The 65,077-nt window shown below is 43.3% G+C and overlaps 2 non-coding genes across 2 annotated transcripts; both read left to right on the top strand.

Annotated features, from left to right (window-relative positions):
• The first annotated feature begins 23,206 nt into the window (after window positions 1–23,206).
• Window positions 23,207–23,300, top strand: trnai-uau (transfer RNA isoleucine (anticodon UAU)). The gene is made up of 2 exons: window positions 23,207–23,244; window positions 23,265–23,300. It is a non-coding gene; the product is annotated as a tRNA-Ile (tRNA).
• Window positions 23,301–24,565: 1,265 nt separating this feature from the next.
• On the top strand, window positions 24,566–24,638 carry trnav-cac (transfer RNA valine (anticodon CAC)). Its single transcript has one exon. It is a non-coding gene; the product is annotated as a tRNA-Val (tRNA).
• The last annotated feature ends 40,439 nt before the right edge of the window (window positions 24,639–65,077 follow it).

Below are 65,077 nucleotides of genomic sequence, written 5' to 3'. Positions count from 1 at the left end.
TTTGTACCCTACTCCCAATATGATGTGCTCTAATTTTGCCCACTAATCTCCTATGTGGGACGTTATCAAAGGCGTTCTGAAAGTCCAAGTACACTACATCCACTGGCTCTCCCTTGTTCATTTTCATAGTTACATCCTCAAAAAGTTCCAGAAGAATAGTTAAGCATGACTACCCTTTCGTAACTCCATGCTGACTCTGACCGATCCTGTTACTGCTATACAAATGTGCCGCTATTTCATCTTTTATAATTGACTCCAGCGGCTTCCCTACCACTGATGTCAGGCTAACTGGTCTATAATTCCCCGTTTTCTCTCTCCCTCCTTACTTAAAAAAGTGGGATTACATTAGCTACCCTCCAATCCTCAGGAACTAATCCTGAATCAATAGAACATTGGAAAATGATTATCAATGCGTCCACGATTTCTAGAGTCACCTCTTTAAGTACGCTGGGATGCAGACCATCAGGCCCTGGTGATTTATCAGCCTTCAGTCCCATCAGTCTATTTAACACCATTTTCTGCCTAATGTGAATTTCCTTTGGCCACTATTACATCTGGGTGATTGTCTGTATTCTTCCTTAGTAAAGACAGAGCCAAACCCTACTTGTTTAACTCGTCTACCAATTCCCTGCTCCCCATAGTAAATTCACCCGTTTCTGCCTTCAAGGGCCCAACTTTGGCCTTAACTATTCCTTTTTTTTCCTTTTCGCATACCTAAAGAAACTCTTACTATCCTCCTTTATATTCTTGGCGAATTTACCTTCGTAGCTCATCTTTTCTCCCCGCATTGCTTTTTTAGTTATCTTCTGTTGCTCTTTAAAAGTTTCCAAATTCTCTGGCTCCCCGTTTATCTTTGCCATGTTATAATCTTTCTATTTTATTTTCAAATTGTTATTGACTTCCCTTGTTAGTCATGGTCCCCCCTACTCCCCTTAGAATCTTTCTTCTCCCTTTGGAATGAACTGATCCTGCACTTCCTGTACTATTCCCAGAAACATCTGCCATTGTTGTTCCATGTCATCCCTGCTAGGGTATCCTTCCAGTCAACTTTGGCTAGTTCCTCTCTCATGGCTCCATAGTCCCCTTTGTTCAACTGTAATAATGACACTTCCGATTTTCCCTCCTCGCTCTCAAATTGCAGATTAAAACTTATCATATTATGGTCACTACCTCCTAATGGCTCATTTACCTCGAGTTTCCTTATCAAATCCGGATCATTATACCACCACCAGATCCGGAATTGCCTTCTCCCTGGTAGGCTGCACTACAAGCTGCTCTAAGAATCCATCTCGAAGACACTCCACAAACTCCCTTTCTTGGGGTCCAGTACCAACCTGATTTTCCCAGCCTACCTGCATGTTGGAATCCCCCAATACAACCGTAGCATTATCTTTGCGATATGCTAATTTTAGCTCTTGATTCAACTTGCACCCTCTATCCAGGCAAATATTTGGGGGCCTGTAGATAACTCCCATTAGGGTTTTTTTTTTGCCCTTACAATTTCTCAGTTCTATCCATACTGACTCTACATCTCCTGCTTCTATGTCACCCCTCACGACTGAATTTCATTACTCATGAGCAGAGCCACCTCACACTCTCTGCCCACCTGTCTGTCCTTTCAATAGGACGTATACCCTTGAATATTAATTTCCCAGCCCTGGACATCTTGCAGCCATGACTCTGTTATTCCTACAACATCATACTTGCCAATTTCCAACTGAGCCTCAAGCTCATCCAGTTTATCTCTTATACTTCGTGCATTCGTATATGATCATTTTAATCCATTACTCTCCTTGTTTCTCATATCGATCACTATTGCCCTTGGCCACACTCTCCGATCCCTTCCTGAGCTTTCTGACCCTCTAGTTCTGTTGTCCTTAGCTTTTCTTTTGCTCTCATTCCCTTTAACTCTATCCTTATATTTCCAATTCGTCTCCTCCCCCCCCCCACCCCACTTATTAGTTCAAACACACCCGTGTAGCAGTGGCAAACCTGCCTGCCAGAATTCTGGTCCCCCGCCTGTTAAGGTGCAACCCATCTCCTTTGTATAATTCATCCTTACCCCAAAACGGATACTAGTGGTTTATGAATCTATAACCGTGCTTCTGAGGTATATTAATTGTTATGGTGTTTGACTGGGTTCCCTATGGTGCACACATTCAGAACGTCAGATGGCCTGGGATCGAGTGAAACCTGGCTGCATAGATTTGGAATTGGCTAAACAAGGGAAGGCCGATGAGGCAGCGGATGATCCACAAGGAAGATATAATCTTTAGTACACTCTACAACTATATCTAGACTCTGTTATTGCAGTGTTCTGAGAGACAGACATTAATTCGACCATCCTGCAGCACTTGGAAATTTACTGAGATAGGACTGATGATGAAGACAAAATACTGAATCCGGACTGAGATTGCACGCTCTCTAAACTGAAATCCCGGGTACTTATTACAGGGCCTATGCTACCATTACATCAAAACAATGTTTTCCAGTGGAATCAATAGACCATAAGACCATAAGACAAAGGAACAGAAGTAGGCAATTCGGCCCATCGAGTCTGCTCCGCCATTTCATCATAAGCTGATCCAATCTCCCCTTTTGTCCCATTCCCCCACATTCTCGCCATAAACTTTGATGCCCTGACTACTCAGATGCGTATCAATCTCTGCCTTAATTACAACCAATGACTTGGCCTCCACGGCCGCCCGTGGCAACAAATACCATGGATTCACCACCGTGTGGCTAAATAAAAAAATCGCATCTCTGTTATGAATGGTCGCCCTGCAATCCTCAACTCATGTCCTCTCGTACTAGACTCCCCCACCATGGGAAACAACTTTGCCACCTCCGCTCTGTCCCTGTCTTTCAACATTCGAAATGTTTCTATGAGGTCCCCGCTCAGTCTTCTAAACTCTTAGGGGTACAGTCCAAGAGCCGTCAAACGTTCCTCACATGTTAACCCTCTCATTCCTGGATTGTAGTGAATATTCATTGAACCCTCTCCAATGTCCGCATATCCTTTCTTAAATAAGGAGCACAAAACTGCACACAGTACTCCAAGTGAGGTCTTACCAGTGCCTTATAGACCCTCAACATCACATCCCTGCTCCTATGCTCTATTCCTCTAGAAATGAATGCCAACATTGCATTCGCCTTCTTCACCACCGACTCAACCTGGAGGTTAACCTTAAGGGTATCCTGCACGAGGACTCCCAAGTCCCATTGCAGCTCAGAACTTTGAATTCTCTCCCCATTTAAATAATAGTCTGCCCGTTTATTTCTTCTACCAAGGTACACGACCGTACACTTTCCGACATTGCAATTCATTTGCAACTTCTTTGCCCACTCCCCCACTATATCCAAGTCTCTCTGCAGACTTTCTGTTTCCTCAGCACTACCAGCCCCTCCACTTATCTTTGTATCATCAGCAAACTTACCCACAAAGCCATATATTCCATAATCCAAATCGTTGATATACAACGTAAAAATAAGTGGCCCCAACACAGACCCCTGTGGAACACCACTTGTAACCGGTAGCCACCCAGAATGGGATCCCTTTATTCCCACTCTCTGTTTCCTACCAATCAACCAGTGCTCTATCCACGTATGTAACTTTCCCGTAATTCCAAGTGCTCTTATCTTGTTTAGCTGCCTCATGTGCGGCACCTTGTCAAAGGCCTTCATGAAAATCCAAATACACAACATCCACTGAATCTCCTTTGTCTAGCTTACTTGTAATTTCCTCAAAAAATTGCACTATGTTTGTCAGGCAGGATGTTCCTTTAATAAACCATGCTGAGTTCGGCTTATCTTGTCATATGCCTCCAGGTACGCCGTAACCTCATCCTTGACAATCGACTCCAACAACTTCTCAAGCAACGAAATGTCAGGCTAACAGGTCTATAACTTCCTTTTTGCTTCCTCGCCCCCTTCATAAATAGCGGAGTGAGATTTGCAATCTTCCAGCCCTCCGGAACCAGGCCAGAGTCTATCAACTTTTGAAAGATCATTGCTGGTGCCTCCGCAGTCTCAACCCTGCAACTCAAAACCAGCGTTTTAAAGTCTTGTATACTGTCTTTGTTGCTTCCCAAATGAACCGGCCTCGCAGAATGCGAATTTCAAATTCCAAATTCAAGAATACACGAATTTGTCTGAATGTCAATTTACCTTTGAACAGCGGGTTTATCGTACCCGGAATAGATACACTCAGATCTCGGTTATTTTAACCTTGATTTCACATGGGCAGTGTGGAATCCGTATCTCCCTCTGAAATCAATACCAAAGCAAACAAACAAAAGAAAACGATCTAACTATGCAGGTAAGGCAAAACAAAAATCTAAGCTCGGCATTTCTTCCTTCAAAAGTGTCACGGGTAACTGGCGTATGTAGAAAAAAACAATTAATTCGAAATGTGAAAATCTTTTTCAAGTGTTCTAAATAACAAAGGGAATCCAGATGTAGGTGATTGCACCCCCATACACTAAACCGTTATACAATTTTGGAAAAGGAAGGACTCTGTGATATTCACATATCCCTGAAAACCTATTTGAACCCATTAGAACAGACATTTTCAGACGGTGAGATCCTATTGTGAAAGCAAGGATTAATTCAAATATTTTTTCAATACAATTCTTACAAACACATGACTGTCTTCCGTTCATTCACGCACGCATTATCTCTGTTTCTGTTTCAACTGAACTCACAAATATCCAGTCCTTAGGCAATATCTAACATTCTCAATCCGTTCACAATTCAAACTATCGCAGAGCGTGACATACTTTTAAGTGTTGAACAGCTAATTCTATGATTAGAATCGCACAACATTTAAGAAATCCTTTCGAGTATGAAGCAAAGGAACGTTGGTAGCTATGTATCGTACGGAAGTCAACATTCAACATACTACAATCATCACCACATAACCAAATCTTCAAAGAGTTAAACGTGCTCTCAATTCCAATCACTGACTAAGTGATTGAGACTAAGTGAATGATTTGTTGCGTAGTAGTAACAGGCTTAATAGTCGTCATTACCATCGTTGACGTTACAGATTTGGACTGTACTGGGACCTTTGTCACGCACTCCTCCAATCGGTTAATATGGTCTTTAACTCCTTGGTGATAGAGTGAAGGTATATTTATTTTGTGTGATATCTCCCTTATAATCGGAGGTAGGAGTTTCAGATGATGGCGCCTAACGGAAGCTGTTTTGCTTACTTCTTTGGAAAGAGCTCTATTTCTATCTTTAATATCTCCTTTTCTTACTTTTCAGGGTTCCTCTGAAGAGTCTGGCCTGGAGTTACACGCCATAGAAACATATGCAACTATTCACGGCTAGATAGGGTAGAGACAGTGAAGCTGTTTCCACTGGTAGATCAGACTAGAACCTGGGGATATAGACTTACCATTTAGATTTTGGACGGAGATGAGGAGGAATTGCTTTTCCAAGAGAGTGGTGAATCTGCAACATTTTCTGCCCAACGTAGCAGTGCAGATTACCCCAGTGGATATATTGAAGACAAAATTGAATAGAGTTTTGCATAGTAGTAGAATTAAGGGCAGAAAAGACATGTAGGTCGAGATGACTCAATGGTCAGGTGGGGTAATAACTTTTCTCATTATTGACTGTTCATGGAGAGTCAGGGATTCTAGTAGGGTTCGCACAGGTAGATAGTTTATAACCCTACGTTGTGACAATCAAAGTTATTTGTCGGTAAATACAGATTATCTGTACCTCACTGATCATTATTACAATGTGTGATTCAGAATTTCCATCCCGGTGTCGGCCCAAGGATAAATATCTTTGTTCAGTGTGGGACTCGAGTTGGACCAGGTGGGTGAGGTACAGAGCGACCTAGGGCTGGTATGTTTGCGGTTTCTAACTCAGCATGATGAATTCGGGAAACTCTGAAAAAACAATGTACTGGGATTTGTGTAATTGGAGTGGATACCTCCAGAAATACGTGTTGGGAAGTGTCCGCAATTTGAGGAATTCGTCGGTCACACTGGCTATGAAGGGAAAATTGCTAGGGCTGTTGCTATCGATCTACTCCTGAGAGAGGGGCAGCAGGAGAAGCAAATAAAAACAGAACATACATACAGCACTCCTTTCTGGGTACAGCCGCTTAAGGACTTTGCTAAATATGTGCTCGGAAACGATCCTTGAGTGCTTTCTGAATCAACTAGTCATCAGAGAGCAATACATGGCCTAGATGACTCCAGGGAAAGGAAATTACCTTTAGTGTGTTTGCATCCAAATATGCATTCAGCTTTACGACATATACAACGACATGATTGGTGGGGGGGGAGGGGGGGAGTCACGTGACTGTTTGAAGGACGGAATAATGATTGTTACGGGTCTTGACAAAGGAGGTCCTGTAGACACGCCAGTCAAATGTTACCAGAGGAGAGGTGACCATCGCATTATATTTGCATCAATTTGATCGACTGTGCTCCAAGGTGAGCATTAGAGCTAGACCATTTAAGAACAGAAGCCTGAAATAGATTGTTAAGGAGAGTTGCGTCTCGGATTACCAATGAATCTAAAACGGTACAGTAACCCACACATACTAAGGCCGACGGTTTGAGATGTGTCTATTTGAACGCAAGGAATATTGTGAACAATGCGGATGAGCATAAAGGGTGGAAGAGTAATTGTAGCTATGATGAGGTGGCCATTACCGAAACTTGGTTGGCTCAGGGACAGCAATGGTTACTTCAAATACCGGGTTTTAGATGTTTCAGAAAGAAACTGTAAGGGAGGCAAAAGAGGTGGGGGCGTGGCTCTGTTGATCAGAAATAATGTCACGGCTGCAGAAAAGGTGGACGTCATTGACGAATTGTCTCCCGAGTCTCTGTGTGTGGAGGTTAGGAACAGGAAGGGGTTAATAACTTTAATGGGTGTTTTTATAGGCTGCCTAATAGTAACAGGGATACCGAGGCGCAGATAGGGAAACAGAACCTGGAATGGTGTAATAATAACAGAGTTGTTGTGATGGGAGATTTTAATTTCCCAAAAATCGATTGGCATCTCCGAGAGCAAGAGATTTAGATGGGGTAGAGTTTGTTGGGTGTGTTCATAAAGGTTTCTTGACACAATATGTAGATAAGCCTACAAGAGGAGAGACTGTACTTGATTCGGTACTGGGAAATTAATATGGTCAGGTATCATATCTCTCAGTGAGAGCATTTAGGTGATAATAATCATAATTCTATCTCCTTTACGATAACATTGGAGAGGGATAGGAACAGGTAAATTAGAAAAGCGTTTAATTGGAGTAAGAGGGATTATGAAGCTATCAGGTAGGAACCTGGAAACTTAAATTGGGTACAGGGGTTGTCAGGGAAAGGTACTGAAGAAATGTGGTAAATGCTCAGGGGATATTTCTGTGGAGTTCTGCATAGGCATGTTCCAATGAGAAAGGGAGGTTATGATAGGGTCCAGGAACCGTGGTGTACAAATGCTGTAGTAAATGTAGTCATGAAGAAAATAAAAGCATAACAAAAGGTTCAGAGATCTCGGTAATATGAGAGATCCTGAAGATTATATGGCTGATAGGAAGGAGCTTAAGAAGGAAATAAGGAGAGCCAACAGGGGCCATGAGAGCCTTGGCAGGCCGGATTAAGGAAAGTTCCAAGGCATTCTACAAATATGTGAAGAGCAAGAGGATAAGACGTAAAGAACAGGACCTAACAAGCGTGACAGAGGTAAAGTATGTATGGAACCTGAAGAAATAGCGGAGATACTTACTGAATACTTTACTTCAGTAATCATTATGGGAAAGGATCTTGGTGATTGTAGTGATGACTTGCAGCGGACTGAAAAGCATGAGCATTTTGATTTTAAGGAAGAGGTTGTGTAGAGCTTCTGGAAAGCATCAAGTTGGATAAGTCGCCGGGACCGGATGAGATGTACCCCAGGCTGCTGTGGGAGGCGACAAGTAAGATTTCTGAGCCTCTGGCGATGATCTTTGCATTATCAATGGGGACAGGTGAGGTTCCGGAGGATATTGTTCCCTTATTCAATAGAGAGAGTAGAGATAGCCCAGGAAATTATAGACCAGCGAGTCTTACTTCAGTGGTTGGTGAGTTGATGGAGAAGATCCAGAGAGGCATAATTTATCAACGTTTGGAGAGATATAATATTATTAGGAATAGTCAGCATGGATTTGTCAAGGGCTGATCGTGCCTTACGAGCCTGATTGAATTTTTTGAGGACGTGACTAAATTCATTGATTAAGGAAGACCAGTAGATGTAATCTATATGGATTTCAGCGAGGCACTTGATAAAGTGCCCCATGCAAGGTTTATTGAGAAAGTAAGGAGGCATGGGATCCAAGGTGACATTGTTTTTGTGGACCCAGAACTGGCTTGTCCACAGAAGGCAAAGAGTGGTTGTAGACGAGTTATATTCTGCATGGAGTCCGGTGACCAGTGGTGTGCCTCAGGGATGTGCTCTGGGACCCTTATTCTTGGTGACTTTTATAAATGACCTGGATGAGGAAATGGAGTGAAGTGTTAGTAAGTTTGCTGATGACACAAAGGTTGGGGTTGTTGTGGATAGTGTAGAGAGCTGTCAGTGATTGCAGGGGACATTTATGGGATACAAAACTGGGCTGAGAACTGGCAGATGGAGTTCAGCTCCGATAAGTGTGAAGTGGTTGATTTTGGAAGGTCAAATATAATGGTAGAATATAGTATTAACGATAAGACTCCTGGCAGTGTGGAGGTTCGAGGGATCTTAGTGTCCTATAGGACATACAAATCAGATGCGCAGGTTGACTCTGTGGATAAGAAGGCATATTAGCCTTCATCAATCGTGGAGTTGAATTTAGGAGCCGAGAGGTAATGTTGCAGCTATATAGGAATCTGATCAGACCCCGCATGGGGTATTGTACTCAGTTCTGGTCGTCTCACTACGGGAAGGATGTGGAGACCGTAGAAAGGGTGCAGAGGAAATTTACAAGGATGTTGCCTGGGTTGGGGAGCATGCCTTATGAAAACAGGTTGAGCGAACTCGGCATTTTCTCCTTGAGCGACGGAGGATGAGAGGTAACCTGGTAGAGGTGTATAAGATGATGAGAGGCATTGATCGTATATATAGTCAGAGGGTTTTTCCCGGGGCTGAAATGGCTGTCACATGAGGGCAGATGTTTTAGGAGCAGAGGTGATGTATTAGGTTTTTACGCAGAGAGTGGTGAGTGGAGGAATGGGCTGCCGGCAACGGTAGTGGAGGCTTAGACGATAGGTTCTTTTAAGGGACTTTTGGATAGGTACATAGAACTTATAAAAATAGAGGGCTATGAGTACCCCTATTAATTTCTAAGGTAGGGACATGTTCGGCATAATTTTGTGGGCCTAAGGGCCTGTATTGTGCTGTAGGTTTTCTATGTTTCTGTTATTCCTCTCTCACAGCATTGGTTATTTGCCAGTCCTCCGGTAGCACATGTGCGTGAGAGAAGCTGTTCCATACTTTGCCTTAACGATTAATTCTTTTCTTCGGTTGAATCTTAACTTCTTAACTTCTTACGGAGTGCAATCTGCTGAAAGTGAGATCGATCTGACTGGAGGACCCTTTCATTATCTCAGCCATTAATATACATTATATATGTATGTATGTGTGTACCCATTTATTAATTCATTCATTTACTTGTTATTTATCTATTGAGAGCACGGTTTACGCCTTTTCGGGTCTTTGAGCCGCGCCGACCTCCAATTCCTCGATCTAACCATATTGCAATGTCAGAACAATTTAGAGTAACGAATTAACCAAACAATTGCTACGTTTTTGGACTGTGGAGAAAACGGGGGCACCCTGATAAAATCCATGTGGTCACATGGAGAACGCACAAATATTCCTTAGACCATCTATCTTTTTTATTGTATTATTATTATTTTTTCTATTTGAAGCTGCTGTTTGCAGTAAATGTATCCTTGGTCTGCCCCCGCTTTAGTGGGTTATTGAAGAATATATAGCTGGTCTTTTGTTGACATGAATTATGATACTGAATGATTCGTGTTTACCGTAGAGAGAGCAGTCTGCCATATAGTTCCTGCAGTCTCTGCAGTCTCGATGCATTGAGACTGCAAAGTCTCAAAATAGTATTTCAAACAGGTGAGTTTAGATATACTGTAATCTAAATCTAAACGACTAGCCTGTCTTCCCCAGAAGTACTGACTGTGCGGGAGAGTCATGCTCAAACTCTGTAATTCAACATAATTCTCCTTGCGTAGTATGTACTGACAGCACATTACGCCGTAGACTTTCTCGTTGCCTTCTGATGTGCGATTTACTGGTCACTAAAAAGAGCTAAGTGATATTTTCAAAAAACGCTCAATACACTGTATTTCTATCCCTACTTAAAAATCAGCTGAAAGCATTAACACCCCATGACCATACAAAAATTCACAATTATACCATATTCGAGGACATGAAATGCGTCAGCAGAAGCGATCTGCAATGGCCATGCTGTTCACATGCCTGGAATGGAACCTGGTATGTGGTGGGCGAGGGCTGTGCTAGGTGGGGGGGGGGGGGGGAGGTGATTTTAACAACATCGAAAGCCGCTTCTAAAGTGCCGGTAATCGACTGGCCCTTTTCAAGAATGCAGTACTTTTTTCATCGGTTGCCTTGTGTGTCACGGTATCGGTGTCCGGTTTCAGGTATTTCAAGGGTATGTGAACTGCACATGCAGAAGGCTGGGCCTCTTTTTCTATTGCCTCCAGGGACTTCTCTCCAAGCTGAGTTCGCGAGCAGTGCTGTTGAACCATTGGGACCGTGTGCCTACACGCACTCTCAGCAAAGTATATTTTGTCGAATGTTTAGATTTGCAGCCTGTGTAACTCGGGGACTTCGGTATTTGGTGAAATATTTAATTGTTTATAAACAATGAAAAATATGCTTATTCGTAATCAAAGTCTTCTGTCTCACGCACCAAACCCCTGAGCTTGCTTCCACGTTGGACACCGTTAATTCTATAACTATTATATACAGAAAATCTGAAAACATAAACACAAAATATTTGCCAACACACCTGAAACAGACAATTTGTGATTGAACGGCTGCTATAGTTTCTTAATCGTATTGGGTTTTCGCTTCCGTAACATCTGTCTACTGTTTGTTTACTGTTTGTGAAACTGATACGATCTTGCTGAGAATCTAACAACTGCGTGATCTCTTTCTTCAGCCGCCGTGATCACTGAAATTATGATCATGAATTAATATGCTGCAGTGAGAATCGCAGTGAAAAGTCTGCCACCTACTCTACTGAATCGTGGAATCCATCACTCTCACTAAAACAGATTACTCTGGGAACAGCCTTCTTCCTTACAAATAAGAAGGAATGGTCTCAATCATAAACGATTGGGGTTTACATTTTATTTACTGAATTTTTAGTGTAAACACACACTTAACCCCATTCTTCAGCTCCTCCCTGAATTTCCTCTGTGTTAGGCCATGGATACACGTGTTGGTGCAGGAACTGAGGAACTCCAACATATACCCAAGCTGCTGTAGGATGTAGACCGGTGAGCTGTAATATTTGTCTGTGTAGGAATAATTTACAGCCTGCCATCTCATTGTGTGTATGGCATTGGGTGTCCACAGTAAAAGGAAATTGGCTGACAGAGCGAACAACAAAATCATTGATATCCTCCTGTTCTCCACCTCTGGATCCTTCTTATTCACATTACTTTTGAGGAGTTCCCGGCGAACTCGATTAGCAGATAATATGCTTCGAACAGTTAATGTATTAAGCAGCAGAATTAAGCAGATGGGTAGGACCGGAGTCACGATGCCGTCAAGTACCTGACAGGCTCTCCAGAAAGGTGACGTAAAATATTCAGCAGCGGCGACGCATCGCCATAGGTCCACGGCAAAGTAGAATGGAATAGCCCTCGAACAGCTTCCTGCACTCACTGCCGGCACCAGCACAGTCGCTGTTCTTTCGGTGCAATACCGCTGTCGCAGGCTTTGCCAGTAGATGGCGTCATAGCGATGGATTGTGAAAACAGTCCATAATTGCGAGCCGTAGAACAAGAATCAGAGAACAGATCGGAGTTGTGAACAGGAAATTAACGAACCAACAGATAAAATAAATTTGAAGCATTATGACAGCGATGATAACGGCGATGAAATCTGCTGTCGTCATGGCCACAAGGTAGCGAGTGACACATTTAGAGAGACCACAGTTTCTGCGGAACAGGATCACCATCGCCCGTAAATTAACTGAAATAAGTGATAAAAATCTGGGATAACTTTCCAACGAACGCAGATTGGTCAACGTGAATTGACACGAATATTATAAATAATCGTCCGGTTGGCGGCATGCCTGGAGTTGACCGCAGTTTTTCCGAATCGCCCTGCATTCAGCGCAGATTCTAACGTTTAATGCGTTTGATGAATTACAAGTAACGTAAATTGCAATGGGACTGTTTTTGTTATATATTTCAGGTTATCTGAGATTGTTATGTTGCTTTCAATGGACTGACCTCAGTTGAGTCTCATTTTCAATAAATTGTTTCTAGAAAACATCATGGAGGTGTAACATCAGATGAGAGATATCAGAGGGAAGTTGAGGAAACCGACATGTCAGCCGACCATCATGGATATTCGGGGAAAGCGAGTCACATAACCATTGTTAAAGCGAGATGTTGCTCTTTAATTACTATGTCTTGAAGAATGACGATAGTGAAAGGGGGCATCGCGTGGGACGCGAGAAGCAGAAAGCACAGGAAAAAGTAAATCAGAAGATTAGCGAAACATTTATGTGATGGATATGTCCATGATATGTCCATCAGTTAGAAATTATAAGTAATACCCAATCAGAAAGGTCGTTAAACTCAATAATCATTCAGGTGACAAAAATGGAAAATGGAAACAAAGCACAAAGAACGGGTGACGAAGGTATTGAGACAATTTTTATGCGATTGGCACGGAAGTATTAATCTCAACTTGGGATGCACAGTCCGAGGTGGGGAAACCAGTGGTGGCAGACACTGATTAGAGCACAAAGTTCCCAGCTCTTTACTCCATCCCACCCACTCCCGGTTTCGCCTATCACCTTGAGTTCCTCTCTTAAACCCTTTCTTTTTCCTTTCTTTTTTGATTCTGAAGCAGACAACGTTTGTTAAGATAACTAAGAGACACATGGATGCAGCATTTCAGCTAAAGGACAATGTCTGATGGTTAACCCACATTTGGAAATATACTCAATCTCTGTCGTTACATCAGAATAAAATTCAATAATCCACATTTCCTCTATGAAGTTCATAATGTTAATTTTTGTTGAAAATTTGCATAAACACTTGATGTAAAATAAAGAAGTCAGACGAAAATGGCGCATTAATGATTAGATCTGAGAGAGTTGGACGGTCCCTTCAAACGAAAATCTGACCCAAATGCCTGATCTCCAACTGTATGAAATTCCCAGAAGAAACAGAGATGATTAAATCCATTGCCCCTTCCTCCAAGTGCAAATATGAGTGGCAACGCCTGTTTCCTCGGCCAACATTACATCCCAAATACATGATGGCGTTTCTAATACTTGGATGACCCTCACAATTTCTTCAACAAATACTTAAAACAAACCATGTCTAGTAACGGGTTTGATATATACAGTCTTTATATAGCGTTTTGGCTTATAATATCCTCATGTTCAGCTTGCTGCTGCCAGCCGACCCACCCCAGCACTGCACAGTTAAACAGAACTATATTTTATGAGTGTTCAATTGAAATCATAAGCTTTCGATGTTCCTTCCTCTGACATCAGCTCTCCATGAGATTAATATGTTCATACTCATGCAACATTCCATATGTACCATTCCAAGAGTTCAGTTTTTAAACCAACAATATACATCCACCAGCATTTAGTTCCGTTGCTAGACTTTCCTCTTAGAACAATATGAGGCTCATAAGTGTTAGAGACCTGGCGAAATTAATAAATAATATCAGACATTAAGGTCAATGAACTTTAGCCAAGGTCCAACCATCAGGAGCACTTTAACTCCAGCATCGTCCATTTAGTGTGAACAGATTTTTCACTCCTTTTCTGAGCTCCTCTCTAAATTTGCTCTGTGTAAGTGTGTAGATGCACGTATTGGTGCAGGTACTAAGGAACTGCATCAGGAATCCAACTTGCTGCAAGATATATACTGGGGTATTCAAGTATTTGTCTTTGTATGAATAATTCTGTACTTGCCAGTTCATGGAGTGCACGACATAGGGAAACCACAGTATGATGAAATTGGCTGACAGAGCAAACAACAGAATCATGGACTTTCTTCGGTTCTTCAATTCTGGATCATTTTGATCCGCGCCGTTGTTCCGGAGACCTCGACGGACTCTATTTGCCAACACAATGTGCCTGACTGTTAAAACGTTAAACAATAGAATTAAACAAATTGGTAATAACGGTGTGAAGATACTGTCAAATTGCTCGTAGCCTTTCCACGCTGGTGATGTTAAATATTCTGACGTGAAGACGCAGCGCCATGGAACGTTGTTTATTATGACCTCTGGCTCCACTATAAAGTAAAACGGGATGCACCTTGCACAGCTCACAACAACAACGGTCGCTATAACAGCAGTTGCAGTTCTCTCCGTGCAGTATCTTTCACGTAGTTTTTGACAACATATTGCAACAAAACGATCGAATGTGAAACCGACTGTCAGCCAAACGGAACAGTCCATGGTGGCAATACTGAGCAGAAGTATCAGAGCGCAGATCGGCGTAATGAACATGAAATCAGCGTAGCTATAAATTATATTAGACTGTTCCATGATAGCTGTAACGATAACTACCAGGAGATCCGCGGTTGCCATTCCTACCAAGTAACGTGTGATGCATTTCGAGAGTCCACAGTTTCCTCGAGAAAGGATCACAATCGCCATTATATTTACTGTAAGTAAAAGAAGAAAATGTCATCTGTGTGTGGAAGGTGCTCATTATTTGCTCCATATTACTCGGTAAATTAATTAATGTTTGGAGTTCCGCAGGTCCTATGCTGCGTTACGTCAGCTTGGAATCAGAGAGTGGAAACTCAGTCCGCCAGAGCCCCACATCTGCACAGCGGTACAGTGGATAGTCTCCAGTTTGCAAAACTTAAGATATGGCTGAATCCCGAGCAATCTGTAAACACCAAGCAGGCCTGGCAGAACATGCGTTAGGCATAACAGCGACAGTTGAACAGTTGAGCGGGCGCAGAGAGAACACATGCTAGTAACTCACCAAGAATACCAACAGCCGCAAGTACGGGATAGTAAACGCTCACTATGTAGTAAATAGCCGGATATCCCATTTTCAACGTTAAGTAGCGACGAGTCAATCGGCCAAAATCTGTGTGTACTGTTGAGTCGTTCAATGAATTTATAATCAGCAAAGTGATAGTCCGCTGAGCTAATTAGTGTCACAACGATGTCAACATCATCAGCTACAGATCAGTGAACAAATACTCCGGTCTATGTTTGCATATTGTGTCACAATGCAATGTTTGTCGATCCTCCGGAGATAATACACGCATTGATTGCAATATTATTCGTTCAACACTTCAAAGGAGCTGCTGCAAAATACATTACTCTGTTAAGATTTTCGTTTATTATTCTAAATATTGTACCCAAAATTTGAACAGCCCGTCACCATACACACAATAGGAATAGAATCGACAATGTTTAGACACACAGACGTGTAATGACAAAGCCATTTTACTCCTTACTTCAGGATCTCTGATCACATTTCCACAGTCTGCTGATGATCTGAGCGGATTAATCTCTTAGAAATGCCAGTAGAGATGAAGGAGAAAACGACTCTAACCCACAATGACACGTAAGGAAGCAAAGCTTCCTCTACCCAGTACCTTGTTGGCATGGAAACACGAATTAGAGAACATTAGAGTACACGAATGCTGGGTCTTATAACAAGTCCTTCGTGGTGTTCGGACATAGCAGTTTGTTATTCTCTTGATCTCCAAACCTGGCACATCTAATGATTAAGTACCATCCGTTCTACTTACCGATGGAGTTTGGGTTTCTAAAAGCAGGTCAGTACTCGACCTCAAGGGAGAGAACTTGCAGACAGACTAAGGGATGGCTTTTTAGAACAGTTTGTTGTTGAGCCCACTAGGCTGTGCTGAATCAGGTGTTGTGATAATCCGGAGATGATAAGAGACCTTAAGGTTAAGGAACCCTCGGAGAACAATGATCACATTATGATCAAGTTCACGTTGAAATCTAAGAAGGAAAATAACATCCAATGTATCGGTATTTTTGTGGAATAAAGGAAATTAGAATGGCATTGGAGGGGAACTGGCCAAAAGTTGACTGAAAAGGGACTTTTGCAGGAAGGACGACAGAATAGCTATGGCTGCAGTTTCTACGAAAAATTAGGGAAGTGCAAGACAGGTAAATTCAAAATCAGAAGAAATATTGAAAGAGAAGTAGGAAAGAAGGACACGACCGTGGCTGACAAGTGAAGTCAAAGCCAAAGTAAAAGCAAAAGAGAGGGGATACAAGATAAAGGATTAGGGAGCTTTTTAAAAACTTACAGAATGAAATTAAGAAGGTCATTCGGAAGGAAAACATGAATTACGAGAGGAAGCTGGCGACTAATATCAAAGAAGATACTACAAGCTTTTTTAAGTACATAAAGGATAAAAGAGAGTCGAGGGTAGATATAAGACCAATACTAAATGACGCTGCAGATATTGTAATGGGAGATGCAGAGATGCCAAAGGAATTCAATGCGTATTTTGCATCAGGCTTCACAGTGAAAGATATCTGCAGTATACCGGACATTCAAGAGTGTCAGGGAAGTGAAGTTTGTGCAAATTACGACTGAGAAGGTACTCAGGAAGCCTAATGGTCTGAGGGTGTATAAATCTCCTGGACCTGATGGACTGCATCCTCGGGATTTGAAGGAAGTAACTGGAGAGATTACGGAGGCATGAATGATGATCTTTCAAGAATTGATAGATTCTAGCATTGTACCGGATGACTGGAAAACTGCAAATGTTATTCCGCTATTTAAGAAGAGTGGGAGGCAGTGAAAGGAAGCTATAGACCTGAGCCTGACATCAGTGATTGGAAAGTGTTTTGGAATCGATTGTTAGGGATGAGATGACGGAGAACTTCGAGTCACATGACAAGCCAAGCCAACGCCTGAATGGTTTCCTGAAAGGAAAATCCTGCCTGAAAACCTACTGCAGTTCTTCGAGGAAATTACAAGCAGGGTAGACGAAGGAGATGCATTAGACGTGGTATACTTGGATTTTGAGAGGGCCTTTGATGAGATGCCGCACATGAGGCTATTTTGTACGATAAGAGCTCATGGAATTACAAGGAAGTTACTAGCTTGAGTGGAACATTGGCTGGTCGGCAGAAAACAGAGAGTGGGAATAAAGGAATCCTACTGTGGCTCACCACTGGTTACTAGTGGGGATCTACAGGGTTCGTTGTAGAGACCACTGCTCTGTACGATGTATGTCAATGATTTGGACTACGGTATTAATGGATTTGTGGCTAACTTTGCCGATGATACAAAGTTAGGTGTAGCAGGGGGTAGTGTTGAGAAACCGCAGAGCTTGTAGAGAGACTTAGATCTTTTAGGGGAATGGGCAAGAATGGGCAAGGAAGTGGCAAATGAAATATTATGTTGGGAAGTGTATGGCCATGCACTTTTGTGGAAGAAATTAACTGGCAGACCATTACTTAGGTGGGGAGAGACTTCAAAATGCAGAAGTGCGAAAGAACTTGGGAATCGTAGTGCAAAATACCCTGAAGGTTAACCTCCAGGATGAGTCGGTTGTTAAGACTGCGAATACAATATTGGCATTCATTTCCAGAAGTATAGAATCTAATTGCAGGGATGTGATGTTGGGGCTCTGTACGGCACACTGAAGAGAACACGGAGTATTGTGTGCAGTTTTGAGTTCCTTACTTCCGAATGGACATTCTGGCATTGGAGAGGGCTGAGAGAAGATGCACAGGAATGACTCCAGGGGTGAAAGGGTTATTGCATGAGGAATGTCTGGCAGCTCTTAGGCTGTATTCCCTGTAGTTCAGGAGAATGAGGGGGGATCTCATAGAAACATTCCGAATGTTAAAATGCCTGTCTAGATTAGATATGGCAAAGTTATTTCCCGTGGTAGGGGATTCTAGCACAAGAGGGCACGATTTCAGGATTGATGGACGTCCATTTACAACTGAGATTCGGAGAAATTACTTTAGCCTGAGGGTGTTAAATCTATGGAATTTGTTGCCACGAATGGCTGTGCAGGCATAGTCATTCTGTGTATTAAAGGTGGAGATAGATAGGTTCTTGATTAGCTAGGGCATCAAAGGGTATGGGGTGAAAGCAGGGGAGTGGGGTTGACTGGACGAATTAGATCACACCATGATTGAATGGCGGAGCAGACACGATCACGATAGGCCCAATGAACTACTTGTACTCCTATATCTTATGGTCCTTATGATCAATACAGCTTCAGCCTTGAAAAATTAACTGATGACACTGCCTCAGTCTGGGAGGGAACAAAAAAATGGCAGATAAATGCTTAACTGCTGAGCTAAACAAGATGGCCTTAGATTTTACTTTAGCTTAATAAGGAGGAATATGTGTCGTTATTGTGGGAAGAATGTTGTACCTATTTCCTGATGAATGTGAAAACATAACCTAATCAGCTGACCGTATCCAGAGAAGTATAAAACAGAATCATAGGGTCAGAGAGTAATTCCACAACTATAATCACACTGGGGGCTGGGGGTCATTTGGGAACATATTTGGTGGAATGAGTCCCCCTTTTACTGACACCGATCTGTGGAGTTGATCTTATGATCAAAAAGGGGGACGTGGAAGAAAATTCTGAATATGGCGTTAAAATACTGAATTGTTAACACCCAGCACCTTCTTTTAATTAGCAATATGTCTAGTGTTTCTCTTAGTGATTAAGAGAGCTGCAGAGACGAGATGAAGGCAGTAAAAGTCATAACTGTTGTTAGAACCCTCTGGGATGTCAAGTTTCTGACAATCAAAAAGTATTCTGGTGTGCCCTTCACCTGTCAGTTACTAACATATAAACAAGTTATATCGCCCTTCCATAACTTTCTGGATCCAAGGATTCAATGAACCGTCCTGGATGTAATAAACGCTTTCGCTGGGTTGGGAAAATAACATTGTGCGCGCCTGCAGAGAGAAATCAATCTATGCAAAAAACCAGATGTACAGTGGCATGCAAAAGTTTGGGCACCCCGGTCAAAATTTCAGTGATTGTGAATAGGTAAGCGAGTAAAAGATGACCTGATTTCCAAAAGGCAGAAAGTTAACGGTAACAAATGTCTTTAATATTTTAAGCAAGATTAAGCTTACTTCCATATTTTACAGTTTCATGTTAAAAATATCATGGACCACGCACACATCAAATGAGGGAGTTCTTAGAAGAGCAGAAGCAGTAAGATCACTCATTTCAACAATAAGAGAAATACAACACAGATTCCTACAACAGATCATGCGGAAAGATGAACTAGAAAAACTCATACTCTCAGGAAAGATCGAGGGGACACTGACCAGTGTAGCTCCAGCACGGCACCGCAGAGAGGTGGATAATCAGAAAGCAAACTGTGCTGCTACTCAGCGTGTTGAGGAAGAGGAGGGTGTAACCATCATATAAACATGTCGTGCATACGAGCCTGTACGAGAACATACAGCAGCTAATTGCGTGGACAATGATCTTTACATTATCCAGATTTTCAAAACCAGGACACAGACCTATACAACTCTGAACATTGTGAATTGACCACATAGACCTTTGCACACTCAGCACTGTACTCCACCCTGTGCAACACTGATACAGGAATTCATCGACACTATCAATCATCTACCTCCCTCTGGGCAGCTTTCGAGATGTAACGGATTGTTGATAGGGGGGGGGGGCTTCCTGAGATGTTATGCGCTTCAATTTCCAAAGATTTTTTAGATGCTAGCAGAAGAGAAATAAATCCATGCAACCAGCTTATGGAAATTGTTAGAACACCAGAGTAGTTTGCAGCTCGGCTATAATTACTTAAATATTGACTGGAATTGTTGGTGTAGAGGCCCAGAGGAGCAGCATTTGTTAGCAGTGTTTTGGAAAGGTTTACCAGCATTTACAACCTGTACTATGTCAGTTTGTGCAGATTTGTGATGTCATCACATTAACATCTCATATTATAAACTCATATTAACATCTACGGGTGTAAACTGGAGAATATCTAACAGACCGCAGCATGATCTGGTACGGAAGCACAAATCTCTTATTCCGACTGATCTGCTCGCTCCATTTTTCCATGGTGATAACCGGGTTCCTTTCTCGTCCTAGTACGATAAAATCCTAAAGAGCAGCCAGTGTTTCACGCGCCACAGTTTAACTTATCTTTCACAGCCCCACAACCTCCATCTTGAAAATTGAAACATTTACTCTTGACCTAAAGTCCGAGGGTGATGGTTATCTATATGTTTCTGTTTCAGATCTTGAAACAACATCTGTTACACTGAAAAAAAATCATAAATTACCAAATGCCCATGGCCGATCCATGGAATGGAATAAACTGGAGGCATTAGTTTCATGCTGTAATGGCAGTCGAATCACGTCTGAAAATGCGCGAGTGCTCTTCCAGGTTGAACTGCAATTGTCGAACGAGGCTGTGCCATAAAAGCAGATGTAATACTGGCAAATGGTCATCGACGGGCAAACAGGGGTCACTATTGAGGTCAATACCTACCATGGATGAGCTGGGTTGGGATATTGACAAAGAATGAATGGGTTCTTATCTGCAGATGTAGAGAAGGGCAAGGGAATGGGATTTCAAACATGAATGAAGGTAGGGAACGGGTAGAGTAATGCGCATTTCAACACATTCCGATTACCTGCCTTCACGAACCGGAAAGGTCATGATGTAGTGACATATAATTATGGTCTAATCAGTGTATCATGATGTTTGGATGTGATTGCACTGAAACCGCTGCAGAACGGCTTCACCAGGAAGTTGCCGAACATGAAACATTTCAGATATCAGCGGTGAATCTAGCATTCAATTTTTGAAATGGAGGAAGAAGAGGTAGTTTAAAAGGAAGTTAAAAAAAATTGGAGACGTACTGTTGTTCATTAGTGTTAACTACTTCTCCATATCAGGTGTATCTAATATGAAGGCATAGGGTTATTGGAACTGTAAGTTTCAACTGACGTTAGCGGCAGGTGTTGAGTTCCTTCAGATGTAGCCATTTGTCGCAGCGATTTCGTCACCACTCTGCGACCCATGCTACTGCATTTTCATTGTTCACAAAATTGTCGCTTCCACATTAGAACAAAGAATCACCGGGCTTGGGTGCACGGTCTCCGGAATACTTGTGTAGGGACCGCATGGCTGATCCTGCGTTTTCTGGTGAAACTCATTCCACTGACCTCACAACTATTTTCCCCGCCTCCGGCATTCTCCACTGGCATCGCGAGGCAGAGCAAAGAGGATATCTGATCATCCACCATGTCCGGCTTGCAAGGATTCGGGATGACTGCGATGTCTTTTGTTCTTCCACCGGCGGAGCTGCCCTCTCGCTGCTTCTATGACGTTGCCGTGCCCCTTTCTCGCATCTGATTAAGCCACGCTGAGTAAGAATATCCATCCCAAAGAATCTCCATCCTCGAGTAAGAATCTCCATTCCTGAGTAAGAATCTTCGTCCTTGAGTAATTATCAATAATGTCTTTCTCGTCTGCATAACAGTCTATGTGTTTCTTTCTTTCTTTTTTTCTTTCTTTCTTTCTTTTTTTCTTTCTTTCTTTCTTTCTTTCTTTCTTTCTTTCTTTCTTTCTATCTATTCATCTATCTGGCTGGCTCTCCTCTGCTGTCTGTTTTTGTCCGTTTGTCGCTCTAACTATATGCTGCTGTGTCAGTTATTGCGAATTTGACCCAGCAGAATTCACAAGGAGATTATCAATGAGAAGCACTTGTGCAGTTTGGGAAATGATTATTTTCTTAGTCTTACTGGACCGATTTTCAAAGGCAGACTGAATGTCATGAGCCATTAGCTAGCGTGTCGGTAACTAGCAATCTCTCATTTGGTGGCCCAGATTTAACGGCGTTGACGGTATATTATTGGAAGGACATGGAGTGCAATAGGTAAATGAAGGTTCACATGATGGCTGAGGAAATGTATCACTGATAATCAACTAAAATGAAAACTCAAGTTTCTGCCCCAATGTGGCGTCTGGACACACAGAGTAACAACGTACAACGAAAGATTCAAGAGAGGATGAAGATTAGCATCAAGGACACTTCAGCTCCCAACCAGGGAAAAGCTCCAGCGTCATTTTTCCAACATAACAAAGGCTGCCATCCAAGTCTCGACACTACATTTCGCTCTGTTCCTTTAAGAATCAGACTGAAATTGTTACCTGCCACCTGCGCTAATGGGAAGTCTGCGCTTAAAGTTCGCCTACAGAGTACCGAGTGCTCACTTGTTCTCCACCATCCATAGCTCTCTGATTACATCGGCGTGATCATAAGGCTCCCCATCTCCCCGTCCGTTAGAGTAGCAGCACCTCCCACCACCCCCCATACCAGACTGTGATGCAGCCTGTCAGAACGCTCTCCAGAAGTTTTTTGATTTTATTCGTTAATCTCCTAATGAAGTACTGTATAGTCGCTGTTTTGCCCTCTTTATAACCGCATCGATATGCTGGGACCAGGTTAAGTCCTCACAGATCTTAACACCCATGAACTTGAAACTGCTTACTCTCTCCACTTCTGATCTCTCGATGAGGATTGGTGTCTCTCTCCTTCCTGAAGTCCACATTAAGCTTTTTCGTCTTTTTGACGTTCGTTGCAATGTTGCTGCTGCGACACCACCCATTGACATATTTTGCCCCTATTCGCCCTCTCGTCTCCATCTGAGATTCGACCAACAATGTTTACATTATCAGCAGATTTATAGGTGGTATTTGATGTGCACATTTGCTGACTCGATATGCACTTGGATGTAAGGAAGATCGAGGGATATGGACATGGCAGGAAGGAGGGATTAGAATTTGACTGCCTTTGATTTGCTTTTTAGCTGGTTATGGCAATATATTGTGGGCCGAACGGCCTTTCACGCGCTGTACATATTTAGGCTCTATGCTCTATGATATCTGTAAATTTCTTCTACATTTTCTTTCCATATGTACAAACTCGCGTTTCCAGCAGTGGGCTCTAGTGGCGCAATCGGTCAGCGCGCGGTACTTATATGACAGTACGCGGCGGAGAAATGCCGAGGCTGTGAGTTCGAGCCTCACCTGGAGCACTTGTGATTTTTAATACCTGCAACGCCCGGGTGACTTGACAACTCTCAAGTTGAGCATTCCACTGAAATGTTACATTTGATTTTGTGCTTCTGAGACACCCCGCTTATTATTTGTGTTTAACTTCGAATCGATGAACCTTTGATATTGATCTGAGAAGGCGAGTGTGAGTTTACAAGCGTTGCAGGAGATCCTCCCTTATTCACTAAAAGGCATGTGCCCGCAGGGCTACAGACAATCTCCCTGTTTGCTTCTTTAGTTCAACACGCGTAGCCTCACTTCCCGTTGTTGAAGGTGTCTGAGCAGATGGTTTCTTTGCTGAATCAAGGCATCACGCGTAACCCACGTTCCTGTCTTCTTAGTTCAATTAACCAAATGGCGAAGCAACGAACCCTACCCTTCCTGAAGCCATGCTTATGAAACCCTCTAATTACACCTCACCTTGGCTCATTATTTCTGGACCTAATTATAAAATAATTCTCGCATGTCCAGAGTTCACCAAGCCTCTGTTAAAGAGACGACACCGCCCTTGATTCTACTGACGTCCTTCCGGCTGGAGAGAGATCACTCCACCGCGACCTCAGAGCTGATCAACTTGCCGCTCCGTTCCTGAAGGCTGTGGTTACCAATATAATTTTCGTTCACAATAGGTCGTTTAATTGGCCGTTAATGTCTTGGTCTGGTTGCGATCCGAAGGAACAGATTGGACGGTGATCATTAATGAAATATCAGTGTGATGATGTGTCTGGTGTCAGTGCGGACTCGGTGGGACGATTGGCTGTGATTCGTTACTTCACAGCTGACATCATCTCACAAGTAACCTTGGCTTGTAACGCGTCCTGTTGTTTATAAATGTATCGGCACATGGTTCACTCACTAGTTTCAATTAACTTATAATCTGAGGTGATGAGAACGGATGAGGGAGACAGGGTGAGAAATCTTAAAGGTACTGTTAAATTTAGCACGTGGACCGAATCACCACCCTGTGGAGACTGCCGGAAGCTAGAGTACCGAAGTTGTGTTAATTCCTTGCCTCATATATGCAACATAGTTCAGTTAACTGTTACATGTCGCGCCTTAACCAACACCCCACAGGAAATTGTTAATACCTATCTCTCTATATGGCGCATAAGTTTAATACTTGTTACCGAAAACGGAAAGGAACGGTGGGCAATGCTTTGTACTTATTGCTTTACTTCAGAGCAGAGCGGGGAGGGGATGTCTGAGGTCATTGCTCAATAGCGCAGAACATTGAGCGCTTTGCAGGGTTTCTGTGGTGTAGTGGTTATCACGTTCGCTTCACACGCGAAAGGTCCCCAGTTCAATCCCGGGCAGAAACTTTGTTTGGGCTTCAGTGCTTCAAATGAACTTGAGACTCAACTTTTCAGTTTGTGTTCAAGTGTGTTGTATCCATGTGTAATTATAATGAACGTTCGGTTTTCTATCAGTAGCGCATTGTATTTCAAAACTGGCAAAGGTAAATGAAAGAAAGAAAAATTAACAGTAATTATATATAATTTACCGGAGAACATAAACGGATTTAAACCTGAGGAGGTTCGTGGATAACGTACACTGCGTAACGGGAGAATTAGCCTTCAACCCTATTGTCATGTATTGTCGCATGACGATGCATTGTGGTTTCAACGGAGCTCACATTTCAGATGTTCCCATCCAGAGAAACATCAGGAAGAATAACCCTGTGCTGCAAAATTTCAAACCTACCGTAAAATGTTAAATCGCATTCTTTTTCCCTCCTCCCTGTATTCCACTCCTTCCTCCACCACAATATTCTAGGTTTCAAATTTTCAGTCTGCCTCCCCAACTCTCTCTCTCTCTCTCTCTCTCTCTCTCTCTCTCTCTCTCTCTCTCTCTCTCTCTCTCTCTCTCTCTCACTCACACACACACACACACACACACACACACACACACACACACACACACACACACACACACACACACACACACACACACACAAGCACGCATTCAATCTCTCTGCTTCTCTTTGTTTTCTCCGTTGCGAGCAGCATCACAGCCACTCCACGTTGTTTACGCCGCGGTGGAAACAGTTGGTAACATCAACACCTAATACTTTCAGGATTCGAATTTGCGATCTTCCGGTGATATTGCAGCGCAGACAGGAGTCAAATTTCTTACTATTGGTATCGCACATTCCATTCCTGTTAAAGATCCAATGAGGAAGGTCTGATCACAACGCTGAAATCGGGTTTCTGAGGGAATGTCGAAAAGTCTGGTTAAAACCTTCCTGTATAATGACGGTAATGTAGCACAAGGAAACGGGGGTACTGTGGCACTGTCTATTTTGGGACGAGGTGACGGTGGGAGATCGCATATCGGTACAGAGTTGGGATCACGGCCCTTTTCAATATATCGAAGTTGTTGTGATTCCATGTAAAATTCAAACATGGGCGAAATATCCCACGCCTGCATAAAGGTCAGCAACTGGCCGTGGAGGTTCTTCCGCAAACGTGAACGTCAAGAATAAATATTTATCTCGGAATACGCTCCGCCCCTGACTGAACGCGCAGCCCGTGTAGAGTTACTCCGAAATAAATCCCGATCATTCCTCGATTACGCTCTTAACTCTAACACCTTATTAAAACCTTACGGTCTCTCATTCTAATCAAACTGGCCACAATTATATTGTTTAACATTTCGGCAACATAATGACCAGTGATGCTTTACTCCAGGATCCCCACAGTGATGTGAAACGTTTGATATGTATGCCACTGAAAAATGATCAGTGAAAATGTATCCTGGGATATCAGTGGAGTCCAGGAGAAAAATAACACCTCTCCTTTGGACGTCAAGGAACAGATGGATGGTATGTTGACAGTGGCAATTTGTCCTGCTCAGCAGTCACGAGTTTGCATGCAAAATTCCATGGCAACATTTGAGGTTTTATGTTTTTTCGGTCCGGATATTGTGGCGCTTTTCCACTGCCTCATGTCCAGTGGCATGCAAATGTTCCGGCAGCCCTGGTCAAAGATTGTGTTACTGTGAATAGTTCAGTGAGTAGAAGAGGAACTAAACTCCAAAAGTCATAAAGTTAAAGATGAAACATTCTTTTCAACATTTTAAGCACGATTAGTGCATACATTTTATTTTGTACAATTTTAGAGTGAAGAAAAGGAAAAGAGCACCGTGCAAGAGTTTGGGCACTCCAAAGATTTGAGCTCTCAGATAACTTTTACCAAGGTCTTAGACCTTAATTAGCTCGTTAAGGCTATGGCTTCTTCATAATCGTCGTTAGGAAAGGCCAGGTGATGTAAATTTCAAAGCTTTATAAATAATCTGCCTCCTCAAATCTTGTCCCAACAATCAGCAGCCATGCGCTTCTCTATTCAGCTGCTTAGCACTCTGAAAATTAAAATAAATGATCCCAACAAAGCAGAAGAAGGCTATAAGAAGATAGCAAAGCGTTTTCAGGTAGCTGTTTTCTCAGTTCGTAATGTAATTAAGAAATCATTTTGTAATTTAGTGTAAATTTGTATTTTTTTCCTGACACTGCCGCTGTAAATGAAACTACTTGCACTATAGAGTATTGTAAACCTGACTCAGAATGTTTAAAGGAGATGTGCGTTGCAATCCCCTTTCATATTCACATTTTTGAGTGCCTGGAATGAATGCCAGGGGTGATGGCGGAGGTAGATGCCATGCGCGATATTAGATACCACACGAATATGAGGAGAATAGAGGGAACTAGACCTTGTGAGGGCAGATAGGATTGATTTAGTAAAGCATGAAATTACAAGGTCAATTGCTTCAGAACAACGCAGTGAGCAGAAGGGCCTGTTCACGTGTTGTTCTTGGTATGTGTCCGCGATATCACAGCCGGAGTGCTGTGTGCATCTCTGATCGTCCGCCTCAGGAAGGATGCATGGGCTTTGTTACCGGCACGGGAGGGCTCGAGTCAGATGGAGTCTGGGAGGTGACGGTGCACTGATCTCAAAACTCATGCAACACTGACTCTCTCCTCAGCCACAGCAGACCCCACTGTCACGATTCAATTACAGGGTAATGTAAATGGTGACAAATGACACAAGTTATTCATAAAGGGAGGTCAGCGGGAGACGCTAATGGAGTGAATACTGTTTTAGATCCGCTCCATAACCTTTACTTTTTTTAACCTTTGATCACCCTTATCCAACTTATTTTTACCTACACCAAAAGATTCTTGCTATTTTCTTGGGCTTATCGTCAAGAGTTTTTTGTTAAGAAGATATCGTTAAGAAGATATGCAAACAGAAATGGCTCTTAGATCCATAGGACGAGAACCGGGGCGAAACCTGAACGGTAATGGAAAGAAGCAAGCTCAACCACAACGCACTGAGTTAACTTATGAACTGCTTATGGAGGTTTTGGATAGAAAATTTGATGAACTACAACAAGTTTTTAAACAAGATATAAAGGCTTTTCAAGATTATATGGTTAAGACGTATTCAGTAATTAACCAGCAGCAAGTTCTTATCGCGTCTCTGCAAGAAGAAGCTCGGAAACGAGATTTGACAATTGAAAAATTGCAGCAGGATTTAATTTCGACCATTAAATTGGTGGAAACACTTAAAGCCAAGAGTGTCGACTTTGAGAATCGGTTCAGAAGACAGAACCTGCGTATATTTGGTCTCCCAGACGGCATAGAAAAAGGTGATCCTTCGAAATATTTTGCTCAACTTTTAAAAGATGCGTTCCTGTCGGTTTTCCCAGAGAACCCCCCCCGTTACTTGATCGAGCTCATAGAATTTGGCGTCGATCATCGAGTGTTCCAGCTAAACCTTCGGTTGTAATTGTCCGGTTTCATTATGTACACGACAAAGAACTACTTATTCGTGTGGCTCGGCGGGCTGGGATGATTAAATTTCAAGATTATTATTTCCGTTTGGTTGATGATTTTAGTCCTGAAGTTATGAAAAAAAGGCTTCTTTTTAAACCTCTGATGTCTGAATGTTATGAGAAAAATCTAAAACCTGCGCTCTTATACCCTGCAAAGCTTAGAATCTTTCCGTCGAATGCTCCACGCCAGGTTTTCCTTTCTACATCTGAAGCGAGAAAGTATCTGGAGGAGAACTTCCCTACTGCCATAGACACTACTCTCTAATAAATGAGTGATTCTGATCGTGTAAGATGGTTTTCGGCTCCTCAAACCAGAGTTAGTCTCTGGTTATTGGTGTAGGTTTATCCTATACTTCATATTTAAGTTAAAGTGTGTTTTCGTTATATTAATCGCTCTGTTTTATACACTTTAACCATTATACTATATTTTTGACTATTATTTCTGTTCTCTTGAAGGTATATTTTTAACCTTTCGAAGGGAAATTTTTTTATTATTAAGATGGTGGTTTTTTGGAAAAATATTCTTGGTTTTGTTTAAGATGGCGTTATTTTTTCTTCATGTCTTCTTCCTATAATGCATCGCTTATCATAGATTAAATATTTCTTGATTTGTTTGGGTTATAACCCGATTTATAAGCTTTTAGTGATTATATTCTTTTTTTTACAACTAACTATATTAAGAAGTGTGGTTTTTAGTATAGTGATTATAATTTTTAAAGTTAGGGTGATTTATATATATATATATATATATATATATCCTTTATATACGGAGTGGTCTTCCGCTGATAGGGGGTAGAAAGTCTCATTTTTTCCTTTTTCTAGCCATATTTTGGCTTTTTTTCTTTTTCCTGTGAGGGTGGGGGATGGTCTGTTTTCAAATTTTATTTTTCTTTTGCCAGTTTATTTTAGTTTTTTCATTTGGGCTGTTTTTGAACTTCAAATATGTCTACGATGTCGTCACATACGGGTCCGCTCTTTATTTTTGTTCCTCTTCCGGGTGCATGAGTTTATAATTTGGTTAACCCTTTTTATACCAAAGGGTTGATTTTAGAAGCATGGCTCAGACCATTAATTTTGTGTCTTGGAATACTAATGGTTTAAACCATCCGATTAAACGAAAGAAGATCTTCAAAGTATTCCAAGGACAATGCTCATATCATTTTTGTACAAGAAACTCATGTGAGGAAGGAGGACAAATATCGTTTTTTTAGGTCTTGGTGGGATCAACAGTATCATTCCAATTCGAATGCCAAAGTAAAGAGAGTTTCAATTTTTATTGACTCCTCTATTGCATTTGTTCAACACGATATCCTTTCGGATCCGAATGGTAGATTTATGTTAATTACGGGTTTACTTTGTAATAAAAAGGTTGCTATGGTTAATGTTTATGCTCCAAATGTGGATTGTCCGGATTTTTTAAGTGCTTATTTACTTCTTTACCTAATATAAATGAATATAAGTTAATAATGGGTGGTGACTTTAATTGTTGTTTAAATCCTTTGATGGACAAATCTATATCTATTCAGACTTTACTCAATAAGTCGGCCACTTGTATTAACTCCTTTTTGACTGATAATGGAGTTTTTGATATTTGGAGATTTCGGCATCCTAACGACAAAGAGTTTTCTTTTTTCTCACATGTTTATCATTCTTATTCGAGAATTGATTATTTTTTTATTGACTCTTGTTTTATTCCATCGGTAATTGGTTGTAATTATGATATTATAGTTATCTCTGACCATGCTCCATTAAAACTTTCTATTAATTTTACGGATACAGCTTCTAATGTTAGACAATGGCGATTTGACTCCGGACTTTATTACATTTATGAAGGAACAGATCGATTTCTTCTTTACAACTAATTCCACGGATGATATTTCTTGCGGAACACTTTGGGACACTTTTAAAGCGTATATATGTGGACAGATTATCTCTTACTCTGTTGGTCTGAGAAAACGCATTAAGAAGGAAACTCTTTTATTGGTTGATAAAATTAAAGAGATTGACAAGAAATATTCGATCACTCCTAGTAAGGAGTTTTACAAACAAAGGGTTGAACTTCAAACGGAACATAGTTTATTACTTGCATCTCCGATTGAAAATCAATTATTGAAAACCAGATCTGATTTTTATATACATAGTGATAAATCGGGTAAACTGTCAGCTAGTCAGTTGAAGAATGTTTTGGTTAAACGTCAAATCACTAAGATTCGTCAGCAGAATGAGGATTTGACAGTTAACCATGATGAGATAAATAAGTCATTTCAAGACTTTTATACCTCCCTGTATCAATTTGAATTCCCTCAGGATCATAATACCATGTGTGATTTTCTTGGGAAATTGAATTTTCCAAAATTATCATCCGATGATCTTTCAATATTAGATACTCCTATTACGGAAGCAGAAATTAAAGGGGTTATTTACTCAATGAATTCTGGGTTAAGCACCAGGTCCAGATGGGTATACTGTAGAATTTTTTAAATGTTTTTATGCTACACTTTCTCCTTGGTTATGCAGGGTTTTTGAAGAAGCAATTAGATTGGGGAATTTGCCACAATCCTTTTATAGAGCTTCCATTTCTTTAATACTGAAGAAAGATAAAGACCCTACTGACTGTGCATCCTATAGACCAATATCTTTATTGAATGTAGACTCCAAGATATTTTCCAAGTTACTGGCTTCCAGGCTGGAGAAGGTATTACCCCAAATTATTTCGGAAGATCAAACTGGTTTTATTAAAAATCGCTATTCTTTTTTCAATGTTAGGAGATTACTGAATATTGTATATACTCCTTCACATAGCACTTCAGAATGTGTTATTTCATTAAATGCGGAGAAAGCATTTGATAGAGTTGAATGGCCTTACTTATTTTATGTGTTGGAGAAGTTTAATTTTAGTCCGACATTCATATCTTGGATTAAACTGATTTATCAAACTCCAGTAGCCTCGGTGTTTACTAATAATCAAAGATCTCCCTTTTTTCGTTTAGTTCGGGGCACTAGATAAGGTTGTCCTCTTAGTCCATTACTATTTAACATTGCTTCAGAACCTTTGGCAATTGCCATCAGAGAATCACAGGATATTTCGGGTATTAATCGTGGGACAGATATTCATAAGTTATCTTTGTATGCAGATGATTTATTATTATTCATTTCTAACCCTGAGAAATCTATTCCAGCAGTTCTATCATTGTTGGCTCAATTTGGTGAGTTTTCTGGGTATGTTAAATCTTAATAAGAGTGAATTGTTTCTTTTGAATAGACAGGTCCCAAGTTATGGAAATTTACCTTTTAAATTAGTTAATGACACTTTTACTTACTTAGGGATTAAAATCACAAAAAAAAACCATAAAGAATTATTTAGGTTTAATTTTTTACCCTTAATTGATCAGATTAAATGCTTGTTTACTAAGTGGTCACCATTATCTTTATCTCTGATAGGTAGGATTAATGCTATTAAGATGGTTATTTTACCTAAGTTTTTATATATTTTTCAAGCGGGTACCAACTTTTATTCCGAAATCTTTTTTTACTAATGTTGATTCAAAAATTTCCTCATATATATGGCAGAATAAAAATCCCAGGTTAGGTAAAATATACTTACAGAAGACAAAGAAGGAAGGTGGGTTGGCATTACCTAATTTCAGATTTTATTATTGGGCAGTTAATATTAGATATTTGTTATGCTGGTTGAAAGACTGGGATGGATCTTCTGGCACTCATTGGGTGAGTTTGGAAATTAAATCGGTACCAGGTTATGCTCTGGGTTCTATTTTAGGGACTTTTCTCCCTTTTGCTCTTTCTAAATTGCCGAAACGAATTGACAACCCGATAGTTAAACATACTTTACGTATATGGTTTCAATTTCGGAAATTTTTCGGGTTGACTCAATTCGTTTTAAATATTCCTATTGTATCTAATTGCTTTTTCCACCCTTCAATTATAGATCAAGCTTTTTCGGCTTGTAAAACTAAGGGATTACTAAGATTGTCTGATTTATTTTCGGACAATTGTTTTATGTCTTTTGAGCAATTATCTAATAAATATAATTTGCCTAGATTTCATTTTTTTTAGATATTTACAGATTAGACATTTTTTAAGTACGGTACTTCCTACGTTTCCAAATTTTGTGTCTTCAGATATTTTGCAGAGTTTGTTTGAATTAAACTCTTTTCAAAAAGGGCTTATATCAAAACTTTATAATATAATTATGAAGATACGTTCAGAGTCCCTTTATAAGACAAAAAATGATTGGGAAAGAGAGCTTAATCTTATCATTCCTATTGAGAATTGGGATAGAATTCTTCAATTAGTTAATACATCATCTATATGTGCCAAACATTCATTAATACAATTTAAGGTCGTACATAGGGCCCATATGTCCAAGGATAAATGAGCTCATTTTTATTCTTATATAAACCCTATTTGTGATAGATGTCAATTTGAAATCGCGTCTTTAACTCATATGTTTTGGTCATGTCCGGTTTTGAAAAAATATTGGAAAGATGTTTTTGATGTTATCTCTGCGGTATTGAACATCGATTTACAACCCCATCCTATTACCGCAATTTTTGGTTTACCAATGATGGACTCAATTCATTTATCTTCTTCCGCCTGTCGAATGATTGCATTTCTCACTCTGATGGCTAGAAGATCTATTTTGTTGAATTGGAAGGAAATTAATCCTCCCACTGTATTTCATTGGAAAAAATTAGAACTGGTGTATTCGATACTTCTATTAAATTTGAAAGATATGGAGACCATTTATTCAATATTTTCATATGATGTAATATGACCCTGTTCCAAGCTTATTTGATTTTTCAGCTTTAATCTTATTTATGCTGAGAGGATCGGAGTTGACGACACTGATGATTATGTATTCTTGTGGGATATTATAAACAGCCCTTTTTTTCTTTTTCTAGGTTTTCTTCTTTTTTTCTTTCTTTGCTTCTTTTTTCTTCTTTATTGGCTATTAGATTAGTAGTTTAGTTAATTTTGCAAACTTTCTTTTCTTTTTTCTGTTTTTTTATATCATATATTATGAAATATCTAGATTTACCTTGTTCATACATATACTGTATGGTTCATGTTTTGGGAAAACTCATTTATACTGTAATCATTGCTTATGTATTCTTTCATGTGTAATGGGATTTTGTATGTTTGTAATCCCTTTATTAATATATCATTTGTATTTTGTTCATATTATTAATATTAATAAAAATATTGAAAGAGAGAGAGAAGCTTTCTGTGCAGTACATCAATCATTCCACCGGACATTGGGCAGGTGGGTAAAGTGGATGAGAACTTTAGGACAGAACTCAGGATTTTTCAAATCATATCTGGGATAGGGAGATGGATAGTTTGGAAATGTTCCTCCATTTCATTACCATAGACAGAATCCGACAAGTGTAGATGTGATGATGGTAGATTCCCTTTCAAAAAGTATTCAATCCCCAAACCTTTGTTCTCATACCTGAGTATTACAACCAGGCACGATGAGTAATTTAACTGAGAATCTTTATTTGTGAATGTGTGAAGTGTTCTGTCAGTGTGCTTTTGTTTGTTCTCCTGCTGAAAGACAAATTTCTTCCCCGGTGTAAGCTTTATAGCATATTTTAATAGTGGATCTCTCAGTATGTCACAGCATTCATCTACCCATCAATCCTGAAGAGAACTCCTTTCGCTTCACGGGAAACGTATCCCAAAGCAGGACACTGACTCCACCATATTTTACAGTGGGAATGGTATTATCTGGCTGATATGCAGTCTTAGATCTGCAGTCTAAGTAACGCTTTATAAAGTCGTTACAGACAAGGATATGTTTTTTTTTTGTTGTTTGTTTTTGTTCTTTGTTCTTCCCAGAAGTTCTTTCTTGCCGGATTCCATAGAAAAATAGATGAATACATTATGGAGCCTCGAAATTTTTCCCCGTTGCAGCAATTACTTCTATAATTCACTGGGAGTGGCTATAATCGTCACCGAGAACTCACTATTAAGTGCCATTCTTCTCTGTTGATGAAGTTTACGGGGGGCTGCTGACCCGTGTAAAGTGGTTGTGACTTCGTATGTTTCCCACTATTTTTCTCTCAATGAACTGCACTGATCTCTGAGGTATCGTCGGTACCCATGAGATGGTCTTGTGCCCTTACTCAGAGCTGTGTTTCTCTATGATGGTTTATCTGACTTGTCGGGAATGTTCAGTTAACTTCAGCTTGGTTTGGTTTGTTGAATAGCTAAAACAGTGGACCCTCTGGAGAGAGGATCTGCCAACATTAGTTGAACACAGGGGATCCTCCAGTTTCCTGTATCAGCAAATTAGATGAATTGGTCAGATAATGCAGCTGTCCCCGGGGAAATTTGACGTTGTAGTTACATAGAACAGATTACATTTTCAATCTCACAATGTTACTTTGATTATTTCATGAATTGTTGACAGGTTTTGGAATTTTTCATTTGATTTGACATGATGGACGACGTTTGATAAATTAGCTCAATACGGCTTAATTCAATATATTTTTAAACTTAGAAAATTAATTATGGAGAGTTAAAAATGGTTAGGCCACACCAATAATTGTGGGTCTGAGGAAAGATGCTTAGAAAATAAGATATAGAACCATAATTAGACCATTTGGCACTTTGAGTTTTCTTCACCATTTTATCCTAGCCTGTTTATTATCCCATAATCAATGCTTCTGCCTTCTCCCTTATTAATCGAGAAACTATCACCCTCCACTTTAAAAATATCGTGTGACGTGGCTTCTACGGCTGTGTTTGGCAATGAGTTCTGCACATCCAACACCGATCCATAGATTATATGATCTGGACCCAGAATCCCCATTATAACACACATTCTCCCTATGACCACGATAAATAAGCGTTTCAATATTCGATAGTTTTCAATCAAATCACGCCTGATTCTACTGAATTCATGCTGATCAGCCTATTTTATCATGAGCCTCCAAGTACCCAGAAATGTCATCTTTAATCATTGGCTTCAACACTTTCGAACCACTAAAGTCAGGCTAACTCAACTTAACCTATAATTTCCTCTTTTGTCTCCCTCTTCATACAGAGTGCAGGATATTTGCCTATTTCCAGTTCTTGTGTACAAACCTGGAATTTAGTGATTACTGAATTATCATTACTAATGCCTGCACAATCTTACAGCTACCAACATCAGAAACGTATATAGAATACAATCTCGTCCAGGTGGCTAAAATAACTGTAAAACTTTTAACAACCCAAGCACCTTCTCATTAGTAATAGCAACTGCATACACTTCTGCCTTATGACGATCCTGACTTTCAGCCACAGTGCTGGTGTCTACCAAAGTGAAGACTGAGGCAAAATACTGACTGCGTTCGGCCGCCAATTTCTCTGTTCTGCATTATTTGTTCTCTACTGTCATTTTCCAGTGGTCCGATATCCATTCTTCTCTCTGTTCTACCCTTCATACTGGAAATGTTCATACTTTTTATATCTAGAAAAATGCTTCCCTGTTTTATGTTACCGGCAAGATTACACTAATGTTTCATCTCTTCTATTCTTACTGCTACAGTTTTGCTGCATTCCAGATTCAGATAGCTGAGAACGTATCGAAGAGGCACGGCACATGAACTAAAGCAAGGATTTCAACAATGTAAGTGCCGGTGCAGATTGAGATGTGTCGGGGCTGGAGGTGAGGGACGGACTGCTTCTTCTTACTGTTTATCGAGGTTTTCTCGTCTCCGCGCTACCCTACAACTAACGGGCTCGTGAATCAGATGCATTAATGACTGGCTTTGTTCCGGAAACGTTTCGATGCCTTCAGTTCTGAATTTTATTTCCTTACTTTTATTGTCTGCACATATTTGTGTTCTATAAATTGGGTGTTTGACGATCTCACTTTATTAATCAGTTCCATTGGGTTTCTTTGTTTTGTGCCTGCCTGTAAGGAGACCAATCTCAACGTTGTAAGCAAAATTTACCTTTAAAATAGTTCTTCCTTGGGATATATCTATCCCGTGGCTTCTGAATTGTTTGCAGCATTTACAGCCTTGGCAGACAGGTGAAGAGATCCATGAAGGCGTAGAAACAGGTTGATCAAAATGTATCCAATGAATGCCGTCTTTTGTAGGTGTGTCTGAACATGTGTCTTGCCAGCATTAAAAAATAAAACAATACTGCCAGTTTTAAAAGTGTGCACGGTTCTGGTGCCACAGTATATAAAGGGCGAAATTGCTTTGAGGAAGAGGTTCACCTACACATCATGGGATGTCCTGAGCTACAAGGAGAGACTAACTTGCCTGGAAAATTTTACACGCTGGAGGTTGAAGGCTGAACTTCAATAGGAGAAAAGATCATGAGGTGCGTCGCTAGTGTATATAGCAAGAGACTTTCCAAGCTCAAAGTGTGTAAAAATGGAGAGCATAGATTTCAGGTAAGTGGACACAGCTTGCAAAGGGACATGAGGAACAGCATTTTCAACGCAGACACTAGCAGCTTGTTTTACAATTTCACCACCCTCTAACTGAAGAAGATTCCTTTCATGTTCCCTTTAAACATTTAACCTTTCACTCTTAACCACTAGATTTAGTTTCACGCAACATCAGTGGAAAAAGCCTACTTAGCCGATGAATACCCCTCATAATTTTCTGTGTCTCCAGAAGTTCTCCATTGCTGTCTTATGCCCAAGGGAATAAAGTTATAACCCATTTAACTTTCCCCTATCACTCAGGTCATTAGGTCCTGGCAACATCCTTGTGAATTTTGTCTATTATCGCTCAAACTGATTGATATCTCTCCTGAGATAGGTAACAGGAAATGGACACAATATCCAACTGGACCTCATCGATGTCGTAAGCAACTTCAACATAGCACCCCGACGCCTTCACTCAATACTTTAATTAATGAATGTTTATCTGCTAAAACATCTCTTTAAAACCTGCTTTACCCCTCATTTCTCTGTTCTTCCACACTTCTCAATCTACATGTTCTACCCATGTTTGTCCTCTGAAACATCGGGCAATTGCATGTAGTAAATACCATCTGCCATGTTTAGAGCTATTGCCTTTTATTCCTCAAGTTTTCTGGAAACTTTATTGAGAAATCTGTAGTGTGGTACCATCGACTCCTTTCATGGACAGAGAATTGCACAGGTCCAGCACTTTCTGCGAGAAGCATCTTTTCTGCATCTTCATCCTAAATCAATTTCCCTGAATCTTGATGCTGTTTCCAAATGTTATTCTTACTTACCATGCGTCAATGAGGGTAGAAACAGAATTATTTGGCAGGTAAATCCGTGTCTGAGATGCTGGAGCAGAGGGCAGAGCTTCAGGTTCTTGGATCATTGTGATTTCTTCTGGGGTGGCGTGACGTGTTCAAAAGTGACGGGTTGCACCTGAACCCGAGGAAGAAACAAAATCCGTGCATCAGATTTCTAGAGCTGCGGAATATGGTTTAAACCAGTTTTGCAGGTGGTGCGTACAGGAGGGATGGGACTCAGGGTAAAACACTTTGTAAAAATTAAAGTTGCCGTACAGTCAGACTGTCGGGAGGGGCAGGCACATGATGGGACATAGTTGCAGACAACAGCCTGAGTATTAAAACATTAGGGATGCAGAATAAGAAAGGTTAGTAAATACGGTGCTCAGGTTGATGCATCTAAATGAGCATAGTATAAGAAATAATGTGGATAATATTGCTGTAATATTTCAGATTACCAGGTATGATGTTTTGGCCATAACTGAATTGCGGCTGAAGGATGGTTGTAGTTGGGAGCGGAATGTCCAAGGTTGCACGTCATAACGGAGGGATATGAAGGAAGGCAGAGGTAGTGGTGTGGCTCTACCGGTAGGAAAAGGCATCAAATCAGTAGAAGGATGCGACATATGTGATGGGCAAACCAATGTTGAAATGGGGCCCAGAATTGACCCTATGAACTGTGCTGCTATTGAGAGAGAGATGGGGGCAGGCGTTCAGCGCAAATGGGGGGGGGGGAGAGAGAGAGAGAGAGAGAGAGAGAGAGAGAGAGAGAGAGAGAGAGAGAGAGAGAGAGAGAGAGAGAGAGAGAGAGAGAGAGAGAGAGAGAGAGAGAGAGTAAGAGAGAGAGGATTTAATGTTATGGTTCCTCGGCTGATTGTTTACCTTTCTCCAAGGACACTCTGCTTGCTTGTTAAGATTCCTGAAGAACGAGCAGTGATGAGCAGTTTGATGGACAACCGGTATCCAGCATATGGAGATAAAAAGCAGGTCTGCGCAGACACCTGCATACACACCACGGGACACTGAACGAGCTTAGTGCACCCAGGTGAAGGTAGGGTTTTGGAGGGTCGATTCGTGAAAATCTATCAGTGGCCTACAGTGTGAAAAGGTGCGACCAGTGGGGAACTATTTGTGTGTCCTCCCTTGCCTGGGTGATAGTTCTACAACTGAAGAACGGTCGTACGTGGTGTGGTCATAGTCGGTGACCACAACAGGAAGACAACGGGTAGATCGATGGCAACGACATCCTCTCTCCCTCTCTCCCTCTCTCCCTCTCTCTCTCTCTCTCTCCAACATTACTCAAACGACTACCTCAACCTGGACTGAACTAAACTCTGCATCATATCGTAATAATGTATCCATTTACCCCTAGCTTTGAAAGAGCCTGGTTTTGGCTCCTTTTTCCACACTTTTGTATATATCATTGCTAACCTGTTTCATATATTTGTGTTTTATAGCACTGCATTGCTTAGTTTACGAATAAGCACTATCAGTTACTGGTAATTCTAGACTCTAAGGTGTTTTCCATTTCTGCTGGTTCGGTAACCCGGTCACGGGGTACGTGACACCTTGTATATTCGATCTTGGTTTGTCCTTCCAAAGTGCAGTACCTCACACTTGTCTGCGTTAATCTCCATCTGCCATTTATCAGCCCATTTTTGCAGCTTGTTCAAATCCCTCTGCAAGCTCTGAAAACCTTCCTCATTGTCCACTACACCTCCAATCTTTGTATCATCAGAAAGATTGCCGATCCAATTTAACACATTAACATCCAGATCACTGATATAGATGACAAATAACAATGGACCCAGCACTGATCCCTGTGGCACACCACTAGTCACAAGCCTCCACTCAGATAAGCAATCCTCCACTACCACTCTCTGACTTCTCCCATTGAGCCAATGTCTAATCCAATTTACTATCCCATCATGTAAACCTAGCGACTAAATCTTCCTGACTAACCTCCCATGAGAGACATTGTCAAAGGGCTTACTGAAGTCCATGTAGGCAGCATCCATTGCCTTGTTCTGTAACACTAAGACAACAGATACATGATGTTGGAGCAACCCAGCAGAATAGGCAACAAAAGTGGAAGAGTAAACATTTGAAGTTTCGGGCCGCTGCCCTTCATAAGGACGCTGATTGCGTGTGTTGTTTTACATTTCGAGTATCGACCTATTTTCTCTTACTGGTTTTGTAACCCTGTTCGACGCATTGTTTTCAGTTTTCCAAATCTGGGGGTACAAAATAGAGAGCACGAAAGCAGCTGAATTGCAATTCTTTACAGCATTTATTTTTAACATTTCTTGAGTTTCAAAATCCGATTCAGTGGGTATTTCACCGCCTTCTTTAGTTCCTCTCGGAATTTGCTCTGAGTCAGGACGTAAATACACGTGTTGGTGCAGGAACTGAGAACCTGCAGCATTCCCGCTGTCCTTCCTGTGATGTAACGGGGATCCGTGACAGAATAAACAAAACGCATTGAGATACGTTGATAGATATAAAATAACACCTGTGTTACCCACAATAATATGAAACTACCGGTTATGCTGAGGAGCAAAACGATAGATTTGCGTCTGTTCTCCATCACCCGGTCCTTGTGATTCTCTCCACTCTTTTGTCCCCGGAGCCCCCTACGGGCTCGACTGGCCGCTAGAATCCGCCTGACAGTCAGAGCGTTGAGCAGCAAAATCAGAAAAAATGGCACACAAGGGGTTAAAGTACGGTGAAATATCGCAAAAGCCGCCCATGAGGGAGAGCTTTTGTAGCTCGATGTACGAACACAATACCAGGGAACACCATCAATTATTTCTCTACGCTCGTATACAAAATACCAGGGGACACACTCCAAACAGGCCAGCACACTCACTGTCCCGACAACCACAGCCGCCGTTCTCTCGGAGCAATATTTAGTTTTCAGCTTCTCACAGCAAATAGCCACAAATCGATCGACGGTGAAAGCGACAGTCAGCCAGACAGAGGTCGCCGTGCTGGCAAAAACCAACCACATCCTGAGTCTGCACACAGGAGTGATGTGCACGAATGACTGGGGAAAATAAATCCGAGCAGTCCACCTCAGCAGCGGATCGGAGATAACGACCAGGAGATCGGCCGCTGCCATTCCCACCAGATAGAGAGTTACACATTTGGAGAGACCGCACTTTCCCCGGGACAGGATCACAATCGCCATCAGGTTCGCTGGAAGAGACACAGCAAACAGCAAGTTAAGCACATACTGAGCAAATGTCTATGCCGTAGTTTGAGTGGACCCTGTAATATGTCCATTGTTATTGTTGCATTTAGCGTTGGAATGATCAAGATAGGACGTAGAGATAGCGGAATCAGAGGTGTTTGAACAGCAAAGGAAATTCAATATTATCTGAATACAGGTGCCTTACTGAGGAAAGAAAGGTGATGGGGGACCCGAAAGATAAAACTTAGTATCTACCGCCTAAGAGTCAGTACTAGATGGAAATGTTCTACCTGCGCCTTCCTCAGCTCCTATCGATAAAATTAATGCATCCTGATTCTTCCATTGGACAATCATCAACTTCCATGGCGATCCCCGTCAGCAACAGAACAGCGAACGTCAGAATACAAACAGTAAATACTGGAAACACTCGCAGAGATGAAATGGAGCATGTGGAAGAACAGTTAAACTGTCTACTCGCAGAACTCTTCTCAGAGAGGCCCGGAACAGGAATACAAGCTGCTTGGGTCTTAGTGTTTCCAGCATTCCCTGTGTCTGTTTCCAATTCCCGCATTTGCCACCTCTGCGACTTTGTAAGAGAGCATTGACTGATTCCAACAGCTACAGCTCAGTCTGACACAACCTGAGACAGACACGAAGCCTCCCAATGAGACAATCACAAGGAAGAAAGGTAGAGGAATTCAACGGCCAGTAGAAGGGCCAGTGCCATAGACAGCGGAATTTCTGCTGTCGTTTGTTTTTAGATCCAGATGTAGGAATCCACAGTCCGTGTTTCCATTCCGTTCCTGAAATGCAGAATACTGGGACTGGACACGCGGAGTAAAATCAGCGAAAGAAACAATCACAGTATTGGAATTCAACTGCAATACCCACCAACGGCATTTGACACTGTGGCTTACCGGGAATTCCAAAGACAGAAATAAAAGGATAGTAAACTTCTCGTATCCGCCTGATGACTGAATACACCATTTCAGTTAGAATCTGTGACTTCAGTTGCTCCTGAATTCACAGCTGCAGCAGACACTCTGAGCTAATGCATTCCAATCGGCCGTGATTTATACAGAGCATCAGTCTCCAGAGATGGTTGTACCCCTGACTAACTTTCTGAGTTACAGTTAGTTGAACAAACATTCAATTCACTACCCTTGTCTCTAATGTTAGTAGCAGCCGATTGAACATAAGTACATCAAAATCCTTGGCCATTACCTCAGCAGTGATTAATCTGGTGGAAATAATCCCGGAGCTTTGGTTACAAAGTATATGTTTTGTCGCAGAGCAGCCACGACTACCGATTTCACGTTTTTACGGCTAATTATTCATCTGTAAAAGGACGTTAACCGACAGCGATCGACCCCTAATTTCTGTCCCCGCAGTTTCCCATTTTCAACTCTCCTTGAGTCTTTCAGCTCCCTCCTGAACACACACACACACACACACACACACACACACACACACACACACACACACAGACACACACACACACACACACACACACACACACACACACACACACACACACACACACACACACACACACACACACACACACACACACACACACACATCATGGTGGTGACGCTCCTTCTGTATCTCCCAGTCCTGAGGCCGTGTGCGAAAGGCGGGGTCATTTTGTACTTGTGTGTCTATGATGCAATATTATGTGTGGGTTTCATTCTACACCTGTCAATCTGTGATAAAGTGTGAAAATGCAGCATTATGTCTGTGAATTCCACAAGAGATAAAGACGAACGTAAAGTGGGGAGCGGATTGGTGGCATAACTAATCCTGGAGACTATCAGAGCTAAAGTCAGGGACAACATAGTACAGGGTTCAGTTACTGAGACATTTGAGTGAAACTCAAGAATGCGATAGGTCCATTCAAACTGATGAGGTTGTACTACTGCTACATGGGGTTGCGTAATGTGAATTTCTGTGTGTGAGCAGTTGAGCAACAATGTCCACAAGTCCATCAATAAATTCAGTCAAAAAAAAAAGAAAGTATGTCAAATTTCTGAAGGTAGGATCAAATAAGGGTAAGTATTATAAAGAAGCCACAAAGAACTAACGAAGGGAACTATGAATGCCAAAACGGGCTATGAAAACCTCATGATTATCTATACATACATTAAGAGCAAGAAGATTACTAGAGTGTAGATCTACCTACGAATAAAAAGGGGAGCATTTGCTTGGACGTAGATAATATGAATGAAGGGTAGCAAATTATGTTCTCTACATGAACATTATCAAGACAATTGACAATTTAAGATGAGGTAGTAAGTTGAAATAGACATTGGCTTTACTGGATAAGCCGCACACTGTCAGTAGAAGTGTCTCTCTGACTCGAGGAATCGATCATTGGTCTGCTGTTCTTTGGCAGCTGTGTCAATGATTTGGATGACAAATCTATATATTTCATTAACGTATTTGTGGATGACACCAAGAATGGGAGTATGGTGGACAGAAAGAAAGGTTATCAAAGCTTGTAATGGGATCTGGACCAGCTGTAAACATGCAGGTGGAATTTAATACAGAAATGCATGTGGTGTTTGGATAGACAATCATGGATAGAACTTGCAGCGTGCACCGTAGGGCACTGAAACGTGTGGAAGACAAGAGGGATTTGGGAATACGATCCATAATATCATAAGAGGAAGAAGAGGTATTAAAGATAGCTTTTAGTACTTAAGACTTGATCAATCAAAGTATTGAGTGAGGGACTTGGGGAGTTGCTTTGCTTTGACATTTTATGAGACATTGCTGAGGCCTAATTTAGGGTCTCATGACCATTTATAGTCAACTATATACAAGAAATATATCAAGAAGATTTAACGATTGCAAATACAATTTACAAAGATGATGCCAGGACTTGAGAACCTGATTTATAGGAAAAATTTAATGTCTTGTGACGATTCCCTAGAACACAGGAGAACAAGAGGAGATTTGATGGAGCTACTCAAATTTATGACTGGTGTACGAAGGGAAAATGCATTCAGACATTTCCATTGAAGAAGCGTGAGTCTAGAGCTAGAGTTTGAGAGAAAAAGGTGAAATATTTAAATGGAACATGAGAGGTATATTCTTTAATCAGAGGGTGGCGAGATTCTGGAGCAAGCTGCCAAAGGAAGTGGTGAATTGCGATATGATTCCAACATTTCAGAGATTGTTGGTTAGGCTCCAGTTGATAAGAATTGACAGATTAATATTTTGGCAGGTTCTAGGTAAGATAAAGTGTATAGTTATATGCAATAGTGTTTTATGACTCTAAAACACTTGGCATTTGCACAGATATTTCAAAGAGCAACGTTAACATTTACGTTAACGATTTGGATGAAGGCATAGAAAATAACATCAGCAAATTTGCTGATGATACTAAGCTGGGTGGCAGTGTGACATGTGATAAGCATGTTAGGAGAATTCAGGGTGATTGGATAGGCTGGGTGAGTGGGCAGATACTTGGCAGATGGCGTTTAATGTGAATAACTGTGAGGTTATCCACTTTGGGAGTAAGAACAGGAAGGCAGATTATTATCTGAACGGTATAGAGTTGGGTAAGGGAGTAATACAAAGAGATCTCGGAGTCCTTGTTCATCAGTCACTGAAGGCGAATGAGCAAGTGCAGCAGGCAGTGAAGAAGGCTAATGGAATGTTGGCCTTTATTACAAAGGGAATTGAGAACAAGAGCAAGGAAATCCTCTTGCATTTTTACAGAGCCCTGGTGAGACCACACCTGGAGTATTGTGTACAGTTTTGGTCTCCAGGGTTAAGGAAGGACATCCTGGCTGTAGAGGAAGTGCAGCGTAAATTCACGAGGTTAATTCCTGGGATGTCTGGACTGTCTTACGCAGAGAGGTTAGAAAGACTGGGCTTGTACACGCTGGAATTAAGGAGATTGAGAGGGGACCTGATTGAAACATATAAGATTATTAAGGGATTGGACAAGATAGAGGCAGGAAATATGTTCCAGATGCTGGGAGAGTCCAGTACCAGAGGGCATGGTTTGAGAGTAAGGGGTAGGTCATTTAGGATAGAGTTAAGGAAAAACTTCTTCTCCCAGAGAGTTGTGGGGGTCTAGAATGCACTGCCTCGGAAGGTAGTGGAGGCCAATTCTCTGGATGCTTTCAAGAAGGAGCTAGATAGGTATCTTATGGATAGGGGAATCAAGGGATATGGGGACAAGGCAGGAACTGGGTATTGATAGGAATTGATCAGCCATGATCTCAAAATGGCGGTGCAGGCTCGAAGGGCCGAATGGTCTACGTCTGCACCTATTGTCTATTGTCTATTAATACAGAAAAGAATGATTATTTGTCGGGTTCTGTCGGGTTACGGTTGGACTCAAGTGCAGACCAATGAATACTCTTTTACCAGGATTTATTTGGGAGCACAAAGCAAGAGTCTTTCATAAGCAGGCGGCAAGCACGAATCCGAAATGGCAGGCAGAGGTCTTACCCAGGAAAGGCAGTCCGGCGAGGGCAGAAGATCCAGAGCGCACGGGCAAAATTCAGGTCCAAGAACAGGCAAAATCCAGAAACACACAATCAAGCAAAATCGGTTGGCAACAGTTGCAATGACAGGCGAGAAGGACACAGGCCAGAGCTGGGACGAACTGGCAGAGAATGCGATTCAAGGCAGGGTTCAAATGGACAGGGTAATCGGTGAAAATTAGAAACAGGTGGGTACAAGTGAGGAGACAAACAGCAAATTGGAGAAAATCCAATAAGGAAAGGGGCTGGGCCAAAACCCACATGGCCTGGTGAAAGAAGGCAGAAATCAAAGACTGTCGTGGTCCAGAGCTCCCAGCAGAGGCCCTTCGACCCAGTGTTCTGTACCACCCCCCACACGGGCGTCTCCAGACGCCCTCCTTGCTGCTACGGGATGGCTCCTATGAAAGTCCCTAACGAGAGCGGATCCAGTATATCTCAAGCGGGAACCCAACACCTCTCTTCGGGGCCATAACCCTCCCAGTAAACGAGGTATTGCTGTCCACGACCTCTGCGTCGAATGTCCAGTAATCTGCGCAGAGTGAAGTTCTCTGAGCTATCGATGAGACCATAAGGGGGAGGGGGCGGGGTGGGACAGAGGGGGCTGCAGACAAAGGACTTCATCCTTGAAACAAGGAACGTAGGATGGATTCTGCGAAGTGTCGGGGATAGTTTTAGACGTACCGCCGAAGGGCTGGTCACCTTGGTGATGGGGAAAGGTCCAATGTAGCGTGGCGTCAGCTTGTGGGAGTCCACCTTTAAGGGGATGTCACACGAACATACCCACAACCTCTGACTCTGGCGGTAACGGGGGGCCTCGATGCGGTGACTGTCTGCTTGCTGCTTCATTCTGGTAGTAGGTTGAAGCAGCGCCTCTCGGGCTCGTCTCCAGGACCGTGAACACCTCTGGACAAACGCTTCGGCTGAGGGAGCGCCTGCCTCCTTCTCCTGCGGTGCGAATACGGGGGGTTGATAGCCCACACAGCACTGGAATGGTGATAAGCCTGATGAAGCAGAAGGCAAGGAATTGATGGCGTACTCGACCCAGGGAAGTTGCCGAGTCCAAGATGAAGACTCCCGAGACGTCACACCACGGAGCATCACGTCCATCTGCTGATTAGCCCGCTCGGTCTGGCCATTACTCTGTGGATGAAACCCAGATGAGAAGTTAAACCTGATCCCGAGGAGTTTGCAAAAGGACCTCCAAAAGTGGGAGGTAAATTGCGAACCTCTGTCAGATACCACTTCAACGGGGAGACAGTGGATACGAAAAACATGCTGAATCACCAGGTTGGCATGTCCTTGGCAGAGGGCAGCCTGGGAAGTGGAACTAAGTGGACCGATTCGGAAAAATGATCCACTATGGTAAGAACGGTATTGTTACCGTTGGGCGGAGGGAGTCCGGTGACAAAGTCCAGTGCAATGTGTGACCAAGGACTTTTAGGAACAGGCAAGGGTTGCAGGAGATCCGTAGGTGGCTGGCTGGAGGTCTTGTTCTGTGCACAAACCGGGCAGGCAGAAACGAAGCTTTCAACATCCTTCCTCAGGGATGGCCATCAAAATCCTTGTCTGATGAAAGTCGTCGTGCGTCTGATGCCAGGGTGACATACCAGTCTGGAGGCGTGTCTCCACTGGAGAACCTGGGAGCGGACAGGCTGTGGAACATACAATAGATTAGCGGGACAAGCACCAGGAAAACACACACCCTGTTGGGCTGACCGGACCACAGATTCAATCTCCCACTGTACTGCGGCGACCAGACATTGCTTGGGGAGAACGGCCGTAACCTCGGGAGCCTCGCCGGTTGTGGGAAACTGCCTGGAGAGCGCGTCAGGCTTGCCGTTCTTAGAGCCAGGGCGGTAGGTCAGGCTGAACCCAAAACGGGCAAAAAACAGGGACCACCGAGCCTGGCGGGAATTGAGGGGTTTGGCGGAACGGATATATTCCAGGTCCTTGTGATCCGTCCAGACTAGAAAAGGGGTAGTCATTCCCTCAAGCCAATGCCGCCATTCCTCCAGGGCAAGTTTAACCGCCAACAACTCCCGATCGCCGATGTTGTAGTTGCGTTCTGCGGGCGAACATTTGTGGGAGAAAGAGGCGCATGGGTGTCCTTTGTTGTCCTCTGCTGAACGCTGTGACAGGATAGCCCCAACTCCTACGTCAGAGGCATCCGTCTCTACTATAAACTGCATGGTTGGATCGGCCTGAAGGAGGATAGGGGCCCTGGTGAAACGAGCCGTTAGATCAGAAAATACTTTCTCAGCCGCTGGATTCCAGGCGAACTTCGACTTGGAGGAGGTTAGGACAGTCACCGGGCGGCCAGGATGCCGAAGTTTCGAATGAATCGGCGATAGAAGTTGGCAAACCCAAGAAAGCGTTGGACCCCCTGTCGAGAGGCGGGTTGCGGCCACTGCTCTACCGCCTTGATCTTTTGAGGGTCCATCTGGATCTTTCCAGCGCTGATCACATATCCCAGGAACGAAGCTGAACTCCGGTGAAATTCACACTTCAACGGCTTCACAAATAACTGGTTCTCCAGGAGTCGTTGGAGTACCCGGTGGACGTGCTGGATGTGTTCAGAGAGGGACCTAGAAAATATCAGAATGTCATCCAGGTATACGAATACAGATTTGTTCAGCATGTCCCGGAGGACGTCATTCACCAGAGACTGGAACACAGCAGGACCATTGAAGAGTCCGAAAGGCATCACCAAATATTCATAGACCCGGAGGGCTTATTGAACGCGGTCTTCCACTCATCCCCCTCCCTTATGCGGACCAAATGGTAAGCGTTGCGGAGGTCGAGCTTGGAAAAGATAGACGCACCCTGGAGCAATTCAAATGCGGATGGCATAAGCGGAAGAGGATAGCGGTTCTTAATGGTGACTTCATTGAGACCTCTATAGTACACGCAAGGGCGAAAGGACCCGTCCTTCTCGGCTACAAAGAAGAACCCTGCGCCTGCTGGGGAAGAAGAGGGACGGATAATTCCTGCAGCCAGGGACTCCTGGATATACTTGTCCATCGCCGCCCTTTCAGGGGGAGACAGGGAATACAGACGGCCCCTAGGTGGCGAGGTTCCCGGAAGGAGATCAATAGAACAATCATAGGGGCGATGTGGGGGTAAGGTGGTGGCCCGAGTCTTGGCGAATACCAGCTTTAGGTCCCGATATTCTGGGGGGTACAGAGGACAGATCGGGAAACTCTTCTGTAGGCAGAGGAGCCGGACTTGGGGTAGAATGAGCAACACCGAGACAATCATTTAGGCAGAAGGGACTCCAGCTTAATACTCTGTTATTCGACCAATCGATGTGTGGACCGTGCAGAGCTAGCCATGGGTGACCTAACACAACTTCAGCTGTGGGGAAGTCGATCACATGAAAAATAATACTCTCCCTGTGATTACCAGAAATGAGGAGACTCACCGGAGCTGTAGAGTGGGTAATCAAGGCCATTTTCACCCCGGTTAAGCCGCTGGCCTCCAGGGGTTGCTTTAGACGGGAGAGTGGCATCCCGAGTTTGGCCACCAAACTGGAACTGATAAAGTTTCCTTCACCCCCGGAGTCGATGAAGACTGAGACGATATGTCTCCTCCCTTCAGCCAGTATAAAAGCGGGTAGCAGGGTCCGCGTGATGGGGGACCGGGAAAAGGAAACATTGTTCGTCCTTAGTCCCCTCTTTACGAACGAGCGTTGTCTTTTACAGGACAACTTGATACAGTGATCAGCCTGACCACAATACAGACAAGAGTTGGTCCGGAGTCTCCTCCTTCGCTCCGAAGGAGACAGACAGGCACGATCAATCTGTATGAGTTCCCTTGGGCTGAATGGGGGTGATTGAGGATTCGGAGAAGGAGACGTAGGTGCGGGCTGGAAGAATATCAGACGTCCCCTGGTGGTTCTTCGGGAACCCCGGATCTCACGCTCCCGCTGACGCTATTTTATGGGGCTATCAATTTTAATGGCCAAATCGACCAGCTCTTGGAAGTCGGTAGGCAGGTCACGGGCGGCTAGTTCATCCTTAAACTCCTCGCTCAATCCACAGAGGAACACGTCAGATTGGGCTTCCGAACCCAGTGGGTAGTGGCGGCTAGCGTGCGGAACTCAATGGCGTAGTCCGAAACAGAGCAGTTACCCTGATGAATCCGCAACATTTCCCTCACTGCTTCTCGCCCCTGCTGGGAGCGGTCAAAGACTCTCTTCATCTCCTCACAAAAGTCTTCAAACGTGTGGCAAAAAGGAGCTCTACTGTCCCACACGGCCGTACCCCACTCTCTTCCTCTTCCCGACAGCAACGTGATCACATAGGTAATACGGGATCGATCAGTGGGAATGGTAGCGGGCAGCAGCTCAAAAATCAACGAGCATTGGGACAGGAAGGATCTGCAGGTGCCTGGTTCACCATTGTAAGTTTCGGGTGGAGTTAAACGGGGCTCTCGGGCTGGGAGGGTTGGAGTCTGTGGGGCTGATGTTGCCGCAACAGGAGGGTTAAGTCTCAGCGCTAGCTGAATCTGCTGTAGCTGGGTGGCCATACTGCTCAGAGAGGCGGAGAAGGCTTCCATCGACTGGGTGACAGAGGCGAATTGCGCTTCGTGTCTCCCTAATAACACTCCCTGTCGGGAAAGGGCCTCATGTACCTGGTTGGGGTCTGCTGAGTCCATACGTCCTGTTCGTTCTCTCAGGCGGGGCCGGTTGCGGTAGGACTCAAGTAGAGACCAATGAATGTTCTTTTACCAGGATTTTGTTAGCGGCCTCAGGGGCAACAGTCTTTCAACACCAGGAGACAGGAACGAAGCCGGAATGGCAGGCGGAGGTCTTACCCAGGAAAGGCTGTCCGGCGAGGCCAGACGATTACGGGTGCTTCACACAAGAATCAAGTTCCAAACAGGTAGAATCCGGAAACACAGAATTCAACAATTTCCGTTGGCAGTAGTCACTATCGCAGGCTGGAACGACTCAGTTCAGGACTGGGACGAACAGGCAGAGAGTGTGAATCGAGGCAGGGTTTAGATGGACCGGGTAATGGGCGAGAACAGAAACAGGTGAGTGCTATTGAGGAGATAAGTGAGTAATTGGCGAGAGTCCAGTTAGGGAAGGGGCTGGTTCAAAGCCCACATGGCCAGGTGAAAGATGGTAGAATTTAAGGGCTGTCGTGGTCCAGAGTTATCAGCAGAGCCCCTTTGACCCAGTGTTCAGGGCGGATCCTTAATAGGAACCTGTCTGCTCAGATCCCGGGAGGTCTCCTATGGATGGACATGAGTGGTGAACTTGATCTTCTATAGTGACCATTTCTTCATTTTTCTGGATTGTGTTTTCATTTAACTTTAGTGCTATGTACTTCTTATTAGTTTTACACATGCTGACATGGAGTGCTGAATCCTGGTTTCGTTGTAGAAAGTATATCCTGTGGTGGTATTTTACTTGACCCCACTCCATCCCGATGTTCACCCATGACCTACCACCTTGTACTTCTTCCTCCGCTGTCCACTCTACATTCCTTACTTCGTCTTTGCATCATTTTTTCCACAAAAATGCCAATACTTCAAGAGCATCGGGGACAGAAGAGAGTATACTGTAGACGTTATTACTAAGGAGAAAACTGTGCTTTGGAAACTGAAAGGTCTGAAGGTAGATAAGTCTCCCGGACAGATGGTGAACACCCCAGGCTTCAGAAAGAGGTAGCTGAAGAGTTTGTGCAGACATTATAGCCAGAGAGAACTACAGCACAGAATAATGCCATTCGGCCAATCTAGTCTGTGCCAATCCGTCTATCTGCCGAGTTCCAGCAACCTCCACTGGGACTATATTTCCCCCATACTCCTCGCACCATGAACCCATCCAAACTTCTTTTACATGTTGAAATCGAACCTGCCACTTGCTCTGGCAGCCCATTCCACAATCTCATCGCCTCTGAGTGAAGAAGTCCCCCCTCATTTTTCTCTTTAGGAATGTGTAATGACCTTTCAGGAATCACCAGATTTGGGAATGGGTCTGACGAACTACAAAGTTGCAAATATCACTCCATTCTTTAAGAAGCAAAGGAGGCAGAAGGAAGGAAATCATAGGACATTTCGACTGACCATAGTGGTTGGGATGATCTTAGAGTCCATTAACGATGATTTTTCGATGGAAGAGCATGATAAAGTAGGCCAACGTCAGCATAGTTTCCCTCAGAGGAAATCTTGCCTGACAAATCTGTAGGAATTCTTTGATGAAATAACAGGCAGGATAGAGAAAAGAGAAGCAGTGGATGTTGTTTGTTTGAATTTCCAGATGGTCTTTTACAAGATGCTGCACATGAGGCTGCTTAACAATACCACAATCAGGGTATTACAGGAAAGATACTGGCATGAATGAAGATTGGTTTACTAGCGGGAGGCAAAGAGTGAGAACAATGCAAAGCTGTTATGTTTGCTGCCCGTAACTATTGGCGTTCTGCTGGGGTCGGTATTGAGACCGATCCTTTTCATGTTAGATTTCGATGATTCGATGAGAGAATTGATGGCTTGGTTACCAACTTTGCAGTTGATATGAAGGTAGGTGCCGGGCAGGTGGCTTAGAGTAAAACTGGTGTCTGCAAAAGAACTCAGACAGGTTTGGAGAAGAGGCAATAAAGTGGTAGATGAAATACACTGTAGGGACTGCGGTCTACTGTCTGGTACTCAAGTTTTCTCAGCATAGCGTTGCACGAACATTATTAGCAAAACACTCCGATACAATACGGATTTCATTTTGTTACAGACAAAAATGCTATTTTGGTACAACAAATGAAGTACATTTCCACAGTGGTGGAGAAGTGCCCAATCGCCTATCGCCAACTCTAAAATCCCTTCCAACTCCTACATCACTCCCCATTTCTGTGAACCCCTCCGACCCCGACAGCACTCGCCATCTCTGCAAAACCCTCTACCATCCGCCCTGGTACATTCAGCTGACAGCTGACACGATGAAGACACTGCCCGTGTCATATGGCAGGGTTCATAAAACACCCTCACACTTTTTATTTGTAACCCTAACGATTTGCATGGTCATCTTGACTAAAACTCTTCCCACATTGTATCCTGTAAAAAAAAGATCCCCTTTTCTCAATTCCTTTGTCCACGCCATATCTGTTCTAATGAGATTTTCCTTTCCTGGACACCAGAGATGATCTCTTCCTTCATTGAAAGTGTTTCCCTTCCTCCACCATTGATGCTGATCTCAGTCCAAACGGTTCTGCTTCCTGAAAATCCGCTTTCACTCCATCTTACCGTCCCCTTAACATTGGCAGAGTCCCCCTTGTCCTTACCTGCAAACCCACTAGACATCGGTGGCAGACTGTTCTGGTTAGAGTAGTGAGCAGTGCTCGGTTAATTAGGTCAGCTCCTTTGGCAATGGGAATTACGGGCATGGCCAGGAAATGTGGGTAGACTTGTCCAGTATAGGCAGCCTGGAACAAGCGGTTGCAGCTTGATGACTTTATTCTGGTGAGGGAGACCGAGGAGGTGATAGAAAGGAGTTAAAGGTATTTGGTCAGAGCGGGGCCACGGGAGACAGACAAGTGGGTAACAGGAGAGGGAAGTGGAAGAGTCAGGTACTAGAGAGTACCCCCGTGGCTGTTCCCCTGAATATTAAGTACTCCTGTTTGAGTACTGGTGGGGGGGGGGGGGGACTGTCTACCGGGGGAAGCAACAGTGTCCGTGCCGCTGGCACAGAGCCCGGCCCTGTGGCTCAGAACGGGAGGGAAAGGAAGAGGAAGGCAGTAGTGATAGGAGACTCTATAGTCGGGAGTTCAGACATGCGATTCTATGGACGCAGGAAATAAAGTCGGATGGCATTTGCCTCCCAGTTGCCAGGATCCGGGATGTTTCTGATTGCGTCCACGATATCCTGCAGTGGGAGGGAGAGCAGCCGGAGGTCGTGGTAGATATTGGTACCAATGACATAGGTCGGAAAGGGGAAGAGGTCCTGAAAACAGACTACAGGGAATTAGGAAGGAAGTTGAGAAGCAGGGCAGCAAATGTAGTAATCTCGGTAATACTGCCTGTGCCACGTGACAGGATAGGAATGGAATGAGGTGAACGTTAAATGCGTGGCTGAGGGATTGCAGCAGGGGGCAGGGATATAGATTACTGGAGCATTAAGACTTCTTTTGGGGCAGTTGTGCCCTGTAAAAAAAGGATGGAATTGCACATGAATCTCAGGGGGACCAATATCCTGTTCTGGAGATTTGCTAACGCTACTGGGGGGAGTTTAAACTGGAATTGTTGGGGGGTGTGGTAACTGGGAAAGAGGTGGTTTGCTCACAAATAGAGGAAGCTTGGCGACAATGTGTGAGGAAGGATAGGCAGGTGATAGAGAAGGGGCTCGCTCAGACCGACGGTTTGAGATGTGCCTGTTTTAACGCAAGGAGTATTGTGAATGAAGCGATTGAGCTTAGGGCGTGGGTCAGATCTCGGAGCTGTGATGTAGTGGCCATTACAGAGACGTGGATGGCTCCGGGACTGGAAAGTGCCGGGTTTTAGATGTTTCAGAAAGGACAGAGAGAGAGGCAAAAGAGTGGGGCGTGTCACTGTTGATCAGATATAGTGTCAAGCCTGCGGAAAAGGTGGACGTCATGGGGTGATTGTCTATGGAGACACTGTGGGTGGACGTTAGGAACATGAAGGGGTCAATAACTGTACTGGGTGTTTTTACAGACCGCCCAGTAGTAACAAGGATATCGAGGAGCAGATAGGGAAACAGATCGTGGCAAGGTATAAAAATAACAGTTGTCATGGTGGGAGATTTATATTTCACAAATACAAATTGGCATCTCCGTAGAGCAAGTGTTTTAGATGGGGTAGAGTTTGTTAGGTGTGGAGTTCTCCTTCGGTCCGTTCCGATGAGACAGGGAAGTTATGGTAGGGTTTGGGCGCGTGGAGAGTTTTTCCGTCAACCTCTGTTTTGAGACTGGCAAGGAAGATCTACCGCAGAAGACTTATCTGAAGTATGTGTCCGAGATGAGAAGGGAGCTGAAAAAGGCTTATTCTTTGCTGAGGTCTCGGCTACCAAGCAGAATCAAAGAAATAATAGGAGGTACGATCAAAAAGTTGTGTTCTCCTAACGCATGCATGGAGACTGAGTACTCATAAATACCTGGGTCTACCTGGGAAGCATTAGTTTTTTGGCCGCTGGGAGTTACGCCCTATGTACTGGAGACTCAGGTGTCAAACGTAACAGTGTTATGCGTGATACCAGAGGATGGGAATGGACCTGTCAAGATTCTGCATCGGAACCACCTTCTACCTCTGGGGCAAGAGTTGCGAGTTAACCCAGAGCTTGACCTGGACCCTACACCTAGTAAGAGGACTCTGCGGCACCGTGGGCAGACTGAAGGATCCGGAGGATGAGGAAAAGGGGTTGTGGTATATGCTGCCTTTCACCAACTCCCCAGAAAGTGAGGAGGAGATTCTTAACCTTTCCCATGCTGAGGCAGGCGACCTGGCCGTGGGAGGGGGGTGGGGGTTGTGGCATTAGCAGTGCTCAGACAGACTTGCAGCTGGACCAGGAAGGGGTGAAGCGGGTGTAGGCTCCACAGCAACTGGGGATGAAACTGAGCAGAGGGATCCGGTTTGCAGGAAGGCACGAGTGATAGACCGGGGGAAGCACCAGAGGTGTCCCAAGGAATGTCTGAAACTGAAGGAATAGTTGATGAGACAAGGAGGTCTCAAAGAATCAGTAGACCCCAGGTAGGCTTGCCTATGTAGCACCAGGGGAACAGAGTGCTACGAATATCCCACTAGGGACATATGTCACTGCCCTTTACAAATGGACTGGATTTGCTGACATCACGAAATTCTACTGAAAACGGTGTTATTAATCTGAGATGACAAATTACTTCCAAGTCATGAGGACATGACTATTTTGCTATGGGGAGAGTGCAATGCCCCGGTTCGTACTTTTACTGTTATGCTGTATGTGTTTAATATTGGCTGTTCTGTAAAAGCAGCTTATTTTCAGTTTGTTTGGCTTTTGGTTGAACATAAGAGATGAGGAGAGGTGTGCCATTCAATTCGGATGGTCGAATTAAGGGGATGTTTCTCTGTTGAGGGACGCTAAGGTTGGGTTTGGGTTTTGTTCTGCGGGGGATGGGGAGAGACGCTGTAGAGAACCTGTCGAAGAATAGGATCCGATGGGAGAGCCGTTTGTTCGAGATGGGTTGCGAGCGACGTTCGGAAGGTGGGGTGAGCTTTCGGGTTGACCGAGGGCCCCGCGCCTGAGTGACAGAGAAGTTCCAGATGAGTTCCAACTTGTGCACATTTGACGGTTTAATTTGGATTGGGCAGTTTATTTTTGTTATTCTTTACTAATTTTATCAGTTAAGTCAAGATTCATAAGTATAATTCCTTTAATCGTATACAGCGTAGAGTCAGTTATTTGTAACAGGATAGCAAATTACACAGCATTCACACAAACAGGGGTTTGAGGTGGGTTTGAGCCGTCTCAATCTCACGAGTTCGGTGGGAATTGAGTGTGTTCTCCTTAGACTTACGCAGCCAAGGTAACCGGGGTGTTTCACCCGTATATTAGTGCATGTGGCCAGACACATAAAGATCAGAAATTAAACGGAATAGGGAATTAAAGTGGCAGGAATAAAAACGTCGACGATAAGCAGCAGCGGTTTCTCATCCGCCTGTCGTTTGTCCAAAACACAGGTGACGTGTCTTTAAACGTTCCATGAAGCACACAGAATTAACAGATGTACCACTCAATTACTGTTTTCTCTGGATAGAGTGAAACAAAAAACTGTATGAACATAGAGCATAGATATTTACAGCGCATTGCAAGCCCTTCGGCCCACAGCAGAGAGACCTACTCTAGAGACTGCCAAGAATTTCGCTAGCGCTCAGCCCGCTATTTTGCTCAGCTCCGTGTACTTGGATCACAGTGGACGTGCCTCATCCAGGACCAGGACATAATGGTGGCGAGGGCCGAAGAATTCAGAAAATCAGGTAAAAATTTTCCCTTCAAGATGCTGAAAGTCGTGGAGTGGCAGAGAAAATAAAATGAGTTGTGAAGGTTGGTAGAATCTTGCTGCCTAATATAAATTGAAGAGCATGAAGACCAGGCCAATATCAACGTGATGAATTCGGAAGAGGTGTGGGGAGAACATGCAGAGGATATAAGTGTGATGCCGAAAGGAATTTGCCTCCATTGGCAGCGGGACGGAACGTCAGAGAAACCCGTGTGGAGAATTTTCCAACATTGGAAAAGTACAGCAGAGACATGGAAACTGAGAGAACGGAATAAAGCTTCAAATGAGGAGTATGACGGTGGGGTATGGATGCAGGAGGGCGGAGCTGAGGAGAATCATGGAGTGAATACAAGGGACAGAAATGAACTGACTCAAACTTCCACACTGAAGACAGGATACAAAAGAAAGGACACAGAGGGAATTTTCCCCACGTGAGGAGTTAGGAAACGGAATAACCTGGAACTGTGACGTGAAAAACAACCTTCAGCAAATGTAGTGCACGTTTGCAACATTTCAGCCGAGGTTCCGCGGAGGCTCAGTCTTTGAAATACTTCATAATATTCATTTTTATATAAATCAATGAGGTTAGATGCGGAAAAAGGAAAAATCTTCTTCGTGGGGAAATATTAGCAGTGATAATGTCTCATTAAGGAATAGCTTATACATGTATTTCATATGTCCATCCGGATTTCCGCGAATTTTGGCAGTGTGATCCCTATTCCCCAGTTATTAGCCAGAAGGCTATGATCTATTTGCCCTGTTTCATTCTCCTGGAACGCTTTCATTTACGTATCCTTTATCATATGGCTTGCAGAATTTTAGTGTGTGAGTTTTTGTCGGGAAGCGTATCTCGCCCAGTTTTCCACTGAGAGAATGCTCGAAAGTGGAAGGAACAGACAGGCTACTGAGCGGACGGATATTACTGCGGAATTTTCACCTCAGGTAGCTGAAGGATTGATGGCCGCGGTGGAGGGAGGGCCATGTGGGAATGAATGAAAGAGAGCTGAACTCTGGGATCATGGGACTGATTTGGACGGGACTTTGGAGTGATTTCCATACAAGTGCATGGAATTATAAACTCAGAGTATTGAGAAATATACCTGATATAATCATTATATATACCTGAACTATAATCACTATGTATTAGCTATTTACTATACTATGTAATCACTTCTAGGTACCGAATATTAATATGTATTATTTTACTAGGCACATTTTGTTATGTGTTGTTTTCACCAGATACTTTGTACTCTCTTAGCTGCATATTACGGCACTTACAGTACACCTGCTTGTTTTGCAACACTATTAGCTGCGATGTATCCCATGTATTACACTCAGCCTTTGTTTAGTACGAGATAACGGTGGCGGACAGGATGCTTGAGCAGGAATGTACTGTGAGGGAGGTTGTCTGAAAAACATAATCTTGGCCACGAATAAGGCCCCAATGCGAACGGGTGAAAAACAATGGTGACGTACCGCGGGCTAGGCAAAAGTGATTAATTAATTCATATATAGATGATATGCAGCTAAAAATTGATTGGGTATGCTAATAAAACCGAAATGTAACTGAGATAAGAAATTACTATAAAGAATGCTGTACACCGGAGCTCGGTGGGCTTTTGGTGACAAGTTCATTGATTGCCTCAGCCTTTGTTTGCAAATAAAGTTTTACTTTTCTTGAAGAATTGTCTGAGTCTCCAAGTCATTTCAAGTAACCACGACAAAATTGGCGACCGCGAGCAGGGTCGGAAAGAGACCCTTCGGAAAAGATTCGGCGGGTTGAGGCCGCTTCCCGGTCCCTCGGGAGCCCTTACAGAGCTAACAGAATTACGGGTGCACCCAGAAAAAGATAAGCGGTTTTTGCGACAATTTGGATTAAAATTCTGTTGGTTTTGGGGTCTCGGGGACTCAGAAGTGTGTAGCAACTGCCGAAGGGTCTCTCCGATCCAAAGAATCTGGCAGAATTGAGGGTTAACAGAGGAGGCTCAGAGGATTGATCAAGAACACTGCAGTGAGGGTAAGTACAAATAAGTTAATAAGAAGTTAAGAAAAATTCCACGTGGTGTTGGTAAATCCCTGTGGATTCCGCTTCGCACAGAGCGAAGGGCTGCACGGGCAGGGTAAGGACAAGTAGAGTAAATCCCTGTGGATACCGCTTCGCACAGAGCGAAGGGCTGCACGGGCAGGGTAAGGAAAAGTAGAGTAAATCCCTGTGGATACAGCTTCGCACAGAGCGAAGGGCTGCACGGGCAGGGTAAGGAAAAGTAGAGTAAATCCCTGTGGATACCGCTTCGCACAGAGCGAAGGGCTGCACGGGCAGGGTAAGGAAAAGTAGAGTAAATCCCTGTGGATACAGCTTCGCACAGAGCGAAGGGCTGCACGGGCAGGGTAAGGAAAAGTAGAGTAAATCCCTGTGGATACCGCTTCGCACAGAGCGAAGGGCTGCACGGGCAGGGTAAGGAAAAGTAGAGTAAATCCCTGTGGATACAGCTTCGCACAGAGCGAAGGGCTGAACGGGCAGGGTAAGGAAAAATAGAATAGAATTAGAGTAGAAAATCCTCGTGGATACCGCCTTAAGAGATAAGGGTCTGAATAGCCGAGGTGCAAAGAGCAAGTTCTGTGGGTACCGCTCTGAATAGAGGTCTGTACGGGCAGAACAGAATAGACTAGACATAGAATTAGAGTAAATAATATTATCCAGTAAACAAACTGTGAATCTCTGAAATACCTTAAAAAGAGAGAATAACACGACAGGTGAAGGAACGGCAGTAGAGATTCTGAGCAAAAAAATCCCGTTAATTAAATATGAGATCCCAAAAACTTCAGAAAAATGGGAAAAAAGAACCAAAAACCTGGTCACAAAGTGGCCAAGAGAAGGAACGTTTGATGTAAGTTTGTGCGAAGAAATGGGGGGACTAATTAAAAAATTACAAACCAAAAGATAAATCTAAGAAAAGAGGGCAAAAAAGAGAACGAGAAATGGAAGTGCTAAAACTCTTCAGAACGGAGGGAGAAAGGCTGAGGAGGACAGGTAGAATATTGATTACATACGAGGAAGACACTAAGGTGCAGGAAAAACAGCCTGTTAGAGAGAGAGGAGGGTACGGTGAGAAACTGGCTTCAGATCCGTACCCGGATGCGAAAGAAGCAGAAAAACCCCCTCCCGATAATGAGGAACGAACCCCTCAGCAGTGCCCCCTGCTGACGGGAACAGTAAACATGCAGGGAGAAGTCCAAGTTTGGGATAATGAGGAGGAAATAACACAATACGAGAAGGGAAAAAAGCGGCGATATAGAACGAGATAGAGGGAGAAAAGATAAAGATAGAACAGGAAAGAAGGGAGATGGAAAGAGAAGTGGAAAGGCTACACCAGCTGAGAGAGAAGAGGGACTATGAGGAGTATCGGTTATACGGTAGCGACAGACAGACTAGAAGAGAACAGGAATCATCTAGACAGCAAGAATGGAGTGAGTTGAGAGGAAGTTGGAGGAAGGTAGGAGACGAGAGTTTGGAGGAAATACGAGAGAGGACGGAGAACCAGATATTGGAGATGGAAGAGGGGACTAGAGTGGAGAAGGAGCAAGGAAGAAGGTATACCCCAGGAAGGTATGAGTGGCAGCCAGTAGAAATAGGGTCAGCAATAGATGAAGAACCAAGTGAGGAAGGAAGCTTGATTACATGGAACGGGGAGAAGGAAATGCTGCCATTGCTGGTAAAGGCATCAGGGCAAGTACAGTATATCCCTTGGGGATCCCAGGACCTGGAAGGGCTGAAAAATACTCTGCCTAGACTGCACGAGGGGGCAGGAAAGTGGATTAGAGCCTTTGAGGAGGAAACAACGGGACGATTGTTGGCTATGGGAGATTTGAAGGCACTGCTGATAAGATTGATGGGAACTTCCAAGTTGAAAGAACTGATGGAAATGGCTGGCTTACAGAATGTGGACAGCCCACAGACTGATGGGGCCAATTTTGATCCAGTGAGACAGAGGCTATGGCAGACCCTCAGGAAGCTTTATCCACCCAGAGTAGACCCCAAAGCCTTAAAGGGGGAACTACTGGGAGACACTGACAACCCAGCAGCCTATGTAGAAAACCCGTTAAAAAGGTGGAGACTGGAGACTGAGCAAGAGTTGGAAAATAACTTGTTTCTGAACTCACTGTTCCGACAGAGCATTCTGGATGCAAAGCCTCCACTGGTCAAGTCTAAATTGGAGGAGGTGGTTGGGCTGTCATCACTGACCCCACAAGCATTCAGTGATCACGTAGTCCACGCAGTGGAGAAATATCGGAAAGACAAACGAAAGTTGGCTGAGCAGCAAGAAGAGGTGCAGCGAAAGCTATTGCAAATGCAGTTCGAAGAACTGAAAAAGAAGGACAAAGACAAAAGCAAAAAGATGCTGCCAGCCATCACTAGTGTGAGTACAGCCATTACACCATTAGATGGAGCAACCGGACATTCTGTCAGTCAATGGCCAGAAAACCCCATGCCAATAATGAATGTCTTCGACGGAGTATTTCCACAGATGCCCTATTGGGGACAAAGTAGAGTTAAGCAACAGCCCAGACAGGACTGGGAGTCCCAGGGAGGGGGGCAGAGGAGTTATGGGCAAAGAGGATTAGAGAGGAGACGGGGGAAAAGAGAGGCAGAAAGATTGTGCTGGGGATGCAGCCAGCCTGGACACATGAAGAGAGACTGCCCATTTAAACCATGGCCTGTCTCATATCAGCAGGAGCCGATGGCAAGGGAGCCGCAGTTTGGCTACATGCCGGCTCCTGTGGGTCCGAGCGGACCTGTAACCAATTACCTGTAACGAGCATTACCCAATGATAACGAGGGAGGCAGAGGAGGAACCTATGGTTCAGGTTATGTTAGAAGGGCAACTGACACCAATGATGATAGATACTGGAGCCACATACACTTGCGTACAGCCACAGTATGCCCTTCACCTTCCCATGTCAGGAAATTTTATTAAGACGGTAGGGTTCTCGGGGAAAACACAGTTGACACAGTGCACGGCTCCAGTGCATTTGAAAATGGGAAATAAAGGAATTGTCTTACCAGTACTAGTATCTAAAGGAACTCCGATTAATTTGTTAGGCAGAGATGCCTTATTGAAACTGGAATTAAAATTAGAATGCACCAGAAATGGGTTAAGTGTGAAAGAGCAGGAGCTCAATTGATAGTGCGAGAAGATAAGAGAGCCAATGTTTTTTGGATAGGGGACATAGAAGATCAGATCTGGGATACCTGGGAAAAGTGGAAACAGGGCGTGCAGGCCATATTACCTGAGCCGGTAGCGCCCAAATCTGAGTTACATTGCACTGTAATTTTCGATGAGGCTCAGAATAAGGAGGTAGAGAGGAGATGGAACATGAGGACAGATATTCGACAACACCTAAAAGGGGAAGCCATAGTAATTGGGAAGCAGGGGGCAGCCCTGCAAGTCAGGTGGAATACCTTCTTGAAAGAATGGTACAGGATACCGGAAGCTGTACCCCACATAACCTTGCTGGTAAATGAGGGATACCAGTCTAAAGACTTAGGACCCATAGTAAAGCAGTTAAGCACCGTAACGGTTTGGAGAAAGTTTATTCCAGAGGTATGGATATCCGGAGACAACAACTACATTAGGATAAGAGTAAACATAGATGTGACAGGAACTATGAAGGAAGTTGAAGTAACTCCTCAGCCACACATGCCGTTGTTGGGGCAGGCAAGGGGTCGGCAGAAAAATAAAATATTGGACAAGTTGCCATCTATTCTGTGGTCGCAACATGACACGGACGTGGGGAAAATAGAAACAGCCAGTCCGGTGGAGGTAAGGTTAAAGAAAGGAGCAGTTCCACCTAGGAGACCACAATATCCCTTAAGACCGGAAGCAGAGGAAGGTATAGCGCCGACAATACAGGGACTGTTAGCGGCAGGAGTGCTAAGAGAGTAAACAGCCCCTGCAATACTCCGCTGTTGCCTGTCCCAAAAGCGGACAGGTCTAAGTGGAGACTAGTGCATGACTTACGAGCAGTGAATGAGGTAGTGGAGGATTTGGCTGCAGTGGTCCCGAATCCACACACACTGCTGACTAATATTTCGTCAGAAGCAAGCTACTTTTCAGTAACTGATTTGTGTTCGGCTTTCTTCAGCATTCCCCTAGCCGAACAGTGTCAGTATTTGTTTGCATTTACATACAGAGGCAACCAGTACACCTACACTAGAATGCCACAAGGATTTAAGCATTCACCACATGTTTTTAATAAAGTATTGGAGGAAGATTTGGATGGCATTTCGTTGGAAAGTACACTGATACAGTATGTGGATGATTTGTTGATTTGCTCTGAAAGTGAAGAGCAGTGTGAACGGGATACTGTGATACTTTTAGAGAAACTGGCGTATGGAGGGCATAAAGTATCTAAGAAAAAGCTGCAATTTTGTAAGCAGCAGGTGGAATATTTAGGAAGGATGGTATCTAAAGGCGTAAAGGCAGTAGCGCCAAGTCAGATTGAGGCGATAACGAAGGCTCCAAAGCCTCAAACAGTAGGGCAGATGATGACGTTTCTGGGAATGACAGGATATAGCTCAGATTGGATAGGAGAATATGCTGAGATTGTGGCACCTTTGAGAAAGATAATGAAAGAAGCAGGACATACAAATTTAAAGAACGGCTTAAAGTGGAATAGAGAGGCGGAGATAGCTTTCAATACTATTAAGCAGGAATTGCAGTCAGCACCAGCTTTGTCTGACTACGAGAAGGTTTTTCATTTTATGTATCCAACCGACAGGAGGGTTATGTCACAGCGGTTCTAACACAAGAGACAGGCACAGGAAAAGCAAAGCAGCCAGGAACGCGTCTGCGTGTACAGCAGTTATTTTTGCACCCCAGGTAAGCCTAGAGCCGGAACCCATGATAGAGGACCTGGTTGAAATGCAAGGTAGGGCAACGTTGGCAGAACAGACAATGTGGAGGCGACGGGGGGCCAAGCAGAACTTAGAAGGCCTGTGGAGCACAGAGGATGGTTTGTGGGTAGCACCTACTCCTTTGTTGACTATCCTAATTTCAGAAGCACATGGAGTGGACCTTTGTGCAAGGGGGGAAGTAATAAGCAAAATAAAAAAGGATGGTTTCTGGTCGCCTTACTTACAGGCTTCGGTAGACTATATTTTAGCACAGTGTGAGGTTTGTGCACAGAATAATGTTCGAAGGGGGATTGCAACCCCAATAGGTCACATATCCGTGCCTGAAGGACATTTCGACATCTGGTGATCGACTACGTAGATATGATAAAGACGGTAAGAGAAAAAAGATACATTCTGGTGGTAATTGACAGGTTCAGCAGATGGGTAGAGGCAAGGGGCAGGAACAGTGGTAAGGTTCCTGACAAATGAAGTGATCCCAAGGTTTGGAATACCTTCGGAGATTAGCTCGGACAACGGTTCGGCCTTCATCCAAAAAGTGGTCAAATTGGTATTTCAAGTACTGAGAATAAAACAAAGGTTTGGATGTGTGTACCACCCACAGTCACAGGGCACGGTGGAAAGAATCAATGGCACTCTGAAGGCCAAACTAAACAAAATTTATGCAGACACTAAACTTAATTGGGTCGATGTTTCACCGTTAGCATTGATGAGTTACCGCATGCAAACTAATCGAGTGACATGCCTGACACCGCATGAGATGCTCACTGGGATGCTATCATACCTGTGATAGGGGTAAGCAAAAATGTTGAATGGATAAATTATATATACTACAATCAACAGAGGTTCATCAACTACACTGACGATGCGCTGGAGGCCTTAGGGCAACAGCAGGATGCAACTAGCAGGATGGCGTGGCAAAACAGACAGGTACTGGATTGGCTTTTGGCAGAAAAAGGGCGTGTGTGTGTAATGTTTGGAGATCAATGTTGCACTTTCATACCGAACAATACTAGCCCAGAAGGGTCTTTCACCAGAGCAATGAATAAATTAAAGGATCTGCGAAAGGAGGTCAAACAGAATGCAGGATTTGGGCATCAGTGGTTTGACTGGTTAGAAAGCTAACTAGGGGGATGGGGTGCGTGGCTGAATAAACTGGCAATGACTGTAGGCATTGTGCTGATAAGTTGTGCATTTATTCTGTGCTGTTTTTTTCCATGTCTCAAGACTTTGATAATGCGTGCGACAGCAAAACAATTCCCGATGCTCCTAGAAATTGTTGAATCTGACCCTAGACAAGGAGAAAAGCCGATGATGTACTGTTACAGTCTGCACGATGCATCAAGCGGACTGGAAGGTGTCAATAATGTGGAAAATAGTCTGTAAGGGTGTCTGAGTCTTTTTTCCTGTCTCAGCTACGGAGGGACAGGTTTTTGGCTCAACAGCCTAGGATAACAGAGAGAGATCATTTTGAGCTCCGAGTATGGAAATTGTAGTTGACCCAAATTTGGGATTAAAATGCTGGACTTTATTTTGGCTTTGGTGCACGGCCTCTGAGTGTTCTCTTTCTGTGTGAGACCCTGTGGGTCTCAAAGTGGGGATTATATTGAGAAATATACCTGATATAATCAGTATATATACCTGAACTATCATCACTATGTATTAGCTATTTACTATACTATGTAATCACTTCTAGGTACCGAATATTAATATGTATTATTTTACTAGGCACATTTTGTTATGTGTTGTTTTCACCAGATACTTTGTACTCTCTTAGCTGCATATTATGGCACTTACAGAACACCTGCTTGTTTTGCAACACTATTAGCTGCGATGTATCCCATGTATTACACTCAGCCTTTGTTTAGTACGAGATAACGGTGGCGGACAGGATGCTTGAGCAGGAATGTACTGTGAGGGAGGTTGTCTGAAAAACATAATCTTGGCCACGAATAAGGCCCCAATGTGAACGGGTGAAAAACAACGGTGACGTACCGCGGGCTAGGCAAAAGCAATTAATTAATTCATATATAGATGATATGCAACTAAAAATTGATTGGGTATGCTAATAAAACCGAAATGTAAC

This window comes from Hemitrygon akajei, unplaced genomic scaffold (genome assembly GCF_048418815.1).
Source record: "Hemitrygon akajei unplaced genomic scaffold, sHemAka1.3 Scf000063, whole genome shotgun sequence".
NCBI classification, from domain to species: domain Eukaryota; kingdom Metazoa; phylum Chordata; class Chondrichthyes; order Myliobatiformes; family Dasyatidae; genus Hemitrygon; species Hemitrygon akajei.
This window is presented reverse-complemented; position numbering and strand designations above follow the sequence as displayed.